Source organism: Oncorhynchus mykiss, chromosome 2 (genome assembly GCF_057628025.1).
Source record: "Oncorhynchus mykiss isolate SJ-2025 chromosome 2, ASM5762802v1, whole genome shotgun sequence".
Classification (NCBI taxonomy): domain Eukaryota; kingdom Metazoa; phylum Chordata; class Actinopteri; order Salmoniformes; family Salmonidae; genus Oncorhynchus; species Oncorhynchus mykiss.
Genome location: NC_143023.1, coordinates 24,579,168 through 24,651,256, shown reverse-complemented (window position 1 = coordinate 24,651,256; position 72,089 = coordinate 24,579,168). Strand labels below are relative to the sequence as shown.

General features: G+C 43.9%; 3 protein-coding genes across 3 annotated transcripts in view; 2 read left to right on the top strand and 1 right to left on the bottom strand.

Moving 5' to 3' along the window:
• Nucleotides 1-19,026: 19,026 nt before the first annotated feature.
• Nucleotides 19,027-20,718, top strand: si:ch211-198c19.1 (uncharacterized). The gene is made up of 2 exons (XM_021626064.3): nt 19,027-19,519; nt 19,839-20,718. Exon 2 carries the CDS (start codon nt 19,862-19,864, stop codon nt 20,387-20,389), a length of 528 nt encoding a protein of 175 aa, XP_021481739.2. The 5' UTR covers nt 19,027-19,519; nt 19,839-19,861; the 3' UTR covers nt 20,390-20,718.
• A 16,007-nt stretch (nt 20,719-36,725) lies between these two features.
• LOC110539072 (centrosomal protein of 162 kDa) lies at nt 36,726-59,907 on the top strand. The gene is given in 25 exon segments (XM_090214986.1): nt 36,726-38,680; nt 38,943-39,098; nt 43,072-43,248; nt 43,427-43,622; nt 43,941-44,017; nt 44,363-44,427; nt 44,818-44,927; nt 46,556-46,748; nt 48,196-48,330; nt 49,166-49,345; nt 49,821-49,970; nt 50,582-50,694; nt 51,014-51,111; nt 51,311-51,474; nt 52,109-52,207; nt 52,293-52,313; nt 52,315-52,530; nt 53,127-53,207; nt 53,209-53,334; nt 53,476-54,371; nt 58,053-58,179; nt 58,308-58,406; nt 59,338-59,374; nt 59,377-59,465; nt 59,562-59,907. Coding segments are annotated over 23 exon segments (3,642 nt in total). The 5' UTR covers nt 36,726-38,680; nt 38,943-39,098; nt 43,072-43,091; the 3' UTR covers nt 59,775-59,907.
• A 5,504-nt stretch (nt 59,908-65,411) lies between these two features.
• LOC110539045 (melanocortin-2 receptor accessory protein 2A) overlaps nt 65,412-72,089 on the bottom strand; it is a 13,217-nt gene continuing 6,539 nt past the window's right edge. Inside the window, exon 3 of the mRNA XM_090193717.1 lies at nt 65,412-67,011. Coding sequence (XP_090049843.1) covers nt 66,534-67,011 — 478 coding nt within the window. The 3' untranslated portion in view covers nt 65,412-66,533. The remainder of the gene's footprint in view (nt 67,012-72,089) is intronic.

Here is a 72,089-nt window from a genome sequence, read left to right as displayed (position 1 = left end):
GAATTGAATGTAATATCTTATACTGTTCTTGTCTATAACTGTTCTGTACTTTGTCACGTATTTGTATGTTTTATGTGGACCCCAGGAAGAGGAGCTGCTGCACATGCAGTAGTAATATCCTAATAAGCTAAACTAAACCAAACAGGGACTGTGGTTTCAAAGATTGGATTTAGAAAGTAAAGTGCCATTTACCCATTGGAAAGGTCGGTCCTAGAGCAAGAATTACAAAACTTGTGTTGAACAGCTGTTGCGTTATTTGCAAAAACAAGACAATTTTGAACCTTCTAGAGCGTTTTAGCCAGTTTTCTATTCAATGTAATATTTTGTCTCTTTGTTTTGTGTGCCACGTTATCATGACAACCCTGGGGTATACTGGTGTAAATAAATGCTGATAGGGAACTGTTCGTAAAATGTATATCTAAGGAGTACTGTATCAAGACTTGTCTGTGAGACTCGTCATCTCAAGATCCCCACAGAAAGATAAGGCCTCAGTAGGACCACCACACATCTGTTGTCTAAGTGTTATTTGACTGTTGTTTTCCTGTGTGTTTATTGGTTTCCACGACGCTGTCTATCGTCAGACATGTTCTAAAGTGAAGATCAAGATTCAACACAAATGAAATCACTGTACTTACTTTAGTGCTACCATTTTTTTGGGGGGGGGGGATTATGTAGTATGTTGAGACTTATCATTTCATATAAAAAGCGACTAGAACTTCTACATCTCTGCCTGTCAGCAGCCTATTCTGTATCCCTATACCAGGGCTGAGCTACTGACGCCCCCCCCCCCCCTTTTGTGGACCTATTAGACACTTAGCCGGGGTCTCAACTTACTGTTGAGAGTTAGAATAATAGAATACACAAGGTGCGTTTTCAAAATGTGGTTGTGCATCAGCAGTCACTCAATTAGCCCATGTCGGCAAACATTTTTTAGATTGATAAATGAGTCTAGTGGCCAACTATCTAAACTTGTAGTAAGCATGGTAGAATCATCAGTCATCATATTAAAAAACTGTATACACAGCCTCTCGAGTGGCACAGCGGTCTAAGGCACTGCATCGCAGTGTTGCAGCGTCACTATAGCCTGGGGTTTGATCCCATGACCGGGAGTCCCATAGGGCGGTGCACAATTGTCCCAGCGTCGTCCGGTTTAGGGGAGGGTTTGGCCGTAGGGCCTTTACTTGGCTCATCACGCTCTAGTGACTCCTTGTGGCAGGCCAGTTGCCTGCAAGCTGACCTTTGTCGTCAGTTGAACGGTGTTTCCTCCGACACATTGGTGCAGCTGGCTTCCGGGCTAAGCGAACGGGTGTTAAGAAACGGGGCATGTCTTGACCTTCACCTTGTTGCAGCGATGAGACGATCGTAACTGGATCGCATTGGATATCATGAAATTGGGGAGAAAAAGGGGGTAAAAAAAATTACTATGGGAAAATGTGTATAATTGCAGAAATGTTCTGTTATAAAATTGCTAATCTTCTCTTGGTAAAATGGGCAAAATTGCAGAAAAAAAATGTCTCTCTTCGCTGTCTCGAGGGGCCCACTAAAATGTTTTTCTCGCGAGGTTGGGGGGGGGGGGGGGGTGATGTGGGTACGCAGACCCATGAGTCACTGTGGCCTCTTGTGATTAGATCTGTTTTTTGTGGTCCCTACCCCCTTCAAAATTGTCCACCACTGCCTTGGACAGATGAAAATGCACACTGGAAGTGGCAAAGTGCAGACTGGCAGGATTGGTTGTGACTTCAGGTCAATCATTTGCATCAGAGCCCGTGTATAAAGCTATATAACTTAATATGCACTTCTCTCATCATTGTCAATCTCCTTCTGTCATTGCTCCAGATGACAATAGAGGAACCTGCCCACTTATCAGTCTAATCACATCCCCTATCACAAACACATACAGACACACACATGGGGAGATGGCTGGTGCTGGTGCTGGTAGTTTCTTCATAAAGGAAACAGTATGCGGTCTTACCCAAATGTTTTAGTACATTTCATTACAGGGCCATTTACAGTTACAATCCTAGTCCAGAGATCCATCTGGACATATGTCCACCCCAACCCAGTTCACTCCCCTCTCTCCTCTTCTCTCTCAGGTCTCAACCCGGACGTGACTTTCGGGCTGAATATAAATCAACATGCTGGACGTCTTCCTCATCTTATGTTCCCCCATAGTCACTTATGGACACACAACTACATTTGCCTACGTGCACACACACAGACACACACACACACACACACACACACACACACACACACACACACACACACACACATACACACACGCTGAAATAAGTCAACATTGAGAAAGATAAAACACAGCTAGCTGTGAAACCCTTAATAACTTAAGAGAAGAACATTCGGCACAACAACAAGAGAGAGAGAGAAACATTCACCCTGATAAATCGGTACAGCACAAAACATGGCTACCTCAAGAAAAGTCACTTTAAGAAAATGTACTAATCCAGAAGGAGAAAATTCAGAACAATAACAAAAAGGAGAGAGAAACATTCACCTTGAGAAAAGGTACAGGGACACATTGATTAGCCAAACCCCATGCATAAACATTACCTCTTAAGGATCGTACCCCTTTTTTCAATTTTCGCCTAAAATAACATACCCAAATCTAACTGCCTGTAGCTCTGGACCTAGAGCAAGGATATGCAGATTCTTGATACCATTTGAAAGGAACCACTTTGAAGTTTGTGGAAATTTGAAATTAATGTAGGAGAACATAACACATTAGATCTGGTAAAAGATAATAACAATCAAAAAAACATGCATTTTCTTATTTATTTATTTATCATCTTTGAAATGCAAGAAAAAGGCCATATGATCAGATAGGAGTTTAGGCACAAATTAGAGTTTGGCCACCAGATGGCAGTGTGCAAAGTTTCAGACTGATTCAGTGAAGTATTACATTACTACACTATATTTTGTATCAAGTCTGCCAGGAGTTTTTCCAAATGAGCCGAATTGGTCAATTGATACATAACTATTCAGAACATACCAAAATGCTATGGTAATAGAGACAGCAGCAGGGGTCAAACTGTAGAACCCAGTTCCTACATTTGAATAAAACAAATTTTATTAAACAAAACTATGCTACCTTTTATCTCTGGGACCTCAAAGATGACAAATCGGAGCAAGATTACTGAATGTAAGCACATAATTTACCTTCAGAGATGAATGTATCAAACTAGTTGAAGTGATAAAAGTTTTTTGTTGTTGTGCACTCTCCACAAACAATAGCAAGGTATTTTTTCACTGTAATAACTAGTGCAAATTGAACAGTGCAGTTAGATTAACAGAAATATAAGCTTTCTGCCCATATAAGACATGTCTATGTCCTGGAAAGTTGGCTGTTACTTACAAAGTCATTCTAGTCACATTAGCGCACGTTAACAACAACCGTCCCGGTTTAGGGAAACCGATCCCATAGAGGTTAATGATTTAACTACATGTTTTCATAGAGTTGTCCTAGATAACCTATTAGGGTGACATCATCAACAATACAACAGCAGGCCACTAGACTAAAGGAACACTTGATCTGTTGTTTCCCACTGCTCCTCTCATCCATAATGCTGTTTGCTGTAATTGCTCTTGAGAGGAGAGGCTGTCATTATGTGAGCATTGGTATGATTATTAACAAGGAGATTGTTACGGCGGTGAAATGAAAATCTGCAATGCACTCTGGGAATTAAAATGTCAACTGCACTTAAAAAAGACACATCTTTCACACTGTTTAAAATGACATACTTTGACCACTCTTCTATCTGCTTCTGCCCCCATCGTGCCACTTCTGACATACAATACAGTGGGGTGAACCAGTTTGACTTAATGACAACACATCTGAATGACCCTTATTAATGTTTATCAACCTCCTGTTAACCAGTGGTGGCTCCTCAGAAGAGGAAGGAAAGGACCATCCTCCTCAGTGAATTCAATAAAAAGAAAAATAGTGAAACATTTAAAAAAGTTAGTTTTTAGATAAAACTATGCTAAATATATTCATGTCACCAAATAATTGATGAAAACACACTTTTTTGCAATGAAGGTCTACAGTAGCCTCAACAGCACCTTGGTGTAACCAGAGGACAGCTAGCTTCCATCCTCCTCTGGGTACAATGACTTCAATACAAAAACTAGGAGGCTCATGATTCTCATCCCTTTCCATAGACTTACATAGTAATTATTACAACTTCCGGAGGATGTCCTCCAACCTATCAGAGATGTTGCAGCATGAATTGACATGTTGTCCACCCAATCAATGGATCAGAGAAATAATCTGGTCCTGAAAGCATGAGATACAGCTAGCTAGCACTGCAGTGCATCAAATGTGGTGAGTAGTTGACTCAAAGAGCGAGAAAGACAGTAGTTGAATTTCTTCACAAATGAAGGAGAAGCAAGAGAGAGAGAGAGCTAGCAATATTTCCTCATTATTTTCCACTTTCACTTACTTAGCTAGCTAATGCAGCTAGCTAGTTTAGCCTACTCAAACACCTGGCTCAAACATGATGCTATGTTAGCTAGCTGGCTATGACTATCCAACACCGGAACTCTTCCAAGTCAAGGTAAGCTTTTGGTTTTACAAATGTATTGCCACAGGGCCCACCAGACTAACTGCTAAACTGCTTACTAACTGTACACTGTACTGCATGATTGTAGTGGGTTTACTAAAGTGTTGGTTCTATTAGCTATGTTGACTATGACGTTACTTTAGCTATGGTGACAATGAATTAGGCTGTGTAGCGGTTAGCGGTTATGTTATGAAGGTTAAGCTTGGAATTGTTTTTTTGTCTGATGTGTTGTGCATTGAAGTCCACAAGTGAAGGGAAAAGGTGAGAGGAGGAGAGTGCGTATATGCGAGAAGAAATACAACCAGCTGTTTGTATATGGCTGCGATGAAAGTGAACTGTGTTTACATGTGATCACGGGTGTATTCATTCCACCAATTTTGTTGAAAAATATTTCTAAAACAGAAGCAAAAGAATCGAAACAGGGATAAACATGCCTGAATTTGTCCAACAGAAACTCTTGTTTGCAACTGTTGGACTTATGATTACACCCTAGATGAACTAGATGCAGGCAAGAGTGTGCACAATTTTCTCTCGACCTGTGCACCTACGTTGCAAACTTTCATTCAAAGGCTAGGTTGTAGCAACCTCATGATGGGTATAAGGAAAACTTGAGTATCTTGTAGTAAGTAGCCTAAACCTGTTGATTTTATATTGAGCTGGGTGAATGGAATATGAATGACAGTCACCCAGTATGCTGTAATAGAAATCGGCTCATTCAACAAAAAAATGGCACCGACCGCCACTGCTGTTAACAGCGCACTTCCAAACTCACACAACGCTGCTGGTCATCTGGAAGCAATGGGGGAATGAGGGAGAAAGAACATGGGAATGAATTACTTACTTGACTTAATCCTCTTGGTCTCCTTGGGAGCATAGGACGTCCACGGCTATCAACCTCACTTTTCTCTGTGGGAGGGAATGTGTGACTGTACAGCTGAAAACTTAAGGGCCACTGTTAGATTCGTGTTAGGTTGAGGTGCTGGAGTGCTGGAGTTCGGTGCAATGACAAAGCTCTCTCTCAGTGTGGTGCTCTCTCTTAATATGGCTGCCCATGGTCCTGTTGAGTAGCTCAGCTGTGGAAGAAGTAGACGGTGAGGAAAAGCAAGGCCAATTAATTGCTTCTTATTCAGGCCATCGATTTCATAAAGCGGTTCGGCTGAAAAGGCCATTTGGGAAAGCGATCCTGACAGTTAACTTTGTCTCACCCTTTGAAGCAATTTAGGACTGTTTAATGTGCATCAATGATAGGCTGAAATTTTTTTTTATGTGAACTAATTGTGTGTTGTGGGTAGATCAATATCTGCTTCAATGTGTTGTTTTTGAGTGTTTGTGTGTGTGTGTGTATGTGTGTGTGTGTGTGTGTGTGTGTGTGTGTGTGTGTGTGTGTGTGTGTGTGTGTGTGTGTGTGTGTGCATGTGTGTCCGAAGACTTCAACACTGCAACAGGCACGCAAATTAATCCTCACATCGAACCTGTTTCTAAATCTCTCTTTTTCAATTACTTTCACACTTCCCTCTATCTCCCTCTCTCTCCCCCTCTCTCTCCCTTTTCTCTCTCTCCTGTTCGCTTTTCCCAATCTTAAGGAGCAGACCTGAAAGACAATCCCAGGAGTGATTAGAGGCTATTTAGCAGTAAGAGCTCTGCAGCTGATCTCACTTCATCTCTCTGACACTACTCTGCTTTTATGGACACATTATTATTCTAGAGGTGTTCTCTGGAACCGACGAGTAGAAGGGGAACTGGATCCCCGAGGTCAGGCATGATGTCTAATCATACTGACAAAGACACTGGGACTACAGTGAGGAGCGCCACATTAACCCAATGGGATAGGCAGCGGCTGTTTGAGCGCTTTCTATCCCTTCTCTAGCTCTCTCTCTCTCTCTCATTTCCTGCTTCAGCATGTATTTGTCGTGCCTCCTTGAAGTGTCTGCCTTTTCCTGCTCCTTAGCCTGGCAGTCCAGGAGGGCTCTCTGGTACCTGTGTGCACCTTGCCCATCTCTCTAGCAGGAGCACCTGTGCCAGTCTGTGCCAGGCTGGATGAAATCACATCAAACAGAATCCAGAGAGTAGATCAGGCCAATAAGATGTTTGGCCTGACTGGTTCACTGGGGTAGGATACTGTGGATAGGGCTAAGTAGTCAGATAGTCAGTCAGTCAGTCACTCGCTTGTTTGTTCGCTCAGTCACTCACTCGCTCACTAATTTGTACTATTCTACAGTTGTCTGGCAGTACTTTGTTTGTGCCCTAAAACACAACCTGTATAACAAAGAATGGGAGGGTTGGAAAGCAGGAGAAAGTAACAAAGGATAGGACAGATAGGAGATGGACTGATACCAGAGGGGGTATAAAGGAGATGAGAGAGGGTGTGGAGAGTTGTGAGAGGGAGAATGGAGGGAGAAGGGAAAGAGGTGTGTTAGGTCTTGCTTGCAAAGCTGTTTTTTGAGGGGAGACTGAGAGAGCGAGAGAGAGAGCGAGAGAGAGAGAGAGAGAGAAAGCGAGAGAGTGTGAGAGCGAGAGAGAGCAAGAGAGAGTGAGAGAGAGACAGAGAGAGCTAGAGAGTTGCTTGGAGTTTGCCTGCAAAGCTATATGGTTGTGAGTGGCTTTTAATTAGCAGAGAAATTGCAGCTGAACTGAATAAAACGTTATCTGAGGAGCCGGGAGGTACAATTTATGGAGCATTATGTTCCTTCAATAAACAAGCACTCTTTGAATTTTTGCTCATAGTACTCATTCATCACTCTACTGCTCAGAACACTCCTTTCTCTTCTAGGGCTCTTTCTCTCTCTCTGAATGGCCTGGAACACTGCCCAGATTGATTTGGGCCTGAAAAGGTACAGAATGGTTACAGAAGTTTAAAGCGAGGAGATGCACTGTTCATCATCCAGCCACCACCTGTTCATTTGGATTTCTTCCTATACTACTTCTTTGTACCTTTGAAGTGGTGCCGTTTGTTGTACACACACAATGACACACATACACACACACACACATGCATACACATACAGTGCATTCAGAAAGTATTCAGACCCCTTGACTTTTTCCACATTTTGTTACGTTACATCGTTATTCAAAAAATGTTTAAATGATTTTAAAATATTCATCAATCTACACACAGTACGCCATAATGACAAAGCAAAAACAGGTTTTTAGAAAGGTTTGCAAATATATTTAAAATAAAAAACGTAAAGATCACATTTACAGAAGTATTCAGAATTATTCTGACCCTTTAAGTTTTTTATTTTAAATATATTTGCAAACCTTTCTAAAAACCTGTTTTTGCTTTGTCATTATGGCTTTTTTGAAGCATCTTTGACAGCGAATACAGCCTCGAGTCTTCTTTGGGAATCAGGGCACACTACAACAATTGGCACACCTGTATTTGGGAAGTTTCTCCAATTCTTCTCTGCGTCACTGCACAGCTATTTTCAGGTCTCTCCAGAGATGTTTGATCGGGTTCAAGTCTGGGCTCTGGCTGGGCCACTCAAGGACATTCAGAGACTTGTCCCGAAGTCACTCCTGCGTTGTCTTTGCTGTGTTCTTAGGGTCTTTGTCCTGTTGGAAGGTCAACCTTCGCCCCAGTCTGAGGTCCTGAGCACTGTACTTTGCTCCATTCATCTTTCCCTCAATCCTGACTAGTCTCCCAGTCCCTGCCACTGAAAAACATCCCCACAGCATGATGCTGCCACCACCATGCTTCACTGTAGGGATGGTGCCAGGTTTCTTCCAGACATGACGCTTGGCATTCAGACCAAAGAGTTCAATCTTGGTTTCATCAGACCAGAGAATCTTGTTTCTCATGGTCTGAGTCCTTTAGGTGCCTTTAGGTAAACTCCAAATGGGCTGTTATGTGCCTTTTACTGAGGAGTGGCTTCCATCTGGCAACTCTACCATAAAGGCCTGATTGGTGGAGTGCTGCAGAGATGGTTGTTCTTCTGGAAGGTTCTCCCTTCTCCACAGAGGAACTTTGGAGCTCTGTCAGAGTGACCCTCGGGTTCTTTGTCACATCCCTGATCAAGGCCCCGAATGCTCAGTTTGGCCGGGCGGCCAGCTCTAGGAAGAGTCGTGGTGGTTCCAAACTTATTCATTTTAAGAATGATGGAGGCTTTTGTGTTCTTGGGGACCTTCAATGCTGCAGACATTTTTTGGTACCCTTCACAATCCTGTCTCAGAGCTCAGCGGACAATTCCTTCAACCTCATGGCTTGGTTGCTCTGACATGCACTGTCAATTGTGGAACCTTATATAGACAGGCATGTGCCTTTCCAAATCATGTCCAATCAATTGAATTTACCGCAGGTGGACTCTAATCAAGTTGTAGAAACATCTCAGGGATGATCAGTGGGAACAGGATGCACCTGAGCTCAATTTCGAGTCTCATAACAAAGGGTCTGAATACTTATGTAAGGTATTTATTAATTAAAAATATATATATTAATTAGCAAACATTACTAAAATCCTGTTTTCACTTTGTCCTAATGGGGTATTGTGTGTAGATTGATGAGGGGAATTTTTTTTTTTAATCCATGTTAGAATAAGTCTGTAACGTAACAAAATGTGGAAAAAGTCAAGGGGTCTGAATACTTTCCGAATGCACTGTACCTGCATGCACACGCAGACACAAACACACAGTGAAACTATTGGGTCTTTTGGAAACAGGCCACAGTTTCTTGGCAACAATGTCCACACACCTGTAGCCATTTAAGAGACAAATGTGTGATGCTCACTAGTCTGCAGACATTGAAGTAATACAGCAGCTTACACTGGGATGCCTTGGGTCGTCGTCATTGGTCAATGATGGCACCTTGGGTCATTCTCATTGGTCAACTGTGGCACCTTAGGTCATCCTCAATGGTCAACCGTGGCACCTTGAGTCGTCCTCATTGGACGCCTATGACACCTGTAGCCAGACACATCCTTTCATCCTCTCACTGTACTCTCAGAAGCGCTGTTGGGTCTCTCTGCGTCTCCTCCTCGACGACAGACAGAGAGCCAATACAACAGCTAAGTTGCCATTCCCCCAAACCGCCTGCAGTGTCAGTCTCACTCTTATCTGCCTCTCTCTCTTACCCCTGGGAAGGGACCACTGCTTTATTAATGTCTGCATCCTCCATCCTCCATCCTTGTCTTCACTTCATTTTCCTACTGTTCTGCCTTTGTTTTCTTTTCTATTTTCAGCCCTGTTTTTGATTTCCTCTGTCTATCAGAGTGGGAAAGGTCACCTCTGTCCAGGGGCCATGTAATACTGGAGGCCCTGCAGTAATTGTGGGAGCAGAAACAAGATGTGGAGATGTGTGGAGGGTTTTTGTAACACAGTAGTGGATGTTCCTTCAACAATACAAATAGTTCATGGCACCCAATGTGGGTCTCCCACAATTCATACGCCTTATCTGCCTTTGTTTAACCTTGACGTCTGGAGATAGACTCACCTCTGTGGTTTTAGTCCTTTGACAGACAACATGTAATATCCCGTGGCTAAAGGGCAAACACGCACAAACACGCACACGTACACGTGCACACGCACACACACATGCACACACACATTTATTTCTCCACTCCCTTTCCTTCTGAAACTTTTTGGTATAATTTTTGATCTAAGGCAATGTTCCGCCAAGAACAAATGGATGCATTTCTCATGTTGGACAGTAAAATCACACTCGTTTCAGAAAGCAATCGCTTAATCCAATGTTAAAAATTGTGTGGCCTATGTTCAGAGGATGGAAAGGATGGGGCTGTTAAGTCTTGATAGGATTCTTAGATCATTAAGCTCACTGGATTTGATTGAGCAAGAGGTTCTGGAGCGGACTGCTTTCATCTGCAATCTCTCTCTCATCTGTAATTCACTGCTGATGCAAAGATCTAAAATTGATTTAAAATGCATATTTCCCTCTCAATGTGCCCACATAGGGAGAATTGAGTGTGTAGTGGTAGTGTATAGAGTGGGTGTGTGCCTACAGCCCAGTCTGAGTACCCAGATCGAGGAAAATGTTTTCAGACAAGACTAATCATTTATTTTCACAAAAGTAGTGTAGCATTCACAACTCTAAATTCTCTTCATGAGAACATTGTGCAGAGCAGGGTTCCCCAATAGGCGGTAAACTGGAAAAATTCAGCCCAGTGGAAATTTTATTTGGCCCCTCGGGTATGCTGACAAGAAAAAAAGGGTAAAATAATTGTTGTTGTTGGATATAAAAGACTGTAAAATCAGCTCAAAGTGATTGTAATTAAGGAAATCTGTTCCCAAGTATTCCCACACATAAATAAAGATGCATATGTGATCGTTTCCCAATGTAATCCAAGTTTGAAATTATTCTGTTTTTGTCAAATAATATATTTGTTTGGGCTTTTTGCGGTCAATTTGCAGTGTAGAAATGACTGTTCCGGCCCCCCAACCATCTGCTCAAAAAAAAAAAAAAAAATAGGTTGTGGCTATTACAGGACCAGTAAAGGCTGAGTGCACTAGTTTTGTGAGGGAAAAAATGATATATATATACACTGCATACAGTGCATTCCGGAAGTACTCAGACCCCTTGACTTTTTCCACATTTTGTTACATTACAGCTTTAAGGGTTCTCCTATGGGGACACCGAAGAATCCTTTAGGAACCATTTTTTCAAAGAGTGTAGGCTACTGGAATGGATAACCAGATTGCGTTATTTCCCTCAAACACAATGCAAAAAAAAACCATCCGATTTTTATATGCATGTTTAATTTGCAATTGGGTCAACTCGTTGTGTCAACTCGTCTTTAGAGATGAACCCATCACATTCAGCAGACTTGCTGGCTGGCGGATCAGTGGAGTAATGTCATGTTTATTTCCCTCTGCTTGCCTGCCTGGATGCCACTGCTGGAGCATGGCTAGCACTGTTAGCATGCTGGAGGGCAACGTGGCCCAATGATACTAGCGAGCTACAACACAATAAAGCATGAGTAAATGTGATGTAAATATGCACTTATTCCCGGCCCTGACTAGATCTCTGAAGACCTGGGCTTTCTAATAATAATAAAATAGATACAAGTAGCCTGTCATCATCAAACCCATACCGAGATGAGTCCAGAATCAGAGCTTAGTCCAAAGTGTATTGTAATGCACATTTTATTATAAAAGTAACTTTCACTGTAAACAGGGGAGACTGTATACTGGCTCTTAATCTTTTGTAATGAAAGTCCAACCCCAATGGGCTTGTAAAGTTATTGTAATTTTTGTCTCAAATTCGATGTGATTTTATTAACTTCTCTCTCTTCATTATTTGAGGAGCAAATTTTCACAGTGCTGAGCTGTGGTCGATAGGATAGTCTCTCTGTTTTAGTCCCTATATTATATTGACAATCTCATTACATAGAGGGACCTCCTCCCTTAACTCATAACAGTGTGTCTGAGTAAACTAATGTACAAGTGGTCAGAAACTCCCTGCTGATTCTGATTCGACAGAGAAATGGCTAATGGCCAAGTGATGCCAACACATGTTAATAAAGGATATATGAAAGAGTAGGGCTTCTAGGCAAGTCAATAGTCTCCAGATAATGAAGGAATACTGGTAGCACTGGGATGAAATGTCTTACTATGTTTCCAGATAGAAATTTTACACCAGTTATTTATACAACCATAGCTTAGCTACTTCCCATATTGTAGTAATAGTTTCTCTAAAAACATATTGTAGGTAGTAGTTATTTCCTCTTTTCAGCAACCCCAGGTGTCCTCATCTCAATGCTCAGCTCACAGGAAACTCTCAAACCAAAAACATGTCCATGTGAAGCCTCCTACGCCTGTGGCGTAGGTAATTGATACATGATTGGAAGTTAAAGTCCTCCACACTTTCTGTTGGAGCATACAGCCAAAGTATTCCACCCATTAGCTCTCTAAATAATGCAACTCTCAGCATTTAATAGTTGTAGAGTTTCTACATGTGGATATAAATGGTGGATAGTGGTCAGTATTTTCAAATGTATCCTGTTAAGTACGGATAGTAGAGTGAGGTCCATTACTGTAACAACACTGGAGAAGCACCACAGCTCTGATCAATGAAAATCACAGGAACAAGATTCAAACGTGCCACTCCTACTCAGAGCCCTGTCTATATGAGAGTACCAGCTACTTTTATTTCCTGTAATAAACTCTCACTTAAAGCAGAATAGAAATGGCATCCACATTACACAGCTTCCGCTTCAGCCATCAGCCCAGAGTGCTGTGGAAAAGCCTGTCCAATTAATCCCCCACTCTATATTACAGGGGCTACAGACTCACCTGTGATAGAGGGAAATGCTCCAGGAACATTGGATAAAGTAGTTTTGTTTAAAGTTCTTGGGAAAAGTCAACATGTTGTATTGCAAATCATTTAGTTCAGTTTTTTAACGTTTCCAGGATATTTCTGATATATTTATTTCTATTTGTAACATTCCATCTATGTCTTTGCTTTGATGACTCACTGTTGTTGTGTTTTCAGATGTTGTTGTGATATTTATTTTATTTTACTTGGAGCTAAACATAAAGTGGGATTCATGGGGTCATGGAACTGCTCAGTAAGGGCATGTTAGAAGAACAATAAATAACCTCTTCATAATGCATTATAAACATATGTATAACACCTTATAAGCTATATATAATGCATTATAAGCATATGTATAACACCTTATAAGCTATATATAATGCATTATGAACATATGTATAACACCTTATAAGCTATATATAATGCATTATAAACATATGTATAACACCTTATAAGCTATATATAATGCATTATAAGCATATGTATAACACCTTATAAGCTATATATAATGCATTATAAACATATGTATGACACCTTATAAGCTATATATAATGCATTATAAACATATGTATAACACCTTATAAGCTATATAATGCATTATAAACATATGTATGACACCTTATAAGCTATATATAATGCACTATAAATGTATGTTCATGCAATATTGAGAGGGCATTCATAGAAAGTGTAACCAAAAACCTCTACATTGACACTTGATTGAGCTGTGCTGACAATAGATGTAATTAGTGATAATGATGTCAGACTGTATGTGTGCATGTGCGTGTGTGTGTGTGTGCGTGCGTGTGTGTGCGTTTGCGTGTGTGCGTGCGTGCATGCGTGAGTGTGTGCGTGTGTGTGTGTGCGTGTTGCCAGTGGAGGTCAATAATTGATGGGAGGGAGAGGGGGAGGGGCAGAAGGAGGCGTGTTGGGGTTGACTGGAGGGTTGCCAGCCACCCAGCCCTGTCGATTCTGTAGATAAAACCAATGGGAGGAAAATAAAAGCCGGATCTCATTGGGCAGAGCAGGAGGAGAAGGCCATAAAGAGAGAAATGAAGACTAATGGGGATATTATTGGCCCTGGAGATGGGACACAAATGAGAGGCTGATGGGTGGGGAAGGATGGGGCGGTGGGGCTGAGAGGAACAGGGAGGGACAGTGTAGGGGACAATGACTAATGACAGTCCTGTCCTATAATCAGAGCACCCTCCTCCCTCAGTGAGCTACTGTAGGATGTCCTCAGTCTGCTCCTCAGCCCGGATAGCCAACACATCAACCACAGGCTCCGCTAGCCTCCACAACCAGGTGGAGCACAAAGGAGAAACCACACACACAATGCTGTATACACACACACACACATGTTTTTACATTTGAGTCCTTTAGCAGACTCTCTTATCCAGAGTGGCTTACAGTTAGTGAATTGACTTCAGGATATCTAGGTGGGACAACCACATACACTCATAGTAGGTACATTTTCCTCAATAAAGTAGCTATCAGCAAACTCAGAGATAGTAAGAGGCAAAGTCAAGTGCAAGTGTTGTGGGATTATTTAAGATTGTCTTTGTAGACGGAGGGTTTCAGATGTTTTCAGAAGATGGGCAGGGAAGTCTGCTGTCCTAGCGTCATACACACACAGACAGACAAGACAGACAAGACAGACAAGACAGACAGACAGACAGACAGACAGACAGACAGACAGACAGACAGACAGACAGACAGACAGACAGACAGACAGACAGACAGACAGACAGACAGACAGACAGACAGTCGATGTGCAGGGAAGTCTGCTGTCCTGAAAGTGGGATTGTTTGAGACTGTGGCCTGGTCAGTGAGGACTTTTGTTGTCAGCTCAGGGTACTACTCTGTTCTAACACAGAGAATCAGTCAGTGATCAGTACACACAACGTACCTCCACTCAGTCTCTCCAACCCACTGTTTTCATCACACTACTTAATTCTCCCCATCTGATGCAAATGCCCACAGCAAAATAACAACAAATGGATTTGAAATTGAGATTGTATTTTTCATTATGCCTTTCTACTCTACACGCAGATGGAAGGGGGTTACAAGAGCAAATGGCACTTATTGTTTTCCAAGCGTTCATTCTGTTTTTACTCTTCATTACGGGTATATTTGTTTGAGAGGTACAATTCCAGTGTTTGTTTTGAGCGGTATGTGTTTCTGTCTTTGTTCTCATGGTGTCTATGCTCTGAGGGGAATAACACACAGAGAATGAACAAGTGGCACAGCAGTGAAAACCTGAGGTCATTAGAAGTGGCCCTCAGACATAAATTACCTCATTAATGTACAGCTAATCATCCAGGCAGACTAAGGGCCGGGCCGTGAGGCCGGTGGGGATGAGGATTTGAATGCATGCTTGGCGACCATGAAGTCTCATCAAAACTGGATTGACATAAACAATCAGAGAACAGTGATAGAGGTGTCTGTTTCTCAAGAGAGAGAGAGGCTGCCACAGCTGAAGACTGAGAGCTCAAACCAAATGAATGACAATGTACACACTTAAACAACAGGTGATTATACACGGACACGCACACGTATCTACACATAGCACAAACGTGTGCAAACACTCTCCTTTCTTATTCTGTGTGTGAACAGACACAGGGATAAGCACAGGCACACACACAGGCAAACACACACACGCACACATACACACACACACAATATCCCCAAAGGGATAATACAGTCTTTATATTACACTTCATCATGCAGTGTGAGCATTCAGTGATGTATTCTGGATTCCTTATTGAGGATGACGTGTGCTGTAGATTTCATGTGGACCAATTTTGTTGAGGAAAAACACGGTGTAAATCAAGTGCGCAGGGCAATTTCCCAAAGTACCTTCCCAACCCGCTGACACTGCAGTGAAGGGATGAGGTGCAAAGAGAGCCCAGGGGTGCAGTGAAGGGATGAGGAACAGAGAGAGCCCCGGGGTGAAGGGATGAGGTGCAGAGAGAGCCCCGGGGTGCGGGTGAAGGGATGAGGTACAGAGAGAGCCCCGGGGTGAAGGGATGAGGTGCAGAGAGAGCCCCGGGGTGCAGTGAAGGGATGAGGAACAGAGAGAGCCCTGGGGTGCAGTTAAGGGATGAGGTGCAGAGAGAGCCCCGGGATGCAGTGAAGGGATGAGGAACAGAGAGAACCCCGGGGTGCAGTGAAGGGATGATGAACAGAGAGAGCCCTGGGGTGCAGTGAAGGGATGAGGTGCAGAGAGAGCCCTGGGGTGCTTGGCAGACTCAATAGAAGTGTCAAACTCTCTTTTAGGGGAGTTTTTACCACCAATCTGACGTGATGCAGACTCTCAACAGAGGAACTTTAAAGCACAGATGCACTTTTGTGCCTCTGCCTCGTCTAACTGTAAATCTCTCACAGCTCTCTCTCTCTCTTTCTCTCTCTCTCTCTCTCTCCCACATTCAACTATTTGGTGATTTGGACAATCAATTGATGTTCACTAAATAGGTTTTGGAAGAGAGGGTTTCAGAATCACCTACATTTATTAACCTTATGCTTTCTGGTCACATAGTCAGGTAACCTGAGTGAAACATGGGCCTCAGGGGGAATTGGTTGTGTAGAAGCAACACGAGTTGTGTTGGAGCAACATCCAATCACAAAACCAATGTTTCACACAAAAAATGCCTCGAAAAAAAATGATTCCTCCTCTCCAGACTCTCTTCTCTGAAATGGAGGTTTGATAACATATACACACTCACTCTCATACTCACATAAACACACACACGCACGCACACACACACACACACACACACACACACACACACACACACACACACACACACACACACACACACACACACACACACACACACACACACAGACACACACACACACACACACACACACATTTTTCAGCGTCTCTCGTTCCATTTCCTTGAATTATAATATTTACTCCAAAATGGAATAGAAATTGGTCAATGAAGCAATTATATAATTTATCATGAACGTAGGTAGAGAGAATAAATTATAATGAAAACATTAAAAACAATCACAACCTTTACCAATCATTTGACAGGGTGAGGATGATCACATTCATGATGCTTTTTACATTAATGCATACATGTATTTACATTTTTAAAAACAAGGCATTCCATTCTCTTATATTCTATAGAAAGTTTTCGATTCAGGCACATCAACATTACTCAATAGATGTGTTTTAATGTTCCAGTTCGAGGGCGTTAGAAAATCATGTACAGTACATGATGTTTCAATCAATACACGTTGCATTGATTGCACCAGGGCTACATAAGTCTCCACTGATTTGTATTCACTCACTCTACCCATCCATTTATGTATAATCTGCTGTGTCCTCAACTTTGGTTGTATGGTAGGGATAATATATATTTCTTATAGGCTATATGAGAAATAGTATAGGGAAGCAAATACAGTAGAGAGAGAGAGAGAGAGAGAGAGAGAGAGAGAGAGAGAGAGATCAACACACATCCATACGCACAGTGAAGGCATCAGTCGTTGTTCCCTTTCATGCTTGTGTCAAAGGAGATTAACACAGGTAGAGAGAGCCTACTATAGCACCCTAAGCCCTGACATTCATTCACACAGCTGCACCGAACGTGTTACATAACATCGTCGCAAAGTACACCATGTAACTTTGTTATTCTATGCTAACATTTAGAGCTCTGTTTCCCCATGTCAATGCAGCAGAACATCCTCTCCTTATTGCAGCCTGCCTGGCTGTCTCCTTCAGAGAAGCGCAGCTGATCCAGTGTAGTGATGTGTAACCGAGCAGAGTGGAGAGAGCCTGGCCCTGCCTGGAGTCATGTGAACACATTCCATTTGAATCAAAGACAGCTCTAAGCACTGCAGAGCACTGAGCAGCAGCAGACTGTTGCCGTGGAGATTAGCTGTGCGGGCCTCTTCACTAGCGGATCAACGCAGAAGGGTGACATGGTTAAAGATATAAATAAATAAAAATAAACACAATTTGCTGTTAAATCTTTGCAAATGAAAGCCTAATGCCTGCCTCCCTCTCTGTCCTCCCTATCTCTCTCTCTCTCTCCCTCTATCTCTCTCTTCCTCCTTCTCCCTCTCCCTCTCTATCCCTCTCTATTTATCTCTCTCTTCCTCCTTCTCCCTCTCCATCTCTCTCTATTTATCTCTCTCTTCCTCCTTCTCCCTATTTATCTCTCTCTCTCTCCCTCTATCTCTCTCTCTCTCTCTCTCCCTCTCTCTCTCTATTTATCTCTCTCTTCCTCCTTCTCCCTCTCCCTCTCTCTACCCTCTCTCTGAGAGAAGCACTTGTTTGTACCACTGGGATCATTTAAAAGTATAATTTATTGATAATGAAGTGGGGAAAGCTTTGATATGGCAGAACAAGGTGGATTAAGCAGACAGAAGAGAGCATGCTGTGCTACATTTTCAGGGGCTCCAAGTGTTTACCATACTGACATCTCTCTCTCCCTTCTTCACACTCTCACTTTGTCCCTGTGGGACATTCATTACAGCTTTGTGTCAAAATGTAATAATAGAGACAAACACAGGATATTTTATTCATAAAGTAAACAAGATAGTGATACAACTGTCTGCAAGGAAACGGTTAGCAAGCAATGGATGCTTAAAGACAGATAGGCTGACTCACCAACCCCAGTCATGTTCTCTGTCCCCAGGGGAAAGTAGAATGCTACTCTCAGCCAGGTTGTTATGTGTTTTCCAGTCTCACTGTTATCCACACTAACACATTTGTTTATTTATTAATAAATAAAATGCAAATGAGGAGGAATATTATCAAGGCAAACAAGCACAAATACAAACACGGGGCTGTGAAAAACGCGATATTCATGAAGTCATTTCTAATCCCGTAGAATGGTACTTTGCCAGTAGTGTATAATTCCTCCAGGCCTTTGAAGGTGTTAGACAAAATGAAGTATGGCACCTGGAGAATGGGAGTGATTATACAGTAACAGAATGAAATGTCACTCATGAAAACCTGTAATCCACAGAATGGCTTTTTACTCTTTTCATCTATTTAAATAAATGTTATGGACACAGTAATAGGCCTACAGTACTATACACACTAGGCTACTCTGTATCTACTCTTCTCTCTCTCTCTCTCTCTCTCTCTCGCTGCGTTAAGTTCTTTCAAATGGATAATGTTTATCAGTAGAAGTGAAAGAGGAAGTCCTGTAATGTTTGCCACTGCATCCTGTGAGAAACAGTATATGCCGATGTAGACAGCTCTCACAAGAGCTGACTTTATCTATAAAACACAGCTGTTTTCTCACCTTCCTTTTTTAATTTCTTCTCTCTCATTAGACCTGGGTTCAAATGCTATTTGAAATTATTTCAAGTACTTTAGATATGCTTGATTGAGCTTGCAATGCGCAATATAACCTAGAGTATGCGCAAAAGTGCAAATCCTGTCCATCCAGCAATCCAGGCAGGCTTAAGCAAACTCTCATAATACCTGAAATATTTCATATAGTATTTGAACCCAGGCCTGCTTCTCATGCAGTAAGCAGATGCATGCACTGTATACAGTACATGAGCCCTCCCTCAAACACTCATGACAGAACCCGGTCTTCCTCTGCTACAGCAAGGGTCAGGGGCAACACTGCGACCAACACAACCATATACCACAGTCTTTGAGCAGAGACCTGCAAGCTAAACCTACAGACTCATCCTATAGCGACATTGCGGGGTAAGGAGATTCTAGTGAACTTACTAGAGCAATAAGGAGATTCTAGTGAACTTACTAGAGCAATAAGGAGAATCTAGTGAACTTACTAGAGCAATAAGGAGAATCTAGTGAACTTACTAGAGCAATAAGGAGATTCTAGTGAACTTACTAGAGCAATTGATACATTTTAGTGCTGGATAAAAAACAGATGGAGATTTTCTTGGAAATATCTACAGTTTTGTCGATAATCAAATGTTATCCGTTTTATACATGATAAGCACATTTTGTCACTATGTTTAGGAAGAATTTATAATATTTTACATGTAATCACTTGTCATAGATAACCCTTAATTGGTGTTCAGCATGGCCAATCACACCAGCGTCCTGAGATGCATCCTGCTACTGCTATTGGCCGTCACTCTGGCCTCGGCTTTGAGAACATTGGACACGAATGAAGAGCTGGAGAAGACTGGCTTCGGGACCCCGCCCCCTCGCCACGGCCTCAAACTACTCCTCTGGTATGTCCAGACCTGCATCGACAACAACATGGTGTCTCTCTGTGACCCCAGGGAGGGAGCATACGGGTTCCATATGTTCAAGAACTACAAACTGTTACTCCCCAAACTGAAAGACCAGAACCTGTACACCTACTACACCATTGGTAACCTCCATTCCCACGGTGCAGAGAACCTGCCCTATGAAGTGAGGCGGTACTACGACAAGGACAACCTCCTCAGCAACCAAGACAGGGTGTTGGTGAAGTACAACCAGAACAACAATCACATCGACAAGATCTACATCTCAGAGCACTACAAGCAACGCAAGACCTACATGATCGGGCCCAATCTTCTCTCCTCTCTCAGACAGCCCAGCTGTCTTGCAATGATATGATGTATGAATATCAAATCTGTACATTATGCTTTTCACTGTTGTTTTTCTTGCCACAAACCTGATGGCATTACTAAACCTGTAATATGTCAACCTGACTTCATTGGTGATGTGTTCACTGTAACTTTCTGTTTCCTTTACAGACACGCTATAGAAATGCATTTTTACAGACAGAACATTGCGATCCTGAGTGCACTGAAATCAAGTTAATTTATGTCTGCTATAATGCAGGTCAGTTTAGCACATTGACCAATGTCCTTGTTCAATCATTCCTATTGATGTTGATTCAACTGATGACTTACATGACTATAAAATGTGAACGTAATGCAAAAGAGGGTATATTTTTGTTGTTGTTTCCGATTGTTTCATGCTACTTCTTATACAATTTTAGAAGTGATGATCACAGAGTGACAGTGTTCTCTATGCCAGTGGCGGTTGGTTCCTTTCAAGTTGAGGGAGGACGATTATTTTTTTTATGAGCAAGGCCTTATTTCTATTACAGCATATTGGATGACTGTCATTCATATTCCATTCACCCATCTCAAAGTAACATTGATAGGTTTAGGCTACTTACTACATGATACTCAAATTTTCCGTATACATTGACACATTCAATACCACCTTGCACACTCTTGCCTGCATCTAGCTGATCTAGGATGTAACCATTAGTCCAACAGTTGCAAACGAGAGTTTCTATTGGACAAATTCAGGTATGTTTATCCCCATTGTGTTACGTTTGCTTCCGTTTAAGAAATGTTTTCAACAGAATCGGCAGAATGAATAAACCGCGGATCACACACAAAAGCAGTTCACTTTCATAGCAGCCAGATCGTTGTATAAAGATTGTTCAATAATTCCTTATCACACCTACGCGCTCTCCTCCTCTCACCTTTTCCCTTCTCTTGTGTACTTCAGTGCACAACACATCAGCTGTCTGTGACCAGGCGAAAAAACCTTTCCAAGCCAAACATTCATATTACGTCGTTGGTCACCATATTAGCTAACATGAAGTCAACACCATAGCTACAAGAACTAACGCATTAGTAAACCCACTACAATCATGACGTACAGTGTTGCAAGCAGTTTAGCAGTTACACTGGTGGCCCCGGTGGCAATAAATTAATACAACCAAAAGCTTACCTTGACTTGGAAAAGTTCCATAGCCAGCTAGGTAACATAGCATCCTTCTCTGTTTGAGCCGAGTGTTTGAGTAGGCTAACTAGCTAGCTAGCTGCATTTTCAAGCTAAGTAAGTGAAAATGAAAGTGAAAAAATACTAAATATAGCTATATCTCGCTCACTTGCTTCTCCTTCGTTTTTGAAGGAATTCATTTGTTCAAAACTGTTTTCTTTCTCTCTCTTTGGGGTCAACTACTCACCACATTTTAAGCAGTGCAGTGCAGTGCTAGCTGTAGCTTATGCTTTCATTCTCTCTCATTTTCATTCATTCTCTGATCCTTTGATTGGATGTACAACATGTCAGTTTATGCTGAAAAAGCTTTGATAGGTTGGAGGATATCCTCCGGAAGTTGTCATAATTACTGTGTAAGTCTATGGAAGGGGGTGAGAACCATGAGCCTCCTAGGTTTTGCATTGAAGTCAATGTATGCAGAGGAGGATGGAAACTAGCAGTCCTCCGGCTACACCATGATGCTACCCTACAGAGTGCTGTTGAGGCTACTGTAGTGTTTTTAATCAATTAATTGGTGACGTGAATGTATTTAGTATAGTTTTATCTAAAAAAAAAAGATTACTTGTTTAATGTTTTATTTTTATGAAATTCACTAAGGATGGCGGTCCTCCCCTTCTTCCTCTGAGGAGCCTCCACTGCTCTGTGCTCAACCAAGCCTGGCACCACCTTGAAGGGGACATTTTGGTGGTGGTGTTGTTTCTACTGGGGCTTTTGCAGTGTAATGCCAGGTCCTTTGACATATACCACTTAAGTTTCTGTTCATCGTTTAAAATGAACACTTCTCTATTCACCACTTTCTCCACTCACCCTGAGAGTAATCGGGGGGGGGGGGAGAGAGAGAGAGAGAGAGAGACAGAGAGAGAGAGATTAAAATGGAAATGACTCTATGAACAGCTCATAGAGGATGAGAAATAGCATGTGTACTGAAATGAATAAGGATAGCAGGAGAAACAACCATGAGTAATGGTTTTAGTGTGAGACCAAATGTCCATATGACTGTTTTAATATCCCAGTACACAATATGTAGTGCAATAGTCTACTCAGGTCTGTGGATTGCTATCATAATCTCAGTACAGACCTTTGACCATTATCCAAACAGATTAGTTAAAACATTGGCACAACTCTACATTTAACATATTTCTGTATTTTACTAATAGACAACATTTGAGTTGTTTCCCAGTAAAGAAAAAATGCTATCCTAGTTTTATAGCTATTACACAATACAAGAAAGAATGTAATTTGATCAATTGTAGAATGAGGGAGAAACAGCCTTCTTTCTTCTGCAACCCTCTCTCTCTCTCTCCTCCAAAGCTGCCTACACTCCTACAGTAACTCCAGACCTGAGAAAGACTTCTACTCATTCATCTTGAGCTCTGCTATGTTGCCTCAGGGAGGACACCAATTTTGCAGGTGTACTTTTCCTTCAGGCCATATTCAGATTTGATTTGATACTCCCACTGAGAATGTTATGGCGCTCCTGAAAAGAGCCATGGGTAAATAAGTCCAATGTGGCCAGATCATTTATAGGGGGCTTCTGTCAATACAAACTGTTGAGGTGTTGATGGGGCTCTGTGTGTGTGTGTGTGTGTGTGTGTGTGTGTGTGTGTGTGTGTGTGTGTGTGTGTGTGTGTGTGTGTGTGTGTGTGTGTGTGTGTGTGTTTGTGTGTGTGTGTGTGTGTGTGTGTGCGTGTGCGTGCCTGTGTGCTCCTATAAATACATTATGAATTACATTCATGTGTGAGATGTAAGTGTACACACCATGAACACACCCGGCAGAATTAAACACACACACACACACACACACACACACACAAACACACACACACACGAGACAGATCAGTGATGTTCTACATATTATATTCTTCTCTCATCGTCCCTGTGCCTCTGTCTCCCTTTTTGTTCTCTCTAAATGAGAATTAAATCAAGTCAGATTAAAGGCAGCGCTTGGAGGAGCACATGGCTCTGATGTGTCTGTCCATGCTTAACAGGAGACAGGTTTTTCTCTTTCTGCACTAGCTGCCTGGGCGGATGGGGGGAGTCCGTCTGACTCCGAGCAGCTCTTTGACAGAATTCTAAAGCGGCAGAATGAACAGATGTCTCCCAATGATTAATGTGCCTCTCTTCTTCTCCTCTGAAGAGCTGCATGCCTGTGCATCTCTTACCCTTCTCTCTCTTCTCTATCTCTCTCTCCTCCTTCTTATAGTCACTCTGTAAAGCTAGTTTGTTCACTTACTTCTCTCTCTTTCTCTGCCCCCCTCTTGCTCTCTGTCTTTCCCCAAGTTCATCCTTCATTTAACTCTTATGCCTCTCTTTCTCTTAATCTTGTCTCACAGATATGAAGCCTATCAGAGGTGGGGTTATAGGGCCATGGAGTGATATAAACGTTTTTTTAATGGACAAAATAATGGGTTAGAGTCTTGGAGAGTTAGGCGATGTGTGGTAGGATGATATGAGGTGAGAATATAATATGGGCTGAGATGGCTGTGGATAGTCATGTAGGTTGAGACTGCTTTGTTGAATAGAAATACACTAGGATGATGGTATGTCAGTTCCGCACACATTTCCATAGGAAGGTGCAAATGACATAATGGTAAGTGAGCTATCCCAAAGCTTCCAGAGAGAACAGCACTGGACTGCTTTATTTCATAGATATAGTTACATGCACGTAGCGTGTTGGGGATATGGGGGTAGACAGGCTGTGAAGGACAGAGGATGGTTGAGGGCTCTTGGAATAAGACTGGTTAGTGTGTACTGACGGTTACACACGAAATCCAAGAAACAGAAACAAAAAGAGGTAAGTCAGGCACTTCTCTCCTTGGAAAGTAGAGGGCAGAATAGCAGTGCGGGTAGGTTTGATGAGACTCATAGTGTAACTCTGACCCCTATTGTTTCTAGAGCAGACCTCCTAGTCATTGGATTGCCTTCTTTAAGACACTTCCCTTTTTCATCACAAACCACATGACAACTGGAGCATTACTCCAACATGTTCCTTTTTTTAAGGGTTTCAGCCCCATTCAAATATTGTTAGAATTTATGAGAGCAAAACACACATAGAGAGACACACACAGAGAGATGCACACAGAGAGATGCACACATTGTAGCCTATTCTACACTTTACGTCTCTCTCTCTTTCTCCCCTCAGTCTCAATCTCTCTATCCATCTCTTTTGAGGCAGGCCTCTCGCAGCAGACCTTTGTCTCCCCCTGCAGGTCAGTCTGAGTATGAGAATGTCTACTACACCGTCTCCTGGGGAAAAGAACATTAAAACCTATACTGCTTGGTAATGAACACCAGCCTATGGTAAAGGGCTCGCATTAAATATTTACACTGCGGTTAATATTTTATATGGCAATTTTGTATTTAAATTGGATTTAATATTTAATATGAATACAGCGCTAAGTGGGGATGACTATTTTCTAAACATCAGTCCAGACATCCTACACATGGTTGGTTGCAGGAGTAAATAGAGGTATGATGGGCATACTGCACATAGACACAGGGGTGGAACACACACACACACACATGGACATACACACACACTCACACTGTGTAGGTGAGTGAATGTTTAGTTGCACAGTCCAATCCCTTTGAATGAAATGTGCCTATGGACACTGACAGATACATAGCACCATAAAACAAAGCTCAGCGGTTCCTGAAATATTAAATATTAAAACAGAGTTTTCCGCTCAGAGCTTTCTTCTGGCCCTGCAACAAACAGCAGGGGAGACAATTGCTAAATCCTTTGATGAGTTTCCAAAGACAGATTTCTTGGAAAATGTACAAATGAGGGTGATTCTAGATAGACAGCATAGACTGTAAAGATTAGTACAGATTTATCTGAAGGAAAACGTCAGGAATTCACAGAATATTTGTGTGTGTGGCGATGGGGAGATGTGATGGAGTGAGTAATGTGAGGATTTCTCATCATTAATACGTGGGTTGTAGAGAACCTGAACTAACTCACCTGATTCACCTAGTCAAGGGCTTGATGATTAGTTGACTATTTGTTTCAGGAGTGCTAGCTGTGGAACAGGTCAAATACATGGAACAGCTGGGGATAGATGTTTGAGAACCCCTGCAGTACAGTGCAGGGGCAGGGGAGGCCTGCCCTGTAGATATACAGTAGGTAGATGTTTGAGAACCCCTGCAGTACAGTGCAGGGGCAGGGGAGGCCTGCCCTGTAGATATACAGTAGGTAGATGTTTGAGAACTCCTGCAGTACAGTGCAGAGGCAGGGGAGGCCTGCCCTGTAGATATACAGTAGGTAGATGTTTGAGAACCCCTGCAGTACAGTGCAGGGGCAGGGGAGGCCTGCCCTGTAAATATACAGTAGGTATATGTTTGAGAACTCCTGCAGTACAGTGCAGGGGCAGGGGAGGCCTGCCCTGTAGATATACAGTAGGTAGATGTTTGAGAACCCCTGCAGTACAGTGCAGGGGCAGGGGAGGCCTGCCCTGTAGATATACAGTAGGTAGATGTTTGAGAACTCCTGCAGTACAGTGCAGGGGCAGGGGAGGCCTGCCCTGTAGATATACAGTAGGTAGATGTTTGAGAACCCCTGCAGTACAGTGCAGGGGCAGGGGAGGCCTGCCCTGTAGATATACAGTAGGTAGATGTTTGAGAACTCCTGCAGTACAGTGCAGGGGCAGGGGAGGCCTGCCCTGTAGATATACAGTAGGTAGATGTTTGAGAACCCCTGCAGTACAGTGCAGGGGCAGGGGAGGCCTGCCCTGTAGATATACAGTAGGTAGATGTTTGAGAACTCCTGCAGTACAGTGCAGGGGCAGGGGAGGCCTGCCCTGTAGATATACAGTAGGTAGATGTTTGAGAACTCCTGCAGTACAGTGCAGGGGCAGGGGAGGCCTGCCCTGTAGATATACAGTAGGTAGATGTTTGAGAACTCCTGCTGTACAGTGCAGGGGCAGGGGAGGCCTGCCCTGTAGATATACAGTAGGTAGATGTTTGAGAACCCCTGCAGTACAGTGCAGGGGCAGGGGAGGCCTGCCCTGTAGATATACAGTAGGTAGGTAGGTGTGTGGGGCCCGGCTGTCTCTCCTACGTTTTGACCCTCTGTCATTACAAGGCTGGAGGGAGATCTCCATCTATTTATCACACCGGATCATCAGCCAGTCCTTTGTGTTTTCCTATACCCATCTTCTTCACAGTGATAGCAGTAGGCAGACATTATGCGGTGTGCCCAGAGAGAAAATAATGAAGAGAATCCGCCAGGCTTGAGTGTTCTCTGCCAAAGTGGATGGGCAGAGAGAGCTAATCAATCATGGCTCGTTCAGTTAGAACGAGGATAAAGGAGGTGATGTCTGGAGGGACCGTTAGCCTTCTCACTCTGACGAGGCTCATTCCTCTACAGCTCTATGTACATTACAATGTGGATACTAAAATGCTGGCTTAATGTCTGCCTTCATTTACATTTAACTAGATTCCATGACATTCTGTATAAACATATCCTGGAGAGCTTGGTTCTGGTATTTTGCAGATTTGTTCTCTCATACTATGATAGGAGAGCAGATACAGACCTCCCATATAGACATGGTAATCATGATTGCATAACAACAGTCATTACATCATTTATCATTGCAACGATGATATGATGGCTGCAATCAATTTATGAGGGTTTTGGTTTGTTAGAAAACACAAAGGTGTGCTTGCATACCTTTGTGGCAGCGGTAGAAAGGAAATCCAATCTGCATCCCTCTTTCTGGGATGACCACTGCAAAGTCTCTCCATCTCCCTCTCCCTCTTGCTCTTTGCTCATAGGCGATTCTCACACTATTATTGTCTGGCCAACCTGGGGAAGTAACCCAAAGCCATCTCATTAATCCAATGTGATCTGACCAGGGACAATCATGCAGGATTGAGGCATTGCAATCTCTCAAACAGTAAAGTTCTGGGGAACCTAATAGATTCTCTGTGTATTTTAATTCCATAAATCAAAAACAGGATGTGGGGGGTACAGAAAAAAGACACCTCACACCTCACACAACGCCTCACACCCTCCACTTCCCCTCCTCTAAAGAATCAACAGATTATGTATGGATATGAATCAGAATGAATATGGGTGGGGGGCATAGGGTGGCATGGGAGGGCAGTGGAAACGGTTGTCCAGTTAGTAGTGTGAGTCAGAGATCGAGAGAGAGATCCCAATGTCACCCAGTGACAGGAGAGAACAGCGTCTTCATTAGGGCGGTGAGTTGTCCTCGCATTTACATCAGAACCGGGGCAGACAAGAAGAGAGGAGAGCAGCTTCAGTGGCGCGCTAACCAGCATTCCTCCCCTAATCACTCACTCAGTTATCATAGTCAGACAGGTCCGGCGATCGTACTAATGGCACTTGAGATGTCTATGTCTCTGCATTAAACATTCATTTAACTGATCAGGGGGAGAGTGATGAGTGTCACACACTCGCTCGCATGTTGGCTCTCCCCTAATTTCCGGTCTGTTCTCTTCTAACCCATCCCTCTCTGTATTTATCAAGGCTGTAATGCAGCAGAGATGGCATGGATGATGAGCGGGCTGAGAGGGAGGGACATGCCATGCGTCTCTGATTGCCTCCGGGGTTGCTAAGGTCATGTGTTATTGCATTGTTACCATAATATCATCTCTAATGTGACTCCCGGCCCCTGCCTCTATAGTGAGACTCATCATTCAGGGCCCAGCCTCTATAGTGAGGCTCATCATTCAGGGCCCAGCCTCTATAGTGAGCCTCATCATTCAGGGCCCAGCCTCTATAGTGAGCCTCATCATTCAGGGCCCAGTCTCTATAGTGAGGCTCATCATTCAGGGCCCAGGCTCTATAGTGAGACTCATCATTCAGGGCCCAGTCTCTATAGTGAGGCTCATCATTCAGGGCCCAGGCTCTATAGTGAGACTCATCATTCAGGGCCACTTGATATTTCCAGCCAAAGAGCAATATCATGACCTGATTCAAGTGCTGAAGCTTGAGTACTGTCCTGTAAGTCATTTAAACTTCACAGGGCGTTTTGCATGCAACCATGTCACTATAGAATTAATACGTCCCTTTAATAGGGAGAAAAATAACATAGATTACACGCTATATAACTCTATTACACTAAATAAACCACTCCTAAGACTCTTTAGTTCTCTCCTCCTCAAAGTTCTCATATCGAGCACTGAGTAATCTCATTTACATGCAGAGACAGTCTCCCCATCCCCAAAACCTTGCAATTCAAAGGCCCTAGCTGCACTTAGCAATTTTAATTAAAAGTTATTTAATCCAATCGGGACGTAATCACCTCAAATTAAGCTCTGCTTTTCTTTGTCTGAAATTGTCTTTGTCTCTATTGGGTTGAGCAGTGAGAATACTTTGCCTCTGTAGAAGTATGTGTCAGTGAACCGTGGTGGGAGGGGAGGTGGTCCTGCCTTGCTCTCAGAAGACCTGTGTGTTAAGCATGGAAATGTCACTGAAACTAGAACAGGGAACGTGTCCATTTGTTATGGAAAGACATGTCATCCTGAAGCACAACACTGGTATCCTTGACAAAAGCTGATGAATATGATGTGTGTGTGTGTGTGTGTGTGTGTGTGTGTGTGTGTGTGTGTGTGTGTGTGTGTGTGTGCATGATGTGTGTGTGTGCTCGTGCATGTGCATGTGTATGAGGGTGTATGAGTGTGTGTGACTGAGAGAGAGAGTGTGTGAGAGAGAAAGGACAGTGAGGAGAGGAGGAAGGTGAGAACAGAGTTTAAATGGATCTGTCCTGACCTCCAAGGGAGTCTATTAGATTACCACTGTTCTCTCATGGTGACAGCCCACAGATTCACAATTTTGGAGGACACACAGAGAAGTATTCACAGCTCAACACTGCCCTCCAATGGAGTGAACTAAGATCAAATACCTGGAAACATAGTAGGCCTTTTTCCCCCACTGACAATTAGGCAGGAATGCAATTCAGTCATCACTTTTCATTTATGATGCCAAGGGAGGCCTATGTATTTACTGTTACAATAAGCCTACCAGAGATTTGATTAAAGAAGTTAAACTCTATCCGTTAGTGCCTCGTTTCCAGGACAAATTTAATTCAGAATAGTCATATAGTCAGAATAGTCATTTGTTGCTCCAACATAACTGTATCGATGAGTTGCCTTTCATTGCTTTGGTTAATTGTTTGGCCAGTGTCTGTTTCACCTTTGGTTCTTAAAGATTCAGACATATTCTTAGATGTCACTGTTTAAATGAATGCTCTTTGCCGTTCATGTTGTAGCGACCTTAACCCAACACCTAGCAACCTCATCAAGAGATTCAGACCTCTTGCTGTAATGGTTAAGGTGTTGGCTTGACAGTTGTTGGACTAGGGTTCAAGTTCCAGTTGGGGCTACCTCTAAATTTGTTAGTGAGACCATCAGAGAGGTGTGTACACGTGACGAGAGACTTGGTATAGAGAAGTGTGGGGACACGCTCTCCCGAAGGAAAGGGGGTAATGTAGCGACCTTAATTAACCCAACACCTAGCAACCTTGTCAATGGGTTTGGACCTCATGGTGTAACGGTTAAGGTGTTGCATTGACAGTCGCTAGACCTGGGTTTTAGTCCCGGTTCACTACATTGGTGTCAGAGGTGGGATGGCGCCAGTGAGGTCATCATAGAGGTGTGTATACTTGAGAGACTTGATATGGAGAGAAACAGTAATGGTGTCTTTTTGTAAGCACTAACTCTGCTATGGTTCGTTGCATAACCGCGGGAAGTAGTTTGTGGGTGGGGGTGCTGCAATTTGGCTGCGCTGAAAATGTCTATATCTGTCCGCTAATACAGGACTAGTAAAGGCCCAGTGGAGTACTTTTGTGAATTGTTTTTAACTAAATGTATTTGAGTATTTACCAGCATTTGTAACTTGAGTCTGATAATTATCTGTATAAAACAGTTAATCTGATAATACTTCTGGAAAAGAAAAAAACTGTTGTTCATATGTTTTTCAGTTTCTTGAAATACTTCATTCTATGTGAGAACTTAATGGTCTATTTGTTCCTTTCCCACACACTCATCCAGAGCGACTTACAGTAATGAGTGCATCAATGTTCATAGGTTTTCATACTGGTCCCCCATGGGAATTGAACCTACAACCCTAACATTGCAAGTGCCATGCTCTACCAGCTGAACCACTTCATCACATCATCATAATTCACTTGTCGTCCCAATATGCTCAATTACTGTATTGTGCATTGTTTTTCTTCAAGGTGATGTGAAGTCCACAGGTACAAACCTAGATGCCAAGCCTATGTACAATGTACTAAACTATTGAGTCCTGCAAGATACTTTTCTTAGTTATACAACTACCTTTTTTGCCAAAGCAGAGATGCTGTAAAAAGGTTTTGGCCCATTCTACAGGCGTCTATATTGGTTTGCTAATACAAGCAAAGGCCCATTGTACAACTTTGGTAAAAAAATATTTTTTTAATTATAAAAAAAAAAGATTGTATTATTTTTATTCTTCTGATTTTTCAGGGGGTGCCTCAGCACCCTCAGCAACCCCTACTTCCCGTGGGTATGGTTCGTTGGACAAAGCCTATGGGGAGAATTAATGGCATTTTCGAAGGGTTTTGGGATAAAGGCTAAAAATAAGGTCTGTGGTAAACACAGGCTTAGAAGATTTTATGTTTGAAGAATTTATGTAATGATAAACAACACAAAGCACATAAAGGATTCATAATTCATAAAGGTCATGTTAACCGACTGCTATTATCTCATAGAACAAAACTTAAGCCTGTGTTAACCTCAGACCCTATTTTTGCAGTTTATTCTAAAACTCTATTCATTCCCAATTTCATTTTTCAGATAGGGATGGCTGAAGGAAAAACAGAGGTAACTTATTTCCGGGTTTTAGGACTACAAGCTGGCAAGCTCTATAGAGAAGCGTGGGGACACGCTCTCCTGAAGAGAGGGAGTAATGTAGCGAGCAATCTTAACCCAACACCAAGCAATCTTAACCCAACACCAAGCAATCTTAACCCAACACCAAGCAATCTTAACCCAACACCAGGCAATCTTAGCCCAACACCAAGCAATCTTAACCCAACACCAAGCAATCTTAACCCAACACCAAGCAATCTTAACCCAACACCAATCAATCTTAACCCAACACCAAGTAATCTCATCAAGGGGTTCAGACCTCTTGGCGTAATGGTTAAGTAGTTTCATTGACAGTCGCTGGACTCAGGTTTGAGAGTCCAGGTCTGGGCTACCCCCAAATCCGCTATAATGTTTTGAGCATTATTAAGTACATTTTAGGAGTTTAACCAGGTGGAAGAATTGGCAACAACCAAACAAACTGCCGCCCAAAATTTACTGCAGACATACCGGATGTAAAATCTATTTTTTTAAATAGCCCAGAGACTGTAAAATAGCCATGCATCCAAAAGACTAGCCTACCAAATAAACAGCAACAATGTGGGTTTTAACCAATGCTGTGTATAAACCGTGTATAACTGACTGTATCGAAGCCACCGGACAGCCCTCTTGGCACTCCTCCTCAGTCATCAACAGTTTATGCTCCTCAACTAAATCTCGCTCAATTAATTAATGAGACTACAAGACCGAATCCCAGAGCACCTAACAAATCAGCGCTATTGGACCTTATTCTAACAAAGACCCCTCACAAATACACATCGACTGGTACATTCTGTAATAATGTCAGTGATCACTGTGCAATAGCTTGGGTTAGATATACAAACCCCGTTATATTTAAAATAAATGTTAGACTATTTGATGAACAAGCGTTCTTACATGATCTGTACCATAATATTGACAGAGTAAGTCTGATTCCTGATGTTGACATTGCCTGGGACTGTTTTTTATTACATTTGTGATCGAAATTTTATGATCGAAATTTAGAATCAGTGGAAGGGCCAATCCCTGTTTTTCAGATAACTTGGCAGAATTGATTAGAAAGAGCAATATCTCTTGGGCTCAAGCTAAACATACAAATGCTCCTGTTGACTGAGCCTCCTTCAGAGATTAAAGAAACAAATGCGCAGGTTTGATCAGGAAGTCCAAATCAGATGACTATTTAAAAGCAGTCACAGAGAACCTAAACAACCCTACCAAGTTCTGGAAGCTAATCAAATCAGTGTCACGTTGTAATGTATCCTCTGGCCTTCCTGACCATTTAATGATGGATTCTAATGACGTGAAGGATACAGACAATATTGTAGGGGTTTTTAAAACTTCTTAGGGATAGGGGGCAGTACTCGGAAGTTTGGATGACTGAGGTGTCCAAATTAAACTGCCTGTTACACAGGCCCAGAAGCTAGGATATGCATATAATTGGTAGTATTGGATGGAAAACACTCTAAAGTTTCCAAAATTGTTAAAATAATGTCTGTGAGTATAACATAACTGATATGGCAGGCAAAAAAACAAGGAGAATCCATCCAGATTTGCATTTTTTTTAGCTCACCACTCATTGAAATGGCTGTCTATTGGAAAATCAATGGAATACCTCCCAGACTGCAGTTCCCAGGGCTTCCAGTAGATGTCAACAGTCTTTAGATAGAGTTTCAGGCTTGTTTTTTGAAAAATTAGCTAGAATTTGTAGTTGTTCTAGGTGGCTCCTATTTTGGCTGTAGTATTGAGTCGCGCGTGGATGAGGGTGCTCAATTCGTTATTTATCTCCGGTAATGAACATACTATTCTCCTTCTTAAATTGTATCGATAACGTACATATTAGGGTACCTGAGGATTGATTAGAAACGTTGTTTGGACTAAGTTTATTGGTAACTTTGGGGATTTATTTGTATGCATTTTGAACGAAGGAAACACGTGGATTACTGAATCAAGCGTGCCAACTAAACTTACTTTTTGGGGATATAAAGAAGGACTTTATCGAACAAAACTACCATTTGTTATGTAGCTGGGACCCTTGGGATTGCAAAAAGAGGAAGATCTTCAAAGGTAAGGGATTTATTTTATTGCTATTTCTGACTTTCGTGACGCCTCTGCTTGTTTGGAAAATGTTTGTAATGCTTTTGTAGTGGGGCGCTGTCCTCAGATAATCGCATGGTATGCTTTCGCCGTAAAGCCTTTTTGAAATCTGACAAAGCGGCTGGATTAACAAGAAGTTAAGCTTTTAAACAATGTAAAACACTTGTATGTTCATGAATGTTTAATATTATGAATTTTGAATTTCGCGCTCTGCAATTTCATAGGATGTTGTCGAGGTGAGGCGCTAGCGGCACGCCTAGCCCAAAGTTAACAAGCACTTAATATCTGCTGGTTCAGCCTTTGATAATGGTTGGGCCCAGGCCTCTAATGTAAGCTCTGTTACAGTCAACTATGATATAGGCCCTCGTGAACCATTTTAACTTTGATCCTGTTTCTTATGCTGAGGTCTATAAAGCACTAAAGGCAATAGACAATAAAAAGTCTGCAGGTCCAGACAACCTGGACCCCTACCTCTTAAAGGTAGCAGCTGGTATCATTACTATACCTGTGGCTCACATTTTCAACTTGAGTTGGATGACAAGTTGTCCTTTAAAGTTCAAGTGGATAATCTTGTGACAAAGCTTAAATTGAAATTGGGTTTTTATTTTCATAATAAGGCTTGCTTCCCGCGTATGGCTAGAAAGAAGCTTGTTGAGGCCCCTTTTCTCTCTGTAATTGATTATGCTGACTTGTTGTATATGCATGCAACCTCATCAGTCTTACTGGACTCTGTTTATCATGCATCCTTGCGCTTTATTACAAATACCAAGTCACTCACCCACCATTGCACATTGTACCAAATGGTAGGTTGAACCTCACTTTATATGCGCAGAAAGGTACATTTGCATGTGTTCATCTACAAAACCCTTTTGGGCAAACTCTCTCTTTACCTCTGTAGTCTGGTCTCCTTCACCACCAATAGTTACCATACCCGGTCTGCTAGGTGGTTGCTACTTAAAGTCCCCAGGACATTCACAGTATTAGGCAAGACTTCCTTCTCTTCTTGTGCACCAGACGCATGGAATAATCTACAATCCATGCTTCATCTAGATATGTTAGTGCCACTGAATGAATTTAAAATATTGATGGGACACTGAGGAGTGTAAATGCTTTTTGTTTTAGGTTGGATAATATTGTGGAATTGTATTTTTGTATGTTTTAATTCTGTCATGCATCGATTGTTGCTGACTTCTTGGCCAGGTCTCCCTTGAAAAAGAGACCCTGGGTCTCAATGGGCTTTTCCTGGTAGAATAAAGGTTAAATAAATTTAAAAAATATTGAATTGTATTACTTGGGAAGCTATAGAAATGCATGTATTAATGTCTACAGTCGTTCTTGTCATGTGTATTCTATTATATACACCTTAATGCATACTTCTACATTATAATATATAAGCTTCAAATAAAGAAAATACAGAGTATAAAAATATATTCTGTGTGTATATATATATGTATATATATATATATATATATATATATATGTATATATATATATACAGTACCAGTCAAACGTTTGGATAAACCTACTCATTCAAGGGTTTTTCTTAATTTGTACTGTTTTCTATTATGTAGAATAATAGTGAAGACATCAAAACTATGAAATAACACATATGGAATCATGTAGTAACCAAAAAAGTGTTAAACAAATCAAATATATTTTATATTTGAGATTCTTCAAAGTAGCCACCCTTCACCTTGATGACAGCTTTGCACACTCTTGCATTCTCTCAACCAGCTTCATGAGGTAAAAATAACCTGAAATTGTTATATACACATTTTCCTTAATGTTACTGTCCCAACTACACCAAAAAATACTTAAATACATTTCATTTTGTCCTTAACACATTTAATTGAAATACTGTATAATTCCATTCATTCCTGTGGAGGAGGGTTTCCTGCTATGGAGGGAGTGCCAATATGGCCGACCGGTTGGCTTCAAAGCTTCTCAATGGCCAATACATAGAATCATCAATTCAGGGTTTTTAATACTTTATTGGCTGAAACTTCAATGTCTGTGTTTGAATGTGTTGCTCATCTATCCAGGAGGAAAACACTCAGAGATTGACACAGACAGGAAATAAAACATACCCTTCTCACGCTAAATAATAATAATAACTTTTCTGATATGTGAAATAATTATGAATGGACGGATTTTAAAAGGGAAATAGATATACAAGCAATTAGAAGCAGAAGGATAACGGTGATTGGTCCGTTATCCGGTGATTGGTTACGTTATCGTGTCTCTGAATAGCCAACCAATGGGCTTAGAGGTCTCACCCGTTTGTGTTGCGGGAACTTTATGGAGCTATGACCACAAAACGCTTGTTAGCTTAGGGTGACCAGACGTCCCCATTTTTGGTGGCCTGTCCCCGGCTGGAGCTGTCCCCGTTTTTAACTGTATGTTAAAAACAGACTGCAAAGTGAAATAATATTATACGTGGCAAGACCGGGCAGCAGAGCCTACCGGTTGACGTCTCAATCGCGTTGTGCTTGTTTAGGCCAACAGAGGGGCTGCTCGATATATCAGCTTCATTCACTCTTCTTCTTCTACTAACTACTTGCTCGCAATAGTTTTAGAGAAAACTGCTGTGGAAAACTCAGCCAGAAGCTAGCAAGTGTCAAGTGAATCCATAACATCACCACAAACAAAGAAAGTTACACTCGTTTGAGATACTAGCTAATGATGTTATAATGTCACAATTTATTATATAGATAGATGCTCTGTTTTATAAGGTTTTAAATAGGTTATGCTAGCTAACATTAGCTATGTCGACTAAGTTATCTAGCTAGGTTAGCCAGCTACTGTCATGGTAGCTAGGTTAAAAAACGTTCACATGTAAACATGCAGTGGATGGGCTATTTTGAAAATATGATTATAATTAAATGAATGCACAATTAATTATGAGAATATTTATTTGTAGATTACAATTTTAATGGTTTGGCATTATAAGTAGTGTGAAAATATATTTGGAAATTTTCATGGATAACATTAGCATAATGTTTTCTGTTAAGAGAGAGGAGGAAGACTGGACAGGAAGAAGAGTGAAAGAGATAGAGGAGAAAAGGTAAAGATATGATTACAGAGCCTGCCAATTTATTATTGCAAACCATTTTTTGGGATAAAAAACAAAAATGAGGCAAGCAATGGGAATCTGTTAACCAAAGTATTTTATTTAATAGTGTACTATTTATTATTACAGATTGGAGAAGGAAAAATGAAGGGAGTAAAGAGAGTGAAGCGAGGAGAGTGTGGAAGAGTGAGGTGGAAAGGTAAAGAGAAGGAAAGGAAGAAAGAGCAGGAAGACGAGTGAAGAAAGATTGGAGGAGAAGAAAAAGTTGTGAGTAAGAAGAGTGACACAAGGAGAGTGAAGAAGAGCAGACAGAGGAGGTACAATGGTTCTTTCCAAGAAACGGAAATGCCATTTTAATGACAACATGATGAGAGAATTTCCATTTATACGCTCAGGTCAAGACGATAGAACGGTTCACTGCACCCTTTGTAATTCCTCTTTTTCAATTGGCAGCGGGGAAGAACGGCAGTGGTAGAACATCAACAGACCAAAAAGCACAAAGCCTCTCTGATTGTCCGTGTTGGTATGCCCTCTGTCACCACATTCTTCAAGAAGGTAGAGCCTTCCCAAGAAGAATATGGTTTAGCTGTGCAGGAGGGTGTCTTTGCATACCACACTATGCGAAACAATCATAGTTACAGATCTATGGACTGCACAGCACAACTGACACGAAAGCTTTATGAGCCGAAGTTTACATGTGCTAGGACAAAATGTGACGCCATAGTGAGTAACGTGTTAGCAGCATGGGCAACTACTTTGGTAACACAGGACCTAGACCAGGTTGAATGTGTGTCCCTGTCCATTGATGCGTCCAATCATGGATATGTAAAGCTGCTGCCAGTAGTAGTCAGATATTGTAAGATATATGGTGGCAACACATCTGTGGAAACAAAACTGCATGATTGTGTTGAATTGAAAGGAGAAACAGCAGAGGAGATTGAAGCTGAGGTCCTGGTGGTCATCCAAAAATGTAACCTGCAAAACAAAGTCGTGGCATTTTCTGCCAACAACACAAATACCAACTTTGTATAACTGAATAGGCTGGGGAGGATCAATGGCCATACCAAAGTTAAAAATGCTCTGCAGCGGGAGGTGATTGGCTTAGGTTGTCCTGCCCACATCATTCATAACACGGCCAGAACAGCTTCGGATATGATTCCCCTTGATGTTGAGGACCTGCTCACGAAGATATTTGGATATTTTCACCATCAGAGTGGAAAGACTGAAGAGCTTTTGTGAGTTTGTTGGCCAGGACTACCATAACATTTTAGGACACAGCAATGTTCGCTGGCTGCCCATGCTCATGCTTTTTCGTCTGCTGATGTTCTACCACTGCCATTCTTCACCAGTTGCCAATTGAAAGAGAGGATGCAGTGAACCATTCTATCGTCTTGACCTGAGCGTATGAAATGGAAATTCTCTCATCATGTTTATCATAAAAAAGTGCATTTCCATTTCTTGGAAAGAGTCATTGTATCTCCTCTGTCTGCTCTTCTTCACTCTCACTGTGCCACTCTTAATTACTCTCAACTTTTTATTCTCCTCCAATCTTTCTCCTCCTCTTTTCTTCACTCGTCTTCCTTTCCTTCTCTTCACCTTTCCACTTCACTCTTCTACACTCTCCTTGCTTCACTCTTTTTACTCCCTTCATTTTTCCTTCTCCTTAAATTGTGCATTTCAAAATAGCCCGTCCACTGCATGTTTACATGTGAACGTTTTTTTAACTTAGCTACCATAACAGTAGCTAGCTAACCTAGCTAGATAACTTAGTCTACATAGTTAACGTTAGCTAGCATAACCTATTTAAAACCTTATAGAGCAGATAATCTATCTATATACTAAATGGTGACATTATAACATCACTAGCTAGTATCTCAAATTATTGTAATTTACCTGGCTTGAAAATACGTTTGTGGTGATGTTGTGGTTTCACTTGACACTTGCTAACTATTGCGAGCAAGTAGTTAGTAGAAGAAGAGGTGAATTAAGCTGATATATTGAGCAGCCCCCTCTGTTGGCCTAAACAAGCACAACGCGATTGAGACGTCAACCCGTAGGCTCTGATGCCCGGACTTTCTTGCCAAGTAAAATATTTCACTTTGCGGTCTGTTTTTAACGCATTTTTAAAAACGGGGACGTCTGGTCACCCTACGATAGTAGCACTATGTCTGCAATTCTGGGTGTTCATAGCTATAGCTGAAGTTACTCACTAATTACTCTGCCCTTCTTTATATCCACACCAAAGATACTGATAACCATCCTCATCTGTGTCCATACTACTATGTATTCATTCAACCAACTGGCTAGATGGATACTTTAACCTAATCACCATTGAATTGTATTTAGTCTGTCTCAGATGACTCGGTGGATTTGGGTGGAAGTGCTAAGCGCTCCAGTGTTCTGGACAGCCTGGACAGAGCCTCTCAGAAACCACCACCAAAGAAGACATCAGCTGTCCCTGTGCCGTGGAGGAGGAGGACAGCGAAGAGACACCTGGCAGAGGTAAGCAAAGCCAGGGATGGGTAGGTTGATGTGCTTCAGTTTAGTTAGGATTCTCTCTCTGTTTGTGTGTGTGTGCGCGCCTGTCATTTTGGTTCATTCTCCGTGTATGTGTCTTTGAGCTTGTGTGTTTCATGACATGCTGAAAGGTTATATCTTTAGAGGGACACTGTGACTCTGTGCTGATTTCTCATCTGCTCCGTTATTCCTGGAACATCTGTTGCATTTAATTTCAGCATCATAACATGTCCATCATAACCTGTTCCCTGCTGCTACTCCCCTGATAATTATGGTTTGACTCCTTTCATGAGTTCATCTTTGATTGGTTTACATCAGTCGGCTCTTCATGACGCATTTGTATATCAGTCTTGTTCTCTAGCTGTCTGCCCCCCACCTTCTTTTCTCCTTTCTCTTCCATCTCCTCTTTCCTTCCACCTGTCCCCACAGCAGAGGCTGCCAAACGCAGGTTCACTAAACCCAAAAAGCCCCAGCAGCAGGCTGTGGTGAAAACTCAGGAGGATGAGAGTGAGAGCAGCCCAATGAAAAGCACCCCTCAGGGTATAGGAATCACTACTGTAACCCCTAGTTCCTTAGGGCCACCCAATGGCACATTGTCTCCCCATCATTGGCGTAAGTACAGTGACATGCTGCCAACCTTCACTTTCTCTCATTAGTTTTAGTCCTGCCCTCTGCCCTCTCCTTTTCTATATTTGTGTTGTTGTTTTTTGCCTTAGATCTTGTCTTCCTCCAAGCTAACTCTTAAATATTTCTAGCTCACATTTAGTAGTTCTCTCCTTTTGCCCACCTAACCATGCATGTACTCTTTGAGGGTGTCCCTTTCCTTGAGATCCTTTTATTTGTGTGTACAGAACATGATTCCTTTCTCATCTTTATCTACCCTCTTATCTTCCTACTTCATGCTGCTCATTGGTTTGTGGAAGCCCCCACTAGGCCCACCCCCAAACCTCACAGCAAAGCTCTGGATAGGCTCAGTCATCTGGACAAGATCCATGGAACCAATCAGGATGCTTCTTCTCACATTGCTGCGGGGCTGGAAAATAACAGCCCAGAACACGACTCCTCCCACTCTTCCAGGCAGTTACCCCTCCCACGAATGAGAGCAACCATAATGCATCAGGAGAGAGGAGTCCTGAGGGGAGTGCCTCTGTCCGTGACACACCAGTGGACAGTCACATTAGTGATAGTGACTCACAGGGTCTTGAAGATGGTAAAGTCGTAGTAGTTTGACTAGGGACAAATCCCCCAAACCATGGTAGACTAGTAGTTAGACTAGTATGGCATAATGATAGTAGCTACAGACAGATCCAAACCTGATAGACTAGAAAGACTGTACAGTCGTAGCCAAACGTTTTGAGAATGACACAAATATAAATTTTCACAAAGTCTGCTGTCTCAGTTTTTATGATGGCAATTTGCATATACTCCATAAGGTTATGAAGAGTGATCAGCTGAATTGCAATTAATTGCAAAGTCCCTCTTTGCCATGCAAATGACCTGAATCCCCCAAAAATATTTCCACTGCATTTCAGCCCTGCCACAAAAGGACCAGCTGACATCATGTCAGTGATTCTCTCGTTAACACAGGTGTGAGTGTTGACGAGGACAAGGCTGGAGATCACTCTGTCATGCTGATTGAGTTCGAATAACAGAATGGAAGCTTCAAAATGAGGGTGTTGCTTGGAATCATTGTTCTTCCTCTGTCAATCATGGAAACACGTGCCGGAAACACGTGCCGTCATCATTGCTTTGCACAAAAAGGGTTTCACAGGCAATGATATTGCTGCCAGTAAGATTGCACCTAAAACAACCATTCATCAGGAACTTCGAGGAGAGCTGTTCAATTGTTGTGAAGAAGGCTTCAGGGCGCCCAAGAAAGTCCAGCAAGCGCCAGGACTGTCTCCTAAAGTTGATTCAGCTGCGGGATCAGGGCACCACCAGTACAGAGCTTGCTCAGGAATGGCAGCAGGCAGGTGTGAGTGCATCTGCATGCACAGGGAGGCAAAGACTTTTGGAGGATGGCCCGGTGTCAAGAAGTGCAGCAAAGAAGCCACTTCTCTCCAGGAAAAACATCAGGGACAGACTGATATTCTGCAAAAGGTACAGAGATTGGACTGCTGAGGACTGGGGTAAAGAAATTTTCTCTGATGAATCCTCTTTCCGATTGTTTGGGGCATCCGGAAAAAAGCTTGTCCGGTGAAGACAAGCTGAGCGCTACCATCAGTCCTGTGACATGCCAACAGTAAAGCATCCTGAGACCATTCATGTGTGGGGTTGCTTCTCAGCCAAGGGAGTGGGCTCACTCACAATTATGCCTAAGAACACAGCCATGAATAAAGAATGATACCAACACATCCTCCGAAAGCAACTTCTCCCAACCATCCAAGAACAGTTTGGTGACGAACAATGCCTTTTCCAGCATGATGGAGCACCTTGCTATAATGCAAAAGTGATAACTAAATTGCTCGGGGAACAAAACATCAATATTTTGGGTCCATAGCCAGGAAACTCCCCAGACCTTAATCCCATCAAGAGGCGGGTGAACAAACAAAATCCCACAAATTCTGACAAACTCCAAGCATTGATTATGCAAGAATGGGCTGCCATCAGTCAGGATGTGGCCCAGAAGTTAATTGACAGCATGCCAGGGTGGATTGCAGAGGTCTTGAAAAAGAAGGGTCAACACTGCAAATATTGACTCTTTGCATCAACTTTATGTAATTGTCAATAAAAGCTTTTGACACTTATGAAATACTTCAGTATTCCCTAGTAACATCTGACAAAAATATCTATAGACACTGAAGCAGCAAACTTTGTGACACCAATATTCATTTTCATTCTCAAAACTTTTGGCCTTGACTGTAGTTTCGTGTTGCCACACTTCCCAGACCTGTATCCACATTACAAAGGTGGAAATCAAGGTTTTTATGACTGAAACCATGATGGACCATGATTTTAGTGAAACCTGGATTTAAAACATACTGTTAACTGTCTTTGTCTCCTTGTCATTTCATATTTCTTTTTGTTTTCCTCTGCTAATGGAATGGTGTAAATAAGCCGTGACCATAAAAGCATAGCATTGGAAAAAATAAATAACTTTCTGGACATCAAGGGCAGTTGTTATGGTTACTTGTGCTAAATCCGGTCATGTTCTTTCACCGCCAGACAGTTCAGTGTGTCAATGCGAGCTGTGATTCTGTGCTTCTAGCTAACTATCTTGCCCTTAGTTTTAGCACTTTATTTGGGCAAAACATTTTCACTGGTAAAATAACTCACAATTGCTTTTACTAGTCTAACTCTGGAGAGGCTGATAGCTCTTGTTTTGTTTTTACTGTGACCAGTGCTTATTTCCCATTCTGTAAATATCACAAGGATCATTCGGTGCTGAAATGGAAAAGTTAGGCCTGTTTTGCCGTGGTGAGACTAACTTAGGTTAAAAAAAGTATACCTTTTTATCTTGACAGCTATTCGTATTGCAAAGACCATTTGAATATTTATGAGGATATGGAGCTTTTCTACAGTACCCTCCCTCCAGTAGACTGACAGCAAGTGGTAGTGGAGCTGAGATCAATGTTAGCTCTACTGCTCTGTCTTCTCTCTTCTGTGTGTGCTGTTCCCCTTTTAAATGGACTGCATGGCCTTTGAGGGTCTCTGCAGGCCTGTATACCCCAGGAAGTCAATCTCTTGTGAATGATAAAACACAGCGCTAATGAGCTTCATTACCATAGTGGGGTTTCAAACACGGTCTAGAATATTGACAGCTTGGTGTCCGCATGGATGGACTCCTTTTTAGCTCTTTAAAAAAAATCTCATTACATCAAGTCCTGTGCTGAGCTGTCTGACCACAGTAAGGCCTATACAACAACCACAGGTCCTCTTTCGATTCAAGAAGTAGCCTGAAGCAAGAGCAATTTCTGTTTCCTGTAATTATTGAACGGTCCAATATTTTTTTCCCCAGGATTGCTGAGATCTGAGAAGATGTTCCGTAAGTCTCTGAGAAGATCCCAGCCTATCCAGGAGGGGGAAGAGGAGCTGCAGCATCAGGGAGTCGAGGGGGGTTCAGAGGAGGAGGAGGAGGGGGCAGAGCCTGTCATCTTCAGCAGAGACAGTCTGGAGCCTGAGGGTGTCTGCTCTGGTGAGATGGATAGATACTCTATATGATGTCACCAGATCTAGCTCAATCCATTGCTAACCTGACATCAGGGTAGTGACATGAAAGCAGCTGTACGTGCCAGATTTTACTTTAAACTCTTTGAAAATAGCAATGGTTGAAACATGTCTGTCTGTGTCTGCCCGTGATTGTGTCTACCCAGACTCTGTGATGGCATCTGGACCAGGTCAGAACGCTGCAGTGGGTCTTGGTCTGGGAATGGACAGCCTGGAGGAGGAAGAGGAGAAGGCCCGCTTCTTTGCCCACCTGGAGGGAGGTGTGTCCTCCACCATAGACTACTCCAGACTCAACATAGATCTGGATTCCACCAGCGCCTCCACCACAGCTACCACCCTCAGGTATCTGACACTCTGTGGAGCTCAGGGGGATGTTGTCTCTACACAATGGTCTCAGGTCGGTTTTGCGTTTCCACTTTCGAGTGGTTAAGGTTAGGACTTTGTGAAGACAAGCTGATCCTAGATCTGTAACTAGGGGCATCTTCATTCCGGAGCATGACACTCCGAGTCACCCCAGGCCTCATTGTAGCTGCCTTTTGAAGCCACTGCTGGGGTTGTCCCAAGGAGACCCTCAGTGTTGCAGACAGTGGCTGGGGAAGGTCATTACTGTCACTCCCAGCGTGTGATCTGTGAATGACACTTGTTCTGCTGTTTCTCCAGGAAGGCAGAGGCGGCTGTGGCTGGTGTCGATCAGAGAGAGGAGGAGAAAGCTATGGAGTCTGACAGACTCTCCCCAGGTAGGACAGATGGTGCAATTATAGAATTAGGAATTCTAATGTCATTTAATAAGATGTCTATGCTCACACTACTCCAGACCCTGCTTGGTTCAATAGGTTTTGTTTTCTTTCAAATACTTTGAAGTTGGGAGTGGTTTGCGCATTAGTTGACAATGCCTGTTGCAACTGAACCAATGGAAAGCTCAATCAATTGCCGTTAAGGTATTTAAAAGGAAACAAATCCTATTTGAACCCATGTCTGTTGTCATTTACAGTGGCACTCTGTTAGACAAGTACTTGCACATACCTCATCTGTATGATTGTAGCTCATCAGTGAATCTGTCATTCTGTCTGTGCCTGCTGCAGCCTCCAACCACTACAGCGAGGATGAGCACTTTGAAGATGAGGTCATTGAGGAGCTGAGAAATTGGGTGAGACTAGGTTTTATGCCAGTCTGGTTTGAAAATGTAGTTATTTAGTTATAATAATGCTTTGTAAGGAAGTGATTTGAACCAGAGGTTTAAACCGAAAGTTGATTGTAATTGCATCATGTAGAATTGCCACATGATGTTTTGTAAGCAGGAGTTGTTTGTGCTGCTCACGTGCTAATCACTCTGGGTTTAAAAAAAAGCCACAGTTTATAAAGGCAATAAGGCATTCAGCAGTTATCCCAGCTCTCTCCAGAGGTAGAGTGAGAAGAAGTGATCTTTAATGGGGAGTGTGCCAAGTCTTGTCTGTGATTGGCTGAATATGTAGTGGGCGACTGACTGCATGGCTCTTTTGTTTTGCTCATCTCGTTATGTTCTCTCTCTTTCTTTCAGAAGCCTAAAAGGCCTGCCATGCTCACCAAATGTATTACAAACCAATATCCATTTTTCTTTTCTGGGTCAGAGTGGGTTTTTAATTCAGCACGAGTATGTGTTTTCAAGTTGTATTAGCCCTATGTTAAGCCCAAGTTGTATTAGCCCTATGTTAGCCCAAGTTGTATTAGCCCTATGTTAGCCCAAGTTGTATTAGCCCTATGTTAGCCCAAGTTGTATTAGCCCTATGTTAAGCCCAAGTTATATTAGCCCTATGTTAGCCCAAGTTTTATTAACCCTATGTTAGCCCAAGTTTTATTAGCCCTATGTTAGCCCAAGTTTTATTAGCTCTATGTTTACTTGCAGTTACCTTCTCAACAATTCAACAACAATAATAAAATGGAAGAATACGAACCTAAAGTAAATGACTTAGTAGAGTAGAATTAACATTTTAGAATAAGTATAATACAGGAAGGCACAATATTGTACAATATTTACATGTGTTTTGGGGAAAGGGGGATTGGGAGGTCTTTAGTGTTTGTGTTAGTGCTGCACGATATACGAAACTTCGGTACTCTTTCGACACTAGAACATAGAAAAGCATTTCAGTACTAGAATTCTTGTTACTATCGGTACTTCTGTCAAATGTGTGTCACGTCATCTACTGATAGATACAGACTTGATCCTCTTTCAATCAGCACAGCCGATGTTCCCTTGTAGCGTGAGAGCACTTTGCCTGCTCCTCTTACTCATTGCTAGCCTGTCCTGAGGAATCGCTGCACAGAAGTTAACATTTAATATTCACATGCTTTGTTGCATTATTTAACTGTTAATTACTGTTAGCAAAACAATGTCTATTACAGTCTAGAACACTTTACAATGCAAGAAGATACCGTTTGTAGGCTAACTTGCCTTGCTAGTTTACAGCTGAAGCTAACATCAATTCACTACCCTAGTACCTTGTTTGTGATATGAAAATATTGCTGGCTTCAAAGCTGGTTCTCCCCAAAAACATTATTCATTCCCGTCGTCAAGATCATTTTTGCTCGAGCCTTATGGAAAGCCCCTTGGGTCTGCATGTCGAAAAGATAAACGTCAAATTTTTAATTTTTAATTTTAATTTATAAATTATGGGATTTCTGTTGTTTTGAATTTGGCGCCCTGCACTTTCACTAGCTGTTGTCATATCGGTCCCGTTGGCAGGATCTCAGCCCAAAGAGGTAAGATCCATGTCTCTCACACACAGTTCGAGGCTCTATGGAACGGCATTTGTGTCTTTGCGTGTCAAAAAATTTGACTTGGCTCCTTGCTGCACTCGCATAACAGGTAGTCAGCCTGCCACGCAGTCTCCTTGTGGAGTGCAATGTAATCGACCATGATCAGTGTCCAAAAATCGTCCATTCCGATTAATCGGTCGACCTCTAGTTGTATCAGAGTTAGAACTATATCTAAGTAGTATAGCACATAACAGTACTACAGTATAATTCATAACACTAACATTTACCACGTTGCTGTGTGGTTGAACTTCTGATCCAGACTAATGTTGCTGTGTGGTTGGACTCCTGATCAGACTAATGTTGCTGTGTGGTTGAACTCCTGATCCAGACTAAAGTTGCTGTGTGGTTGTACTCCTGATACAGACTGATGTTGCTATGTGGTTGTACTTCTACCAGGTCCAGCCTGTGGTGGTCTGATGGTGGGTGTCAGTCCTTCGCCGCCTTAATGTTGGCTAAATGTTGATGTGTGGTTGTTCTTTAAGTCCAGACTGTGGTGGTCTGAGTGTGAGCAGCGAGCTGGTGGCAGTGGTTCAGTCCTTCGCTGCCTTCCTCCAGCAGCAACATCAGATGAAGATGAGAGGTCACCAGGATACCAGTCACACTGTCTCCTGGGAAACCAAAGGTCAACAGGAAGCCAGCCAGACTCAGGAGACTGAGTGTCCATCAGAGAGGAAAGTAAGTCAACATACTGGAGTAGTTTTTCAGTCCGTGATGCAACAAGTTCGTTCATCAGTATGCTGCAATTTCTTTTCAGATAAGTATGACGTTTTTCTCCATTCACCTGGTCATATGATAGGGTTGTGACTTTTACTTTGTTGAGTTGTCCAACCCAGCTGATTGCTCCTTGCTCTATCATAAGTCTGATTGACTGATTTTAGTTTGGATCTTATGTCGTCTCAGCGATGCAAATTAGTCACCTTTCGGCGAAATTTGCCCTTTTGTCTAAAATAAGTGACCTACATGATTCGTGTAGATCCAATGAACGATAACGAAGAGGTAAACTTTAGGTGAGAAGCCTGACCACGGAGACGGGGGTGAGAAGGTGATGAAGCGTACTGTTATATAAATATTCATACACATAGCTCATATATTATACAGCGCCAAGCCAAACCGCCTGACTCAAGTCATCTTACGTACCCTTGCTAAAACAGGAACTAGCTCACACAGCCAGCAATAAAACTACCCCCTAACACTATCCCCTCAGCTTGGTTGTCTCCCGACCCCAGGAAACAAAGACATTCCATCGCAAGAACACATACACATAAGACTGACCCCCTCTGTTCTCTTCTTTCACGACCCCCTCTGCTCTCCTGTATCAGATTTCCAGACCCACAAATGTCTCCTTGTATAAACACACATCTCATCCCCCTCTACTGGTTGGGTGCTCAGAACAAGACTCTGCTGTGCACCAATGGGGCCCGCTCTGGCTAGAGCAAGGCCCGCCTCCAACCCTTTGTGACCAGTCAGAAGACCAAAACGACAAGTCTCCACCTACTTTATTCTATGTATAAAAATGAATGTAACCGTTGTATAAGGCCTCTTTTTCACCTGACTCCTTGCCGAGTTATATGAACTAGATCCGTGCACGTAAAACTGCGGGACAAGATATCTTTAACTCATTAAAACTGTCTTTGGTTACAACTGAAATCCACTCTGTCCAGCGTCCGTGATTTGGTCTCAACTCTCCAGTATTTAAACACTAACAGTACTTCATGAGCTGTAACCGAAAAACGACTGATATTTCGAAAGTTTGAGGTGAGGGAGAAAGTGTGGTGGAACAAGTATTAGCATTGTTAAGTATCTTGTTAGCTGGATCGAATTCTCCGTTAGCTAGACAGAAAAATGTTGAGCAACGTTACCCAACTTATCTGATCAAATAATTGAGTTTATGGTGTGAAAATTAGCTTGCTAATAAAGTCAGACAGCTAACGTTAGCTAGCTAACGATACAACATCAGATGAGCTAACATTAGTAACCTAACCAATTCGCTATACTATTAACTGGTAAACGACTCCTTGTCGTTCCATAAATTATAACGCATTAGTTTGCTTACTGGACCCTGGCAATCTGTGTGAAATGTTAACTAGCTAACGAACTAACTACTATCTGTTAACTAATGTTTTCCCTCTACAGTATGTGGTACATTTTTAGAATGAGAGAATTAGTTGAAAATGAGGCGTTGCTTGTTAAACAAGTGGATTCAGGGATCGAGTGTAACTGGAGCTGGGCCTGGCTTAAACTGGATGCCACTATAGAGGTAAAAGAAACACAACACACTTTCCCTCTTTCTCACTTTTACTGGCACATTGTAGAACAGACGTCCACAGGCAGAACATGTACAATGTAATAATGTGCAGTGTAGTCCAAAGATATTGTTTTTATTGTGTTTAACTTGACAGTAACGCGTATGTGTGTGAGGGGGATTATAATTTTTTACTCTGAACGTTGTTTTTTGCACACATGTAGCCTTGTGCACTTGATAGATGTCTGTAGTGGCCACTATAATAGAGCAAAAATAGAATGGCTGTTTGTTTCATTCTATTTCTACTTTAAGATGTTTTTTTTTTCCCAAGTGCAATATTTATGTGTGTGGTCACAAGCGTTCTATTTTTTATAAAGGCTATCAAGGTTAACTGCAATATTAGCGTATTGTTTTTTTCTCAACTTGAGTGTCATTTGCAGTAAAGTCTAGGCAACAAATAACATTGGATTGCTTTCTTTAAATGTTTTAGCTGTGAGTTAGGTTCACATTAACCACTTTTTTTTATTTTACACACAGACTGATCATGTAGATCACATTCTTTGATATGTAATTAGTTAAAACCTGCATTTCCCCCTAGCAGGGATGTTTTGCATGTTTCAGTGCAAAAATAAAAGTGTCACCTTTCTGGGCCCTCAGCAGTTTGCATCCCTGGTATTGTGTGTGTCCATACCTTGATGACGATAGCAGTCAAACATTTTTGCATTCTTGGTGCCTATTTTGTTTGTGCTATTAATAATTAGGCCAATAGTATGGCCTTCAATACACGTTGAAGTGCTAGCAACTATCCATTATAAAGACTCTAACCATGTGTTACCCCTCTGTCTGTCAGAGTGTGCCCAGGGAGGAGGGTACGTCTGGGGAGGTGGAGGAGAGCCCCCTAGTGTCCAGGCTGAGACTGCAGCTAGCCCAGAGGGGGAGAGAGCTCCACACCAGAGACGAAGAGCTACTGCTGCAGCACGACACAGAGGTCAGCTCACTGAGACAGGAGAACTACCTCCTGCAGAGCAAGGTAGAGGGACACACACACACACACACACACACACACTATTACATTCACATGGACAGTCATGTCTCGAAAAAGTATAGTTCCATCTGTTTGGCCACCTGTGACTTCCTACATCCTTCTATTGTAACAGAAAATAACATGTTCTCCATGACTGTCGGAACAGTTTAAAACCCCTATGTCAGCACTCCTGTTGCTATGGCACTGCTCATGTTATTTAGCTGCTTTGTGTGTCTGGCTTTTGTAATACTGTTATTCAAGCTATTGAAAAAAACAGTTGTGAAGGACCCAGCTGACACAGGAGCAAAATAAAATATTCCATTAAACAATAGCATGTTATCTAAGATATCTCTGCCATCCACTGAAGGCCAGTTAAATTAGCTCAAACTGTATTTTGTGAACTCAAAACTGTAGTAGATGCATACATCACTTGTGTGTTATTTGTGATGTGTACTTGTGAGTCTTGTCCCTTGTGTTTCAGCTGCACAGTACAGAGGAGGCCAACAGCAGGAAGAAGGGCCGGTTGGGTCGCGGTCTGGACGGGCCCTTGGACCCCCTCACTGAGGGCAAACTCAGACTGATAGAGAAAGAGGTGAAGAAACAGGAGACCATCGTCCAGGGATACCAGCAGGTGCGTGCGTACACATGTCTGTTTGTCTCTGTCTACTCTGTGATTGCTTGGCCGTCTCTCTTGGTCTTTTCTCTTCCAGTCTGTGTTTTAAGGAAACAATACTTAATTGTACTGCATTTGTTCAGAGCCAGGCTGGCGGTGACTCATTGGCTTTGAATCCATTCCAATTACCCAGAGTCTCTGTGACTGCGGAGGTTATATGTACAGGCCACTGTTCAGGGTAATGGAATTCCTCTGTTCACTGACTTAATTCCAGGAGGGGGTGTGGGTTTGTAGCAGGCAGCACAGTTAGCCTTTTTTCCTCCAGATTGTGAGCAGCTTAGCAACACTGTCAGAACCTTTCATAATTACAGAGCCTACAGCAGAGCTCCTAGAATCAGTGGCTACAGTACACCCACCACCAAGGTGGAACTGTAGCAGTTCTTAATTAGGAATGCTGAATGCATTCCCTCATCTCACAGCTTCTAGTCATATTCCTTTCAAGTTTGATTTTATGTAGGTTAAATGCGTAGAACAGGTATTTCTGATCAAACTAATTTACCCAGATGGGCCTATAGTTGAGACATTTAACGTGATTCTCTCTCTCTCCTTGCGGTGTGTGTGGGTAACAGGAGAATGAGAAGTTGTACCTGCAGATGAAGGCTCTTCAGGCTCAGAGTAAACTCAATGAAGAGGCCATGTTCGCAGAGAACCAGAGGCTGCTAAACGAACTGGCCCTTACCAAGTGAGTTGACACATACATATGCACAGAAACGTACCTATCCACATCATTGAACGCTTATTTATGCCCACGGAGCAGATGAGCAACTCGTCGGGGACTGTGGGTAATGTAGGCTGTATGGCCCATATTCAGCGCATCACACAGCTGCTGGGCCAGATGCAGGCAGCACAGGTGAGTGTTCAGTCACGTCACACAACCACCTCTAAAAGGAAGGCCTTGATGTTGCTTTGGAGATGAAACAATCAACTCATCTTAAAAGGGAAGGACCAGTCTCACCTTCGACAGTGTGCGTGTGTGCGTGCGTGCGTGCAGAGGACTGAAGAGAGACTGGTGGAGGAGACCCACAGGCTGTGGAGGTGGAACTTCAAATGATGAGGAAAGAGAGAGACCTGGACAAAGCGCAGGTCGTCTACACCTCAGGTTAGTGTGTGAGAGACATGGAGGCTTGACTGTGGAATCAAACCTCTTGTTTCTACTCCCAAAGGACAATGTTCCCTGTTTCAAATCCAGTGACTTTTACAGACGTGTGTTTTAAACCTCCGTTAAAACATTCCATTGTTGTGGTTGACAGTCAAGTGGAACTCAGACATGCTGTCTGTATTGTCCTTGTCTCTGCCAGGGGATAAGAGCTTTGAGCTGCAAGTGGCAGAGGACCGGCATAAGGAGGTGGTGTGTGTTCTGAAGAAGAGGCTCCAGTGGTATGCTGAGAACCAGGAGCTTCTGGACAGAGACTCTGCCAGACTGAGGGCTGCCACCGCAGACACACACAAACGCACAGAGCAGGTAGGACCCCAAAGTACAGAGCAGGTAGGACCCCAAAGCACAGAGCAGGTAGGACCCCAAAGCACAGAGCAGGTAGGACCCCAAAGCACAGAGCAGGTAGGACCCAAACGCACAGAGCAGGTAGGACCCCAAAGCGCAGAGTAGGTAGGACCCAAACGCACAGAGCAGGTAGGACCCAAACGCACAGAGCAGGTTGGACCCAAACGCACAGAGCAGGTTGGACCCAAACGCACAGAGCAGGTAGGACCCAAACGCACAGAGCAGGTAGGACTCAAACGCACAGAGCAGGTAGGACCCCAAACGCACAGAGCAGGTAGGACCCCAAACGCACAGAGCAGGTAGGACCCCAAACGCACAGAGCAGGTAGGACCCCAAACGCACAGAGCAGGTAGGACCCCAAACGCACAGAGCAGGTAGGACCCCAAACGCACAGAGCAGGTAGGACCCCAAACGCACAGAGCAGGTAGGACCCCAAACGCACAGAGCAGGTAGGACCCCAAACGCACAGAGCAGGTAGGACCCCAAACGGACAGAGCAGGTAGGACCAACTGTACCTTATTTGAGAGTGTGTATTGTATTACTGTCATTTCCTGTAGGTCAGTATTTTGAATGAAATGTTTGTTCCTCCAATCAGGTGGAAAAGCTGAAGATGGAGGTGGGGAAGAGAGCCAATCAGAATAAGACTAAAGAGAGAGCTGGAGACGCTAAGAGGATACAGGACCTAGAACGACAGGTGAGTCAGTTGAGAAATATTTCCTGTGTGTGTGTGCGTGCATGTATCCCTGAATAGCGGCATATTTCTGTTCCCCCTCTCCCAGGTGAAGGAGATGGAGAAGACTCAGACAGAGGAACCCTAACTCCCTCCCAGCGCTTATCTACGCTGCAGCCAACGCACCTGCAGTGGAGGAGGATGGAGGGGCCAAGAGCTCCCCGCCCACTCAGACCAGGGCCCTATTGGAGCGGCACATCCAGAGGCTGGAGGCGGAGCTAGAGAGCCATGACGACGAGGCCAAACGCAGCCTCCGAGCCATGGAACAGCAGTACCAGCGGATTAAGGTCTGTCCATACTCTCAGCTGAGTGGCACTGTTATGTACTCATACAACCCTGTGTTACCATTCCCTGTCACTAGCCCTCAGTCCTGTACCAATTAGCACTCTACACATACTTACAGCGACTTACTCCGGCATACAGGGCCTTGCTGTTAACACAACCGCTTCAAACTGCCACTTAGCTGAAGATGTTCATCCTCAACACAAAACACTCTGAATGTCCTCTCTCACACAAAGGAAAGATAAGAACAGGGTGATGAGTCCTCGCTGTTCCCCCAGTTCTCTTCATGTCTTTTCAGAGAGGGGTCAGAGGGCAAGTTCCAACAGCCTTGTACAACACTTGAATTGACAGTTCTGTCCGACGCTCACGGTGGAGACCTTGGGGATATCAGTGATTCATCCTCTGTAAAATATTTGTCCTTTCCAAATGTGTGATGTCATTAGTCTTAATGTTTCATTACACCAACACTGCACATGGGAGAATAAAATAAGCTTTTTCTCAAGAGATGTGTTGAGATCAATAAATTCAATGGATTCAATGGAAATGGAAATACATCCCCTAAATATAAAAGTAGACTAATTTACAGTGTGTGTGGTTGTAGCTCCAGGATGAGCAGCAGATCAGTGATCTGGAGCAGCAGTTCACCCAGAAACACCCGGTCCAGACCGGGTCACCATGGGGTCTGGCAGGCCCAGGTCTGCTCCCTGCAGCAGGAACTGGAGCTCCTGAAGGAGAACCATCAGAGTAGAGGGAGAACCCTACAGGCTGAGGTCCACTCCCTACAGGAGCAGCTCACACAACAGGCACAGGTAGACCTTATCTACCTGCCTTCTTGTCTACTTAGCCCATCTAAGAGGAAATAAGTCTTAATAATTAATCCTGGATAATTGTTTTAAATGTATGTAATGTTACCTGGAGCATATGTTCTTTATTTGAATAAATTAAATCAGTCTACCACCGAGCCAGAGAGAGCCCCCCAACGCAGCTCGTCCCAGCACCAAGCAGAGACAGCCCTGGGGGTCCGGATAGAGAGACTCAACCAGGGGCTGTCAGCCAAGACCCACAGCATCCAGGAGCTGTCAGCCAAGACCCGCAGCGTCCAGGAGCTGTCAGCCAAGACCCGCAGCGTCCAGGAGCTGTCAGCCAAGACCCGCAGCGTCCAGGAGCTGTCAGCCAAGACCCGCAGCGTCCAGGAGCTGTCAGCCAAGACCCGCAGCGTCCAGGAGCTGTCAGCCAAGACCCGCAGCGTCCAGGAGCTGTCAGCCAAGACCCGCAGCGTCCAGGAGCTGTCAGCCAAGACCCGCAGCGTCCAGGAGCTGTCAGCCAAGACCCGCAGCGTCCAGGAGCTGTCAGCCAAGACCCGCAGCATCCAGGAGCTGTCAGCCAAGACCCGCAGCGTCCAGGAGCTATCAGCCAAGACCCGCAGCGTCCAGGAGCTGTCAGCCAAGACCCGCAGCGTCCAGGAGCTGTCAGCCAAGACCCGCAGCGTCCAGGAGCTGTCAGCCAAGACCCGCAGCGTCCAGGAGCTGAGCCGCACCGTGGAGAGACTCCAGAGGGAGAGGAAGACCATGCTGTGTGGCCCTGGCCCCAGATCAGAGGGCCGTGTTGGGCCTGGGGAGGGCAGGCGGCAGGCGGCCGGATCCAAAGGACCCATGGTGGTGGCTACCCCAGGGGAGAGGGGAGGCAAAGTGGGAGAGACCGCAACCTTCCCTCCCACTCAGGATGAGAAGGACTACCAGCCCACAGCGTTCTCTGGGAGCCACATCTCAGGGGTGCTGCAGGAGAGCGAGGGGTTAAGGCTGCGTCTGGAGCTGCAGAGGACAAGGAGAGGGTGGTACTGCAGGCTGTAGGAGAGGGTGGTAATGCAGGCTGTAGGAGAGGGTGGTACTGCAGGCTGTAGGAGAGGGTGGTACTGCAGGCTGTAGCCGCACAGGCTGAATGCTTTATTTAGTGCCACAATAACACCTTCCAGTAAAAAAGGACTGCAGTAGTTCAGTGGTTATAGAGGTGCCTGACTCATTGGTAGAACATTGTTCAGTTTCCTCCATACAGACATACTGGAATATTCCTACCTAGCTTATTGTTGAGCTTATAATATGAAGAAATAAAACGTTATCAACATTTTCAGCTAAATGGTCTGATCTGTTTCATCAGCCTCATTGCTTTTTAAATTGTATGTGCAGCTGTTGCATTTATTTTGGATCTATTGTCCCAGAGTCTGTTTTGAGGACATTTTTTTTCGTCCCGGGAACGATGAGATGCCCTTATTTTTGAGACCTGAAGGGAATTATTTTATAAATACATCAAAATAATTAGGTTGTAATTGTAATGTTGCAATATTTTATAGACTACCAAGAGTGGCCAACTGTCCTCCAAATCACTTACACATGGTTAGCAGATGCCATTGGTCACATACACATGGTTAGCAGATGCCATTGGTCACATACACATGGTTAGCAGATGCCATTGGTCACATACACATGGTCAGCAGATGCCATTGGTCATATACACATGGTTAGCAGATGCCATTGGTCACATACACATGGTTAGCAGATGCCATTGGTCATATACACATGGTTAGCAGATGCCATTGGTCATATACACATGGTTAGCAGATGCCATTGGTCATATACACATGGTTAGCAGATGCCATTGGTCATATACACATGGTTAGCAGATGCCATTGGTCACATACACATGGTTAGCAGATGCCATTGGTCATATACACATGGTTAGCAGATGCCATTGGTCACATACACATGGTTAGCAGATGCCATTGGTCACATACACATGGTTAGCAGATGCCATTGGTCACATACACATGGTTAGCAGATGCCATTGGTCACATACACATGGTTAGCAGATGCCATTGGTCACATACACATGGTTAGCAGATGCCATTGGTCACATACACATGGTTAGCAGATGCCATTGGTCACATACACATGGTTAGCAGATGCCATTGGTCACATACACATGGTTAGCAGATGCCATTAGTCACATACACATGGTTAGCAGATGCCATTGGTCACATACACATGGTTAGCAGATGCCATTAGTCACATACACATGGTTAGCAGATGCCATTAGTCACATACACATGGTTAGCAGATGCCATTGGTCACATACACATGGTTAGCAGATGCCATTGGTCACATACACATGGTTAGCAGATGCCATTGGTCACATACACATGGTTAGCAGATGCCATTGGTCACATACACATGGTTAGCAGATGCCATTGCCAGTATAGCAACAAAAATAAAAAAATATTTAACTAGGCAAGTCAGAACAAATTCTTATTTTCAATGACGGCCTAGGAACAGTGGGTGAACTGGTCTAGGAACAGTGGGTGAACTGGTCTAGGAACAGTGGGTGAACTGGTCTAGGAACAGTGGGTGAACTGGTCTAGGAACAGTGGGTGAACTGGTCTAGGAACAGTGGGTGAACTGGTCTAGGAACAGTGGGTGAACTGCCTTGTTCTGGGGCAGAACGACAGATTTTTACTTTGTCAGCTCGGGGATTTGATCTTTCAACCTTTCGGTTACTAGTCCAACACTCTAACCCCCAGGCTACCTGCTGAAATGCTTGTGCTTCTAGTTCCGACAGTGTAGCAATATCAACATGTAATCTAACAATTACACAACAACTACCTAATACACACAAATGTAAGTGAAGGGATGGAATGAGAATATGTACATATAAATATATGGATGAGCAATGACCGAGTGGCATAGGCAAGATGCAATAGATGGTATAAAAATACAGTATATACATATGAGTAATGCAAGATATGTAAACAACATTATTAAGTGACTAGTGTTCCATTTATTAAAGTGGCCAATGATTTCAAGTCTGTAGGTAGGCCTCTCCTGTTAGTGACGGCTGTTTAACAGTCTGATGGCCTTGAAATAGAAGCTGCTTTTCAGTCTCTCGGTCCCTGCTTTGATGCCTGTACTGACCTCGCCTTCTGGATGGTAGCGGGGTGAACAGGCAGTGGCTTGGTTGGTTGATGTCCTTGATGATCTTTTTGGCCTTCCTGTGACATCGGGTACTGTAGGTGTCCTGCCCCCGGTGATGCGTCCAGGAGAGCCTTAAAGGGACAGTGTTGTATTTTGAGACGGGCTTGAACATGCAAAGAAAGAAGACAGTTTAATCATTTATCAATAGGAGTGTTGTATCAATAGGAGTGTTGTATCAATAGGAGTGTTGTATCAATAGGAGTGTTGTATCAATAGGAGTGTTGTATCAATAGGAGTGTTGTATCAATAGGAGTGTTGTATCAATAGGAGTGGGGGAAAAGGTGCTCATGTGTTGATAAGCACACCAAAGACGGCATTAACGATAAACAATCAAATGAAGAAGGCACTTCTAAAAGGGTCCTACTAATCACCCCAAAACAACCCAAACGTGCCTAAAACATCTCTGGTCAAAAGCAGTGCACATTAAACGGAATAGGTTGCCATTCAGAACACAGACAGCGTCCCTGGTCATCTGGTGTTGGCAGCACCTTGTACCAACATCTGTACGCATCAACAGACAGGACACACTGGTCTACATACTAATCACAGGTAATCTCATTGAATCAGGATAATTGTTTCCGTGGGTCGCAAAATTAGCATTACACAAGCTGAATTAAAAGGCTTTGAAAATAAAAAGCTTGGTATCTGCTCAGTGCTCTGTTGACATTTTAGAGATGCTTGTTTTCGTGAGAAATCTTCTGAGAAGAACAGGATTTTCAAATGAAAATCCTATACTAAAATATGAAAATACTACATGTCATGTCTCAATCTATATCCATCTTACCTCCTATGTTCTTTTTATGTCCTGTGGATTTGAGAAAAAGTTCAACGGGAAAGTGAGTGTGTTACTGTTTGTAGTGAATCCATTTGTATCGGGCTGTATTGTGTTAAATGAGGAAGGGCAGCAGAGGTTTAGCAGCAGCTTGGCCTGGCTGTTTCATGACATCACCAAATGAAATCTAATCAGCGTCACTAAAATACACAGTCGACCAAGCCATTATCGACACCGAAACGTGAACCTGAGCTGATCATTTGGGTGGTTTTGTGCTCTTTTGGCTGCCAGTGTGTGGTGGTTTTGTGTACTTTTGTGTTGTTTTGGGTACCTGTTTGGGGTAATTAGTAGCACCCTTCTGAAACCCTGTTTTACACCATATACTGATTCATTTGTAAGAACTTTTCTTTCATTTTGATCTCTGTGTAAATTAAAAATGTGTCACTGACTCGCCCATGGATTGATGTTTCAGCATTGTCTCAATGAAGAGTTCAGCGTTTGGCTAGCCACGTGTGACATGCACACACACTTACAAGCATGCTAGAGTTGGTTGCAGGCGGACGAGCAATATCCACCGTCACGGATGAAGCCTGAACTGGAATGTGAAGCTAGCTGAAGCTGGCTAGCTTTAGAAAACCCTGAGTAAATCTAGCTAACATAGTAGTTACCCCTCTGGCGCACTGGGTTAGAGGATGCTAGATGATTCATGGTGGTGTATCTACCTGTCCTGCAGGGTACAGCAGCATTCAGCAGAGCAGGTGTCCTCTCTCAGGGCTGACCCTGAGAGGGAGCTGAAGCACCTGCTTACCGGCCACGCCCTCGCCCACTCCTCCTCTAAAGTGTCCGAACTGACCAATCAGGTGACCACGTAGGAGGTAAAGCCTCACAATGGACAAATCACACGTGAACTGAAAGTTATTGGTGGTGGTGTTCCAGGTATAACGTATTAACAGGATAAACAGGTTTGTGTGTTTTTATGAACCTTCAGATCATGGTGCAGCATTTGCGTGACCAGGTGAAGGAACTGCAGGAGACCAAGGATGCTCTGGCTGTGTCAAAGCTGAGGGAGGACACCCTACAGAACCAGGTACTTGTGATTCCGATAACATTTATTGTCCTGTCACACATTCACAACTTCATCAACACACTAGTACTTGAAGTGTCATTGCAAGGAAACAAGGTATTTGTATTCATTATGGATCCCCATTAGATTCTGCCAAAGCAGCAGCTACTCTTCCTGGTGTTCAGCAAAATTAAGGCATTTAATACAATTTTCAAACATTACAATATATTCACAGATTTCACAACACACTGTGTGCCCTCAGGCCCCTACTCCACCACTACCACACATCTACAGTACTAAATCCATGTGTATGTTATCGTGTGTGTATGCATGTCTGCCAATGTTTGTGTTGCTTTACATTCCCCGCTGTTCCATAAGGTGTTTTTATTTATGTTTATTTAAATCTAATTTTTACTGCTTGCGTCAGTTACTTGATGTGTAACAGAGTTCCATGCAGTCATGGCTCTGTGTAGTACTGTGTGCCTCCCATAGTCTGTTTTGGACTTGGACTATGAAGAGACCTCTTGTGGCATGTCTTGTGGGGTATGCATGGGTGTCTGAACTGTGTGCCAGTAGTTCAAACAGACAGCTCGGTGCATTGTCAATACATGTCAATACCTCTCATAAATACAAGCAGTGATGAAGTCAATCTCTCCTCCACTTTGAGCCAGGAGAGATTGACATGCATATTATTAATACTAGCTCTCTGTGTACATCCAAGGGGCAGCCATGCTGCCCTGTTCTGAACCAATTGTAATTTTCCTAAATCCTTTTAGGTGGCACCTGACCACACGACTGAACAGTAGTCAAGATGCGGCAAAACTAGGGCCTGTAGGACCTGCCTTGTTGGTGGTGTTAAGAAGGCAGAGCATTGCTTTATTATCCAGACCGGACTGTATTTCCTGGGGAAAGCTCAACATTAATGCTTGCTTCATCTCTTTAATGCTCTGTTTAGCTGACAAGACTGTTGGAGGAGCTGAAGCAGGCCAAGGAGTGCCAGAGCTCAGACACCTCACTAGCCTGGAGAGAAAGATCCACAGCATGGAGCTACGACACACTCAGAGGGAGAAAGAGCTCCAGCAGGTGAACACACACACACACAGAGAGAGGAAGAAAGAGCTGCTGCAGGTAAATACACACACACACTGAATAACACATGCCCACGGTGCCATCCTGCAGGTGATAGGTCAGACTCGGCTGGTGGTGGAGGCTGAGCAGCAGTCTGAGGTGGAGCGTTGGAGGAGGCTGGCTCAGGGGAAGACCCGGGAGCTGGAGGTCTTCCGTCTGGAACTGGACTCTATCCTGGACGTCTTGAGAGAACTTCAGAGACAGGAAGTGGTCATCCCTGCTCCGGACCGGGCTTCTGCTGTACCCTTCAGCTGGAGGACCTGAAACATGGGACATAGGCTCTTTCTAATTACTTACAAATCTGTCCTCACCTTGACCAGGCAAAAGCCAGCCTAATGATGAGCTTCCACTATTTCAGTTAAGTGTTTTTTATTCAATGCAGGGGAGAAGACGAGGAGAGGGCAAATTTGAAAGCAATTCACACAAAAGGTGACTAACTAATTATTCAAATTCATACAATTTGACATTGGCCTATTGTTATCCCTAAGTTGTGGGTTGTTGCTACACATTAACATATCATCAAATATGTATTATTTTTTTATTTAACCAGGCAAGTCAGTTAAGAAAAAATTCTTATTTACAATGACGGCCTACTGAGGAACAATGGGTTAACTGCCTTGTTCAGGGGCAGAACGACAGATTTTTATCTTCTCAGCTCGAGGATTCGAACCAGCAACCTTTCGGTTACTGGCCCAACGCTCTAACCACTAGGGTACCTGCCGTCGTATTAGCATAACAACTGACAAGAAAAAATCCCAGGTGTCTCCTGTAAACCCAGCCCAGGTGTCTCCTGTGAACCCAGCCCAGGTGTCTCCTGTGAACCCAGCCCAGGTGTCTCCTGTGAACCCAGCCCAGGTGTCTCCTGTAAACCCAGCCCAGGTGTCTCCTGTGAACCCAGCCCAGGTGTCTCCTGTGAACCCAGCCCAGGTGTCTCCTGTGAACCCAGCCCAGGTGTCTCCTGTGAACCCAGCCCAGGTGTCTCCTGTGAACCCAGCCCAGGTGTCTCCTGTAAACCCAGCCCAGGTGTCTCCTGTAAACCCAGCCCAGGTGTCTCCGGTGAACCCAGCCCAGGTGTCGCCGGTGAACCCAGCCCAGGTGTCTCCGGTGAACCCAGCCCAGGTGTCTCCGGTGAACCCAGCCCAGGTGTCTCCGGGGAACCCAGCCCAGGTGTCTCCTGTAAACCCAGCCCAGGTGTCTCCGGTGAACCCAGCCCAGGTGTCTCCTGTGAACCCAGCCCAGGTGTCTCCGGTGAACCCAGCCCAGGTGTCTCCGGTGAACCCAGCCCAATTGTCTCCGGTTAACCCAGCCCAGGTGTCTCAGGTTAACCCAGCCCAGGTGTCTCAGGTTAACCCAGCCCAGGTGTCTCAGGTTAACCCAGCCCAGGTGTCTCAGGTTAACCCAGCCCAGGTGTCTCAGGTTAACCCAGCCCAGGTGTCTCAGGTTAACCCAGCCCAGGTGTCTCCGGTGAACCCAGCCCAGGTGTCTCAGGTTAACCCAGCCCAGGTGTCTCAGGTTAACCCAGCCCAGGTGTCTCAGGTTAACCCAGCCCAGGTGTCTCAGGTTAACCCAGCCCAGGTGTCTCAGGTTAACCCAGCCCAGGTGTCTCAGGTTAACCCAGCCCAGGTGTCTCCGGTGAACCCAGCCCAGGTGTCTCAGGTTAACCCAGCCCAGGTGTCTCAGGTTAACCCAGCCCAGGTGTTTCAGGTTAACCCAGCCCAGGTGTCTCCGGTGAACCCAGCCCAGGTGTCTCCGGTGAACCCAGCCCAGGTGTCTCCGGTGAACCCAGCCCAGGTGTCTCCGGTGAACCCAGCCCGGGTGTCTCCGGTTAACCCAGCCCGGGTGTCTCCGGTGAACCCAGCCCGGGTGTCTCCGGTTAACCCAGCCCGGGTGTCTCCGGTTAACCCAGCCCGGGTGTCTCCGGTTAACCCAGCCCGGGTGTCTCCGATTAACCCAGCCCGGGTGTCTCAGGTTAACCCAGCCCAGGTGTCTCCGGTTAACCCAGCCCAGGTGTCTCCGGTTAACCCAGCCCAGGTGTCTCCGGTTAACCCAGCCCAGGTGTCTCCGGTTAACCCAGCCCAGGTGTCTCCGGTTAAACCAGCCCAGGTGTCTCAGGTTAACCCAGCCCAGGTGTCTCAGGTTAACCCAGCCCAGGTGTCTCAGGTTAACCCAGCCCAGGTGTCTCAGGTTAACCCAGCCCAGGTGTCTCCTATTAACCCAGCCCAGGTGTCTCCGGTTAACCCAGCCCAGGTGTCTCAGGTTAACCCAGCCCAGGTGTCTCCTGTGAACCCAGCCCAGGTGTCTCCTGTGAACCCAGCCCAGGTGTCTCCTGTGAACCCAGCCCAGGTGTCTCCTGTGAACCCAGCCCAGGTGTCTCAGGTTAACCCAGCCCAGGTGTCTCCTGTGAACCCAGCCCAGGTGTCTCCTGTGAACCCAGCCCAGGTGTCTCAGGTTAACCCAGCCCAGGTGTCTCCTGTGAACCCAGCCGTCTCCTGTGAACCCAGCCCAGGTGTCTCCTGTGAACCCAGCCCAGGTGTCTCCTTTGAACCCAGCCCAGGTGTCTCCTGTGAACCCAGCCCAGGTGTCTCCTGTGAACCCAGCCCAGGTGTCTCCTGTGAACCCAGCCCAGGTGTCTCCTGTGAACCCAGCCCAGGTGTCTCCTGTAAACCCAGCCCAGGTGTCTCCTGTGAACCCAGCACAGGTGTCTCCTGTAAACCCAGCCCAGGTGTCTCCTGTAAACCCAGCCCAGGTGTCTCCTGTAAACCCAGCCCAGGTGTCTCCTGTAAACCCAGCCCAGGTGTCTCCTGTGAACCCAGCCCAGGTGTCTCCTGTGAACCCAGCCCAGGTGTCTCCTGTGAACCCAGCCCAGGTGTCTCCTGTGAACCCAGCCCAGGTGTCTCCTGTGAACCCAGCCCAGGTGTCTCCTGTTAACCCAGCCCAGTTGTCTCCTGTAAACCCAGCCCAGGTGTCTCCGGTTAACCCAGCCCAGGTGTCTCCGGTTAACCCAGCCCAGGTGTCTCAGGTTAACCCAGCCCAGGTGTCTCCGGTTAACCCAGCCCAGGTGTCTCCGGTTAACCCAGCCCAGGTGTCTCCTGTGAACCCAGCCCAGGTGTCTCCGGTTAACCCAGCCCAGGTGTCTCCGGTTAACCCAGCCCAGGTGTCTCCGGTTAACCCAGCCCAGGTGTCTCCTGTGAACCCAGCCCAGGTGTCTCCGGTTAACCCAGCCCAGGTGTCTCCTGTGAACCCAGCCCAGGTGTCTCCGGTTAACCCAGCCCAGGTGTCTCCGGTTAACCTTTCTGATCTCCCCATCCCGGATCCGGGATCGTGAATACAGACTCAAGCTCATTACCATAACGCAACGTTAACTATTCATGAAAATCGCAAATTAAATGAAATAAATATGCTAGCTCTCAAGCTTAGCCTTTTGTTAACAACACTGTCATCTCAGATTTTCAAAATATGCTTCTCAACCATTGCAAAACAAGCATTTGTGTAACAGTATTGATGGCTAACGTAGCATTTAGCATTAGCATTCAGCTGGCAACATTTACACAAAAAAACAGAAAAGCATTCAAATAAAATCATTTACCTTTGAAGAACTTCAGATGTTTTGAATGAGGAGACTCTCAGATAGCAAATGTTCAGTTTTTCCTGAAAGATTATTTGTTTAGGACAAATCGCTCCGTTTTCTGCGTCACGTTTAGCTATGAAAAAACCCCTGTATCCAGGATTGTGTAAATCTATCAGCAAGCTCATTAGCATAACACAACGTTAACTATTTATGAAAATCGCAAATGAAATGAAATAAATATGCCATCTCTCAAGCTTAGCCTTTTGTAAACAACACTGTCATCTCAGATTTTCAAAATATGCTTCTCAACCATAGGAAAACAATCATTTGTGTAAAAGTAGCTAGCTAGCGTTAGCATTTAGCGTTAGCATTTAGCGTTAGCATTAGCGTTAGCATCCAGCACGCAACATTAACAAAAACACAAAAGCCTTCAAATAAAATAATTTACCTTTGAAGAACTTCTGATGTTTTCAATGAGGATACTCTCAGTTAGATAGCAGATGCTCAGTTTTTCCAAAAAGATTCCTTGTGTATTAGAAATAGCTCCGTTTTATACATCACATTTGGCTACCAAAAAAAATCTGAAAATTCAGTCCTCAAAACGCGAACTTTTTTCCAAATTAACTCCATAATATCGACTGAAAACATGGCAACCGTTGTTTAGAATCAATCATCAAGGTGTTTTTCACATATCTCTTCATTGATACATCGTTCTTGGACACATGCTTTCTCCCCTGAATCAAATGGTAAAGTAGAAGCAGCTGGCAATTGCGCACCGAATTCGACGCAGGACACCAGGCGGACACTTGGAAAATGTAGTCTCTTATGGTCAATCTTCCAATGATATGCCTACAAATACGTCACAATGCTGCTAAGACCTTGGGCGAACGACAGAAAGTGTAGGCTCATTCCTTGCGCAATCACAGCCATATAAGGAGACAATGGAAAACAGAGCTTCAGAAATTCTGCTAATTCCTGGTTGATGCATCATCTTGGTTTCGCCTGTAGAATGAGTTCTGGGGCACTTACAGACAAAATCTTTGCAGATTCTGAAACTTCAGAGTGTTTTCTTTCCAAAACTGTCAAGAATATGCATAGTTGAGCATCTTTTCGTGACAAAATATCGCGCTTAAAACGGGAACGTTTTTTATCCAAAAATGAAATAGCGCCCCTAGAGCTCTAACAGGTTAACCCAGCCCAGGTGTCTCCTGTGAACCCAGCCCAGGTGTCTCCTGTGAACCCAGCCCAGGTGTCTCCTGTGAACCCAGCCCAGGTGTCTCCGGTTAACCCAGCCCAGGTGTCTCCGGTTAACCCAGCCCAGGTGTCTCCTGTGAACCCAGCCCAGGTGTCTCCGGTTAACCCAGCCCAGGTGTCTCCAGTTAACCCAGCCCAGGTGTCTCCTGTGAACCCAGCCCAGGTGTCTCCGGTTAACCCAGCCCAGGTGTCTCCTGTGAACCCAGCCCAGGTGTCTCCGGTTAACCCAGCCCAGGTGTCTCCGGTTAACCCAGTCCAGGTGTCTCCGGTTAACCCAGCCCAGGTGTCTCCTGTGAACCCAGCCCAGGTGTCTCCGGTTAACCAAGCCCAGGTGTCTCCGGTTAACCCAGCCCAGGTGTCTCCGGTTAACCCAGCCCAGGTGTCGCCGGTGAACCCAGCCCAGGTGTCTCCGGTGAACCCAGCGCAGGTGTCTCCGGTGAACCCAGCCCAGGTGTCTCTGGTTAACCCAGCCCAGGTCTCTCCGGTGAACCCAGCCCAGGTGTCTCTGGTTAACCCAGCCCAGGTCTCTCCGGTGAACCCAGCCCAGGTGTCTCAATAATAATATTAGGTTTATTCTTCCCTGATCTAATCCTTAGAATTAGATTGTAAAGGAAACTGCATCAAACACAGCAGGGATTTTAAAGTTCTACTCAAGTCTCCTTTTCAACTCATTTACATAACAAAAGGCACATCTCAATAGGTGGTCCAGGTAAGTCCTTACATAGCACAAATGGGGGGTTTGGCCTTTCCTCTTTTGTTCTCTATTGCTACTAAATTTTTTCTCAAGCAAGGGGGAGACTGATGACATCACATCAAACCAACTCCTTGAATGCAATAGTCCTGTCTAAAAAAACACTATTTTGCTCAATGTATTTTAGTGTGTACTTTACTGTATTTATACTTGGGATATTGCTTTTCAAAAGGGAAAATGAAAAACAAATTGCTGGAGGACGTCTTAAAATCCTGTAAAAGTGATAATAGTGAAACAATTCATCACTTGTTATCTTCAGAATTAGAACTTTACTCTATTTTATGGTTCCAAGGTACTTTGAAATGGTTATTTAATGAACACAATCAGCTGGCGTTGAAATAGTTTTATTAGTCACAACCTTCTATAGACTTGGCAGACGAGACCTTGATATGACATGTAGGTAAAGCATTGACAGGAACAACACATGGTATATAAAAAGTAAGGTGTTTATAGTGATTAACAGGTGTGCTACAATTAGTACTGAACAAGGACAACATTCCGACTGCTGTTGAATTGAAAACCCAAGAGAAGAGTGTTGCCTTTCTGGTACATTTTGGTTGTTGCATCAAATTCCCCTTGCCTCTTCTGTTGTCTCCATCCCCTTAACTGATTCCTGGAAGGCCTCCACCACTATACGGGGGGACCGAGTGGCGCAGCATCACTACAGACCCAGGTTCGATTCTGGGATGTATCACAACAGGCCGTTATCGGGGGTTCCATAGGGTGGCGTACAATTGGCCCAGCATTATCCGGGTTAGGGGAGGATTTGGCCGTGGTGTAAATTAGAGTTTGTTCTTAACTGACTTGCCTAGTTAAATTAAAAAACATTTGAATCAACTTGATGAAGCTGGACTTCCAGTTTAGTGTTGAGATGTGACGTCACAAGTTCTGGCTCTGCGTAGGCAACCTTGTTGACATAAAGATTAGAAAAGTAGCTCATATCACATATGTATATTTAACATTTAAATGTTTATATATTTGGACTGTACAGTATTTTAGCCTGAACCAAATCTGTACAGAATGAAAATGTCAGGAGGTACAGTTACTGTAGGAGGATCCATAATAATCCAGAATGTCCTCACAGTGGAGGTGGTGTGGGAAGCTGGAACCACAGCCTAATTAGGAGAGCTTGCACTGTACATGACTGGCACAACACAGAATGTTAGATTAGGACCTTGACACAACTCTCTCTATATAAGGCTGATGAGTCCTGTGATGTCCTCATAATTATCTATAATGTCCTAACGGCAGTGGGTGTGAGAAGTAAGCAAGACCCTAGTCTATTGTGTGATGGGCAGGACAGTCCATCTTCTGAAGGGCACTAAGTGGCCGATGACACTCCCCCTCTAGGATGATTGACGGTTCCCCCAGTCAATCGTGTGAAGGACACCATGGGAATGACGCTACCCCTCCGGGATGATTGGCGGCACCCCAGGAAGTAGAGAGGACCTTAGTCCATCATGTGATGTGCACTGTGGGGCCAATGACACTCCCCCTCCATGATGATTGGCGGCTCCCCCAGCAGCAGATCGTCCGCCCCCAGGGTGGAGCAGTGCTCGGAGTTCACAACGTTAGGGATGTTGAAGTGGGACAGGGACATTGCCTCTCTGTGGTCAGTCCGGTTCCCCCCCAACATGGCAGCCCCTTGCAGGGCACGGGTGACACCTACTTCCATACCCCCCTCCTCTGGGCTGCCTGACCTGCCTCGCCCCGGCCCCTGGACAAGCCCTCCTCTGGGTGTTCCAGCTCTAGGCCTGGACCCCTCCTGGGCCTGTTCCTCATTGACGTAGCAGTGGAAGAGGGAGCGGCTGAGAGAGGAGTCTAGTAAGGGGCGATGGAGGCAGGGCCGGTTGTCAGGGTCTGCAGGGGGGCGGAGGTCCTCCACACAGCTGGTCAGACGAACACGCTTCTTACAGGGCTCAGCTCCTCTAGACGGGGGACAGTTGAGGACCAGGAGTGTATTAGAAGAGAAATAGGTGTGACTACCTCACAATTAAAAGTGAAAAACATAAACTGCCTTAATCAGAATCAGGGAGGACAGGGAGAGGGAAGAAAGAGACATGGATGTTATGTAAGTGAGGACAGAGAGAGGGAAGAAAGAGACATGGATGTTATGTAAGGGAGGACAGGGAGAGGGAAGAAAGAGACATGGATATTATGTAAGGGAGGACAGAGAGAGGGAAGAAAGAGACATGGATGTTATGTAAGGGAGGACGGGGAGAGGGAAGAAAGAGACATGGATATTATGTAAGGGAGGACAGGGAGAGGGAAGAAAGAGACATGGATGTTATGTAAGGGAGGACGGGGAGAGGGAAGAAAGAGACATAGAAGTTATGTAAGGGAGGACAGAGAGAGGGAAGAAAGAGACATGGATGTTATGTAAGGGAGGACGGGGAGAGGGAAGAAAGAGACATGGATGTTATGTAAGGGAGGACGGGGAGAGGGAAGAAAGAGACATGGATATTATGTAAGGGAGGACGGGGAGAGGGAAGAAAGAGACATGGATATTATGTAAGGGAGGACAGGGAGAGGGAAGAAAGAGACATGGATATTATGTAAGGGAGGACAGGGAGAGGGAAGAAAGAGACATGGATGTTATGTAAGGGAGGACGGGGAGAGGGAAGAAAGAGACATAGATGTTATGTAAGGGAGGACAGAGAGAGGGAAGAAAGAGACATGGATGTTATGTAAGGGAGGACAGGGAGAGGGAAGAAAGAGACATGGATGTTATGTAAGGGAGGACGGGGAGAGGGAAGAAAGAGACATAGATGTTATGTAAGGGAGGACAGGGAGAGGGAAGAAAGAGACATAGATGTTATGTAAGGGAGGACAGGGAGAGGGAAGAAAGAGACATGGATGTTATGTAAGGGAGGACGGGGAGAGGGAAGAAAGAGACATGGATGTTATGTAAGGGAGGACGGGGAGAGGGAAGAAAGAGACATAGATGTTATGTAAGGGAGGACAGGGAGAGGGAAGAAAGAGACATGGATGTTATGTAAGGGAGGACAGGGAGAGGGAAGAAAGAGACATGGATGTTATGTAAGGGAGGACAGGGAGAGGGAAGAAAGAGACATGGATGTTATGTAAGGGAGGACAGGGAGAGGGAAGAAAGAGACATGGATGTTATGTAAGGGAGGACCGGGAGAGGGAAGAAAGAGACATGGATGTTAGATAAAAGCGGACAGGGAGAGGGAAGAAAGAGACATGTATGGTAGGTAAGAGAGGGTATCATGTATTCCCTTTTGGGGAGTATGACTCTTCATTCATGCTCAAACAAACAAGTCTTTGGATTGAATAATCAATGCATGTTTAGAAAGAGCTGTGTGTTGATTGTCCGTGCGCTAAGTCTGTGTATATTGGCACTCGTGTATATTGGCACAACACCCTATTTCTATCCTCTTAGCAGGTGTCTTTGTTTTTTGGCTTTAGCTCAGCTCAGTATTTAACTGCATTAAAGCAGGCAGAGAGAGAGAGAGAGGGAGGAAGAGAGAAAGCTGAGTAAATGGATGTCATGGCGTTGGACTAGAGCAGTGGAGCGCTGTGATCAGCAGACCTGGGAGGTTAATAGGCTTGGCCCTGGTGGGGCTCCTTGAGGCCCCCCAATTCAAATGTTTTGCCCCAGTTATTGGCCTTTTGACCAATCCTATCAGATCTTTTCACATCAGATCTTATTCAGAGCTGATCTAAATGATAAAACTACCAATTAGTGAAAATAAAATCAGAATTGGGATGAAGAGAAGAATAGAAGGTGTTCTCAGCACACCCATGCACACACACACAAACACACTGGGCTACAATTGGAAATGCAAGACTTAGAGGGAGACTGATGGTTATCATTTAGTCTTTCATTTGTTGTTATAGTCACACACACACAGACAGATTTCCAGCCTTAACTAGTTGGTCCCATTAAATGCATTAACTGCCAGCCTGCTTGCTGTGCTGTGGTCCTGCAAAAGATAGAGCCTGGGAAGTATCAAGGTAGAGCAGCATGCTGATCAGTCACTGAACCCTGCAGGCGGTTTGTTTTCATCAGCGAGGTCTGTCTGGAAGGCAGTGAGGTTTGTCTGTAAGGGATCCCAGAGCTGAGCCTCAGCTGAGCCTGGCAGAGATCCACTCCAGAGGAACAGATACACACAGACTCAGGGGCTCAGCTCTCTGACAGCTAATGAGAGAGCCGTGGCAGCTGCCACACACACAGTCACAGGGATAAGGGTGGTTCAGAGAGCAGCATAAAACGTTCACAGGTGAAAACTGAGCTTAAAGAAAGAGCCAGCTTAGAGAGAGTTGAGAGGTAGAGAGAGGGGATGAAGCTCCAAGAGAAAGAGAACTCAGACACCGCATGCAAACAGACTGCATCATTACATTGCCGTACGATAATTTCTATGCAATTGTTGCAATCTATGCACGGCATCACCACAATCAGAATCACACAACATGGAAGTGTTATTAATTATCTTCCAGCCACATGCCAGGTGTGTGTAACAACAGGCTACACCCCACAACTTTATTATAAACAAAATCACCAATAGCCGTTATGACACGGTCATAACCATGTCATAATATGTAATAACAGCTTACATGACTTGTCAGAACCTATTATAATATGATCATAACACTGTCATGACACATATTTAGACCTTTTGTGATGTATATTGTGTTATTTTATGGCTGGTTATGACACCTACATAAGAGTGTCAAAACCCACAAAACCTACCACACAAAGCAAACCATTCCATTACACCATATCCTACTTGTCAACAGTGTCAATGTTATATATACAGTACCAGTCAAAAGTTTGGACAGATGTACTCAGTCAAGGGATTTTCTTTATTTTTTACATTGTAGAATAATAGTGAAGGTATCAAAACTTTGAAATAACACATATGGAATCATGTAGTAACCAAAAAAGTGTTAAACAAATCAAAATATATTTACATTTGAGATTCTTCAAAGTAGCCACACTTTGCCTTGATGACAGCTTTGCACACTCTTGGCACTCTCTCAACCAGCTTCACCTGGAATGCTTTTCCAAGAGTCTTGAATGAGTTCGAACAAATGCTGAGCACTTGTTGGCTGTTTTTCCTTCACTCTGCGGTCCAACTCATCCTAAACCATCTCAATTAGGTTGAGGTCAGGTGATCGTGGAGGCCAGGTTACCTGATACAGCACTCCATCACTCTCCTTATTCATCAAATAGCCATTACACAGCCTGGAGGTGTGTTGGGTCATTGTCCTGTTGAAAAACAAATGATAGACCCACTAAGCACAAACCAGATGGGATGGAGGATCGCTGCAGAATGCTGTGGTATGCATGCTGGTTAAGTGTGCCTTGAATTATAAATAAATCACTGACAGTGTCACCAGTAAAGCACCCCCACACCATCACACCTCCTCCTCCATGCTTCACGATGGGAACCACACATGCGAAGATCATCCATTCACATACTCTGCGTCTCACAAAGACCAAAAATCTCAAATTTGGATTCATCAGAACAAAGGACAGATTTCCCCCAGTCTAATGTGCATTGCTCATGTTTCTTGGCCCAAGCAAGTCTCTTCTTATTATTGGTGTCCTTTAATAGTGGTTTCTTTGTAGCAATTCGACCATGAAGGCCTGATTCACGCAGTCTCCTCTGAACAGTTGATGTTGAGATGTGTCTTTTACTTGAACTCTGTGAAGCATTCATTTGGGCTGCAATCTTAGGTGCAGTTAACTCTAATGAGCTCATCCTCTGCAGCAGAGGTAACTCTGGGTCTTCCTTTCCTGTGGTGGTCCTCATTTCAGCCAGTTTCATCATAGCGCTTGATGGTATTTGCGACTGCACTTGAAGAAACTTTCAAAGTTCTTGAAATATTCCGGAATGACGTTTCTCTTTGCTTATTTGAGCTGTTCTTTCCATAATATGGACTAAATATTTTACCAAATAGGGCTATCTTCTGATTACCACCCCTGCCTTGTGACAACACAACCAATTGGCTCGAAAGAAGGAAAGCAATTACACAAATGAACATTTAACAAGGCACACCTGTTAATTGAAATGCATTTCAGGTGACTACCTCATGAGCTGGTTGAGAGAATGCCAAGAGTTTGCAAAGCTGTCATCAAGGCAAAGGGTGGCTACTTTGAAGAATCTCAAATATAAAATATATGTGGATTTGTTCAACACTTTAGTTACTACATAATTCGGTGTGTTGTTTCATAGTTTTGATATCTTCAATATTATTCTACAATGTAGAGAAAATAAAAATTAAATAAAGAGAAACTCTTGAATGTGTAGGTGTGTCCAATGTTTTCACTGGTACTGTATACAGTGCCTTGCGAAAGTATTCGGCCCCCTTGAACTTTGCGAACTTTTGCCACATTTCAGGCTTCAAACATAAAGATATAAAATTGTATTTTTTTGTGAAGAATCAACAACAAGTGGGACACAATCATGAAGTGGAACGACATTTATTGGATATTTCAAACTTTTTTAACAAATCAAAAACTGAAAAATTGGGCGTGCAAAATTATTCAGCCCCCTTAAGTTAATACTTTGTAGCGCCACCTTTTGCTGCGATTACAGCTGTAAGTCGCTTGGGGTATGTCTCTATCAGTTTTGCACATCGAGAGACTGAAATGTTTTCCCATTCCTCCTTGCAAAACAGCTCGAGCTCAGTGAGGTTGGATGGAGAGCATTTGTGAACAGCAGTTTTCAGTTCTTTCCACAGATTCTCGATTGGATTCAGGTCTGGACTTTGACTTGGCCATTCTAACACCTGGATATGTTTATTTTTGAACCATTCCATTGTAGATTTTGCTTTATGTTTTGGATCATTGTCTTGTTGGAAGACAAATCTCCGTCCCAGTCTCAGGTCTTTTGCAGACTCCATCAGGTTTTCTTCCAGAATGGTCCTGTATTTGGCTCCATCCATCTTCCCATCAATTTTAACCATCTTCCCTGTCCCTGCTGAAGAAAAGCAGGCCCAAACCATGATGCTGCAACCACCATGTTTGACAGTGGGG

Coding starts and splice junctions, on each gene's coding strand:
- si:ch211-198c19.1 (XM_021626064.3), top strand. CDS start 19,862: ATGGCCAATCACACCAGCGTCCTGAGATGCATCCTGCTACTGCTATTG.